This window comes from Quercus robur, chromosome 1 (genome assembly GCF_932294415.1).
Source record: "Quercus robur chromosome 1, dhQueRobu3.1, whole genome shotgun sequence".
NCBI classification, from domain to species: Eukaryota; Viridiplantae; Streptophyta; class Magnoliopsida; order Fagales; family Fagaceae; genus Quercus; species Quercus robur.
In genome coordinates, this window is record NC_065534.1 from 39,323,500 (window position 1) to 39,395,413 (window position 71,914).

The 71,914-nt window shown below is 37.7% G+C and overlaps 5 protein-coding genes across 6 annotated transcripts; 4 read left to right on the plus strand and 1 right to left on the minus strand.

Moving 5' to 3' along the window:
• Window positions 1-10,495: 10,495 nt before the first annotated feature.
• Window positions 10,496-15,992, plus strand: LOC126689545 (LEAF RUST 10 DISEASE-RESISTANCE LOCUS RECEPTOR-LIKE PROTEIN KINASE-like 1.1). 2 transcript variants are annotated; one of them, XM_050384798.1, is made up of 4 exons: window positions 10,496-12,162; window positions 13,035-13,067; window positions 14,613-14,783; window positions 14,925-15,992. In XM_050384798.1, exons 1-4 carry the CDS (start codon window positions 11,469-11,471, stop codon window positions 15,911-15,913), a joined length of 1,887 nt encoding a protein of 628 aa, XP_050240755.1. In that variant the 5' UTR covers window positions 10,496-11,468; the 3' UTR covers window positions 15,914-15,992. The 2 variants fall into 2 exon arrangements, with proteins under 2 accessions (XP_050240755.1, XP_050240749.1); XM_050384792.1 differs by having other exon boundaries at window positions 10,497-12,162; window positions 14,529-14,783.
• A 5,142-nt stretch (window positions 15,993-21,134) lies between these two features.
• On the plus strand, window positions 21,135-25,116 carry LOC126689561 (LEAF RUST 10 DISEASE-RESISTANCE LOCUS RECEPTOR-LIKE PROTEIN KINASE-like 1.1). Its single transcript, XM_050384803.1, has 4 exons — window positions 21,135-22,587; window positions 22,707-22,742; window positions 23,228-23,476; window positions 23,936-25,116. Exons 1-4 carry the CDS (start codon window positions 21,876-21,878, stop codon window positions 24,856-24,858), a joined length of 1,920 nt encoding a protein of 639 aa, XP_050240760.1. The 5' UTR covers window positions 21,135-21,875; the 3' UTR covers window positions 24,859-25,116.
• A 15,367-nt stretch (window positions 25,117-40,483) lies between these two features.
• On the minus strand, window positions 40,484-42,143 carry LOC126689569 (uncharacterized). The gene is made up of 2 exons (XM_050384808.1): window positions 40,983-42,143; window positions 40,484-40,879 (listed from the first exon to the last, which is right to left on the minus strand). Exons 1-2 carry the CDS (start codon window positions 41,130-41,132, stop codon window positions 40,547-40,549), a joined length of 483 nt encoding a protein of 160 aa, XP_050240765.1. The 5' UTR covers window positions 41,133-42,143; the 3' UTR covers window positions 40,484-40,546.
• Window positions 42,144-51,579: 9,436 nt separating this feature from the next.
• LOC126689576 (LEAF RUST 10 DISEASE-RESISTANCE LOCUS RECEPTOR-LIKE PROTEIN KINASE-like 1.1) lies at window positions 51,580-53,328 on the plus strand. Its single transcript, XM_050384816.1, has 2 exons — window positions 51,580-52,066; window positions 52,216-53,328. The coding sequence occupies exons 1-2, from the start codon at window positions 51,838-51,840 to the stop codon at window positions 53,202-53,204; spliced, it is 1,218 nt and encodes a 405-aa protein (XP_050240773.1). The 5' UTR covers window positions 51,580-51,837; the 3' UTR covers window positions 53,205-53,328.
• Window positions 53,329-59,676: 6,348 nt separating this feature from the next.
• On the plus strand, window positions 59,677-60,246 carry LOC126709296 (uncharacterized). Its single transcript, XM_050409522.1, has one exon. It carries the CDS (start codon window positions 59,677-59,679, stop codon window positions 60,244-60,246), a length of 570 nt encoding a protein of 189 aa, XP_050265479.1.
• Window positions 60,247-71,914: the final 11,668 nt, after the last annotated feature.

Sequence of the window (71,914 nt, forward strand, 5' to 3'; positions counted from 1 at the left end):
TTGCCTTCTATATAAGAAGTAGGATAGGAGGTTACTCCCTTCACGTACAAAATCCTTTAGCCCCTTCAAATTCTCAACCCTTCAGCTGTGCTCCTAGTCTTCATATCCAGTGCAATCAACCCTTAGAGTAATATCTTTTGGGCACGAGTGGGGATGAAGGAACCACACCCGCTCTATAAGCAATGGGTCTCTCCGAATCTCAGGATGGCACGGTCAGGGCAGAGAAGACAAAGACTAAAGACAGTTCTCCATTCTCACAAGGTGGGAACGGGTCCTCCGCCTCTTTCAGTCAAAATCCGAAGCAGGTACTGGTCGCGTCAGACTTTCGGTGCAACAGCAGTGGGATTTCCCGTCATCAAAACTAGCCGCTCTATCGCGAGCGCTGCTAACGTGAAGGCTCATCAACTTCCTGTGTGGCCACCCACGAATACTCCGCTCCCTGCACCTTTTCTTCAAAGGTTTTAATCCCACGTCAAGTTCTTTTGCTGCCTGAGCTATGGGCACGTAAAAGTATTGGGAAAGGGTTTCCTTAGACAACATTTTGGAACTGCTGCATCTTTCTTCTCTGTAGCTCTTCTTCTGCTTCTCCTTTGTATTTTTTCTCTTTGCTTATGCAGTTAGCTTTTAGTATTGGCTTATTTAAGCTCCTTTATTGTACGTTGTACGTTGTACTAATTACTTGTCTTAATAAAAGATGATTCTGTTTCATTCTAAATATTTTTCTTTTCTACAGTACTTACTTTATGAATGGATGTATTTCATGTGTATTTTTATTTAACGACACTCGGGGCAAGAAACCTCATATCAAAAAGCAATTAATTTGAACCTATTGAAACTATCAAATATAATAATACCAACCCATAGTAGATTAAACTTATGAGACTAACCGAGATAACAACTGAGTGTACCGTAACGCGCGTGAGGTAGTTACCCGAAAATGAGAAACCCAAAATAAAACATCTGAGAGGATTGTCGAGTAGTGTGGAACTTTGGCCGTGTTTTCGATAACACCTGGCCTCTGATCCGAGGACCGAGGTATGATTGTACTGGGTTGTGTCCAAAGCTTGTAGTTTTTCTTTGTAGTAGTTGGTTTTCCCATAGGCTTGAGTCCGAGGACCATACAAGGCCTTGGTTCTGTCCAAAACTTGTAGTCTTTCTTTTAAGTAGTTGGTTTCCCCATAGGCTTTAGTCCGAGGACCATACAAGGCCTTGGTTCTGTCCAAAACTTGTATTCTTTCTTTTAAGTAGTTGGTTTCCCCATAGGCTTGAGTCCGAGGACCATACAAGGCCTTGGTTCTGTCCAAAACTTGTAGTTTTTCTTTAAAGTATTGGTTTCCCCATAGGCTTGAGTCCAAGGACCATACAAGGCCTTGGTTCTGTCCAAAACTTGTAGTTTTTCTTTAAAGTAGTTGGTTTCCCCATAGGCTTGAGTCCGAGGACCATACAAGGCTTTGGTTCTGTCCAAAACTTGTATTCTTTCTTTTAAGTAGTTGGTTTCCCCATAGGCTTGAGTCCGAGGACCAGACAAGGCCTTGGTTCTGTCTAAAACTTGTACTTTTTCTTATTTTCAAAGATTAGCCCCTCGACCAAGGTGGGGGGAGTCAGCTTGATGTTGGAAGCCCCTAGAGCTGCCCGTGCTGTTGACACTGCAAGGTGTAGCCCCTAGCAGGAATTTATGTCGGAACAACAACAGCGTGTTGCTGGAAATGAAGGAGCTCTTGCAGACCCTTGCTTGACAGAGACTTGACTCCACCGCCACCGGTGCCAACGCGCAAGCCTTCCCACAGATGGCGTCAATTGTAGGGACACGATTATTCAACGACCCAAGAATGACATTTGGCTCGTATGTAAAGGGCCCGAACAATATAATTTGTAGAGTGTGGGCTTGAAAGGCTGGATCTTGGTCACTGGTCAGCGGTCTAGTCGTGGTTTTTATGGAGGCTTATATGAAGGTGGACTTGGCTTGACTAGCTAAGCCTTCCGTCGGTGCGGCTTGTAGGGTTTAAGTCCTCGGACTACATCCGAGGAGCATAGTATCCTTCCCATTCTCCCTTTTGTAGGATTTCTCCCCCTTCTGGGATCCCCTCCCCCCTTGGCTCTCTTTCCCTTTTATACTAGTGTTTACTTCCCGTTTAGTGTCCACATGTAAGTTTTACTTTTTGGGGTACAGACCCGTCCTATCAATCCATACATAAGAGTGGTTGGGGGTGGTTAGGAAAAGTTAAATAGCATGGTCTAGAGTATGGACCTGTCAGATGCAGGGTTCCATACTACGGTGTTGGCAGCTTTCTCCCTCGTACTGCCCCTGTACTGAGTTTGTCCTTTTCTTCAGGTGTTTTGTGAGGTGTTGAGCGTGAGATCGTCCTCGGCCACATCCTTGGGCCTTTTTGGGGCTTTCATCATGCGTCCTCGGCAATAGGGCTCCTCGACCTAGGTCTTGGGCCCTGAATGCAAAGTGGGCTGGGACCTCAAATTTCCCGGCCCCATAATTATGTTTTGATATAAACTCAAATTCTAATTAAAAAAAATTAATTATTAACTCAAATCAAAATTCAACCAAAGCTATAAAAGGAAAATTGAATACTTTTTGATGGGAGATTAAAAAAACAGAATACCAAAACACATTTAAAAAAAGAAAAGAAAAGAAGAAGAACCATAAACATTAATTAGAGTTATAAGAAAGAAGAAAAATCCACCAAAAGAAAGGGGAGAGAGAGAGAGAGAGAGAGTACTCATAGTTTTTGTGTGAGAAAAATATGGATTGAATGGGAAAAATGATATCAAATCTATGCAAAATAAAATGGGGAGAAAAAAAGTCAAAATATAAGAAAGAAAAAAAGAACGATGAAAGTGTAACGATAAAATAGAAAGTAGTAGGGAGATAAAAAATGCAAAAATGAATGGGAAAAGTTGGGAAAAGTGTAATAATATGTGTGAATTAATAGGGAAAAGAAGGGTTTTTTTTTTTTTTTTAAAGAATAGGGAGAAGAAAAGTTAAAAAAAAGAAAAGAAAATATAGAAAATAAGTGGATGATATGGTTGTTGATGTGACTTAACAAGAGCATAGTAATAATGAATGCTAACCTTTATCTTTTAGATATGTGTGGGTGTGTGGTGGGGACAAAAAAGGTGGCACCCAAGGCCTAAAGGCTAAGAGTTGGGGTTTGGATGTGAGCCCACTACAACTAATTTGTTTAGAGATAGGTATGGCAGACCAACACATGGATTCCTTGTCTTACGGCCTAACCCTGGGGAATATGGTATCAAACAGAAAGAAAAAGAAGGATTTGAGCATAAAAAGCCTAAGTCTTGTATTAATATTCCCTCAACTGGCCGAGGAAGGTGTTACATAGCTTATAACAACTCAAGTGTGAGTGGTTTTTCCCTAATATTTTGTTCCAATCCCCCTTAATAAGGTTTTCCCTTCATTTTATAGCCGTTTGCTCTTGATCTTGACCCTTTAGCTGTAGGGTGGCAGATTTCCCCCAGATACTTGTCCCATCCTTCCTTTGGGGGAAGTGTAGGGTGTGTTATAGGTTGTCCAAACACTATTCAGGTATCACCTCCTTCATAAATGCAACTATCCAAGTTGGTGCAATGCATTTAATGTGGAAGTGATGGGAAACTTCTTCATCACGCCTCTCATCCCCTTTTCTTCATCCCTTGCCAAGGCGACTTGCCTCGGTTTGAACCTCTTAGTGGTGGTAGCATTCCTCTCTCCCTCCCCGAGTTGTGAGAGATCTTGATTTGATTCCCCTCTCCTAGCATTTTCTATCAGCTTGTTGGGCCCATACATTCCTCGATCGTGGCCAAATGGGGGTACTGCCCTCAGATACCCCCATAATGGGCCTGAATCCTCCTCGGTTGCGGCCCAGTATTAGTGGACCCCCTTCCCCCCCCCCCCCCCCCACAATATATATATATATATATATATATTAAAAATAAAATTTTTTTCCATCACCTTCATTGTCATAACTTTTGGGTGGATTAATATGTTTAAGTAAAAATTGCCACCCTTAGCCACAATCACTAACTCCACCACCACCATCCTCCCAAGTCTGGTTTAGTGAAGGTGAGAGTGAAGGGTCGGCCCTTTCAGAACCCCAAATAATTCTTTCTTTCATTTCTCTCCCTTTTTTTTTGGCCAAAATAAGGGGGATGGAAAATGAGGGAGAGAAAATAAGAGAGAAAGTGGATTTTTGAGTTGTTTGGTTGAGGTAGAAAATTGGAGAAATTTTGGTGGGGCCCAGGAGTTTTCTCCTCAGGTCCTTCAAAACACAATCTCCCTAAAATGGGGAGACAGTTGGGCAAAAATGTTTGGCCAAAATGCCCACGTTACTAGCTCCATTGTGTTCTACTATATTGCCATTGTGTTGACTAAAGATCTAATTCAATAAATTATAATTCATAGTAGTATAGCATAGTATTACTAAAGAATTTTGTGTGTGCCAGAGTGTGTTTTTAATTTAAAATTTAAAAAAAAAAAAAATTTAATTTCGAAATTCTAATTTAAATTTAAAAAAATGAAGAACCTTTTTTTCTTTTCAGTTTTAAAGATTAAGAAAAAAAAAAAAACTTGTAGTAACTTTTTCAATTTTTCTTAAATTTTCTTGTCAACCAAACACAAGATCATCAATAAACACAAAACTCAAACACAATGCAAACTCATTTTTCATTTTCCTATCTCTCACTCCCTCTCGGGTCAAACATTCAAACTCCGCTCTCTCCTTATTTGCAACGATTGCCAGAGCTAAAGGCATTAAACACTAATTGTGAAGGTTGCTCCGTGGGGGTAGTAGAGGGAGCAATAGCCAAAACATTAAGCTTATTTTGGGCTTGAAGGGTTGTAAGACGATCTTCTTTTCCAACTAACTCATTTATAGCAGTATCAAGAGAGGGAGGAGGACTACGATTAAGAAGTTAACCTTGGATAGGCTCATAGTCATTGTGAAGTGACATTAAGAATTCATAGAGATGAAATTCATCTTGAACAATCGTATATTGCTGAGCATCCTTTGAGCATGCCCAAGTTGGATTAGAAATGTCAATTGGGTCTCAAATGAAGCGAATCTAATCATAGTAGTCATTGATAGCTTGCCCTGGTTCTTGCCTAAGCTGATGCAACTTAACCATTAATTGATATTTCATGGATTCGTGAGAAGTGGAGTATCTTTTGGCCATCATATCCCATGTAGATTTTGCATCATCAAAGTTGCCCAACAGATTGGAGATGAAGGAAATGGAAGTGTTCCGAATCCAAGTGAGAATCATGTGGTTGTGACTATCCCATTCAACCATACGACTGATGAAGTTAGTATCTTCTTCAGTTGCCCCCTTGATAAGAATAGTGATTGTACCAAAACAATATTGTTAGAGCATGCGACCCTTAAGAAAATTATGCATAACTTGAGACTAAGATAAGTAATTTTTATTCCCCTCCAATATAGCATTGATGGGGCAAGGAAGAAAAATATTATTTTTATCCATTTATAGACACAATATGCAAAAACAAACTGCAAAAATGAAATCTACGTGAAAAACAGAGTAAGGAGAACCTGGACTGCAAAAGTCAACTCTAGAGAAAAAGTCAATGTCAAAGTCAACTCTCAGTCAACAATCAAAGTTAGCGCGTGATCAACGGAGATGACGCCAGCAGGATGACATAAGCGGTTGATGTCAGCAAATGACCGGGTGTTGACGTAAGCTAAGACTGATGTGGCATTGATGATGTCATGGGTGATGTTAGCTTGGAGCAGTTAACGGCGTGTGAACTTAGATGCAGAGTGCTTGGGTGGCGTGTGTGGGCGTGTGAGGACTCCAATGGCTGTGAGGCTTCCACGAGTAAGTAGATCAGCGCAAGATGATCATAGTGGTACTTGCTAAAAAATTAATCGAAGCAATATTCGTGACGGTGATGAAAGGAGCAGTGGTCTTTGTGGTGTAGGTTTCCTCAATGGTGGCGGTTGTAGGTCCGAAACCTAAGGACGACGGTTGAGAGATGTTGGAGGTTCAACAGCGAGTGGCTGCGACAGCTGTTGTGATGGCAAAAGCGATGTTGAGAATGGAGTAACCCCAATAGAGACAAGACTGCTAAGAAAAGGTTAGAACAGTGGTTTTGATACCATGTTAGAAATACTGAATGAATAATATTGTATTTCTCAAGTAATAAAACAAAGTGGACCTAAGGCCCATGGTCTATTACACGCTAATAGTTTAAACTAACACCATTTTTGTTTCTATCTTCTGTTGCAGAAAATAAAGAAAACGAAGTGGTGATAGCATTAGGTAAGATGCCTTTCATTTTGTTGAAATTGAAATTCATACATGTGCTTGCTCGGCCAACCACAACCAATTATTCCATCTTAATGTGACATGTTAATATGTTATGTTTTCATCACGACTAAGTTGCCAGGTTGCAAGCCATTATTCTTTTCCCCTTTGATGGTTATGGTTGACTATCCAAGCTTTAAAGCACGAATTTCATATTTCATGCAATCATTAATTTTTCAAAGTAATGCTATCAGTTTGATAATGGCTCCATTTTCTCCGCTGCCACAATTATTAAGAAATAGAGTATGAAAAAAGATGAAATTTTTTATTATTATTGTATGTGAATATACATCTGTAGTTTCTTTTATATATACAGGAGAAAGCACAAGAAAATACAACTAAAACTAACTAAAGATTAACAAGACTCTCTATATGAAGCAACAAATTACAAAAGCACATGTGAGGAAATATGTTGAGGAAAAAAAAAAAAAAAACTTTAATACTCCCCATTCAAGATGGAGTGTAAACATGTGAACATCCGTCTTGCATATGAAACCATTGATGAAGAAAATAGAATCGTGTGCAGCAGAACCGGAAAGCTTGAGCTCATTAAGGCCAAGATCTTTTGCAACGTGAAAAGAGGCACTAATGAGATCGCACGAGAGGGCAGCACTGATTGCGGTAACAAAAGAAGGATGATTACTAGTAGGGGTGTTCGCATTGCAGTGCGGTGCGGTTTTGAGTCATTTTTACCACTACACTTTGCGATGCGGTTTAGTTAAAACCATAACTACACTGCATTTTATTTTTGCGGTCACATGTGCAGTGCGGTGCGGTTTAAAGTTTGGCCAAAACCATAACCACACCGCACCTCATTTTTGTGGTCACATATGCGGTGCGGTGTATAAGATGCAGTCTGAATGATTTGAAATTGGTATATATTTCAAATTTTGGGCTTTTTCTACACAGTCCAAAACTAATTTTTCTCTTTATTTTGGTCCAAGTTTTAAACTATTGAGCTAGTTTTTCTTTATTTTGGGCTGGCTTTCTTAATCAACACTTGCTAGGGTTATTAAACTTTTTTTTTTTTTGGAAAACTAGGGTTAGTAAACTATTAATAATATATTTAATATTAAAAATAATTAAAAATATTAATATATAGAGAGGGTGCGGTGTGGTGTGGTACGGTGTACTATTACTAGCGGTTATGCTTTTTTGGTGCAGTTTTTGCGGTTTGGTGAACACCCCTAATTACTAGTGCACAAACTCTAGTGTACACGTAAGTACACACAAGTCACAATTTACAAGGTCCAACCATCAATGAGTAGAGTGGTTGATATGTTTGAAGGCAGCCTACGCTCCTTGCAAGTCCCTCCCAAGCTTTTTTTGTCTTCCACACCAAGATCACCAGCAGATTCTTCAACAATGGTGTCGTTACATTATCATTCGGTGTCCTAAAATCCATCTCTTCTTTCAAGGAATTCTAGAGTCTAGGTGATATTGAATTTGAGCTTCTTGAACATCCATTCTTAGTTGCTTAATGTTGTGGAGGCCTTTTTTGTAATTCTAGGCTGGATTGCTTCCTGTCGCGTTATGGCCCAATAGTTTTGGGGTAGGATAGTTGGGACTGCCTTGACTAAAACTCACCCTAAGTCAGCTTGTGCACAAGATAGGACCCCTTTGCTGAGACCTTGGTCACGTCCTCACGATAGAAGATGCTGTCACAAAAATGTTATGGTAGGAGGGTATAATATGATTAAAAAAAAAAAAAAAATTCTTGCTGTCAGCCAAAGACAATGATTAAACCATTCTCTTAGTAAAAGGGGGGAAAGAACACAGTGATATGAGTACGACAGAAATAGATTAATAACAACAATAAAAGAAAAGGAAACGATATTAATGCTTGAAAAAGAAAGAATGGTTAGTCTGCCATCCTTGGTTTCTTAAGAGATTTAAGTCCAGGAAGGGAATCATCCTTCAATGTGGACAATCTCACAAGGGAAATCCTGCCATAGAAATTATTCACATTGAAAGAATAGGCTTAGATGGCTTATCTCCAAATTCTTTCTAGAGAGTAGGCTATTGAAAGGGAGAGAAGGGAGTAGCCTATTGGTGCATGCCTTTACCACACTTCTTATTTTCTCACTCTCTGTTTTTCCTTTCACTCTCCATTTTTTTTTTTTTTTGATTTCTATGTTACCTCTTATCTTTCTTATCTTTTTGCTTCTTTTCTTTCTTACTTATTTCTCTTTGTTATCTCTTGTGTTTGCCTCCCCCTCTACTGTGTACAGCCAAGGCCCTTTTATACTGCTTACCGTGATGGGTTTTACTGTTTTACCTCTCAACTACTTTTGTCTGGGTGTGAGTATCCTTCCCAGACCACCCATTAGTTTGTTAATTGTCCAGCCATAACCATTTCCCTGTGCTGGCCGTGCCACATTCCATTCCCAGTAAAAAAAGTGTTGTTTTGTTTTCTTGCTCTTCGTGGTATTCCCATTCAGATAAGAGTTGGGCATTCTCTCTTACTAACTCCTATGGCATGCACCTAGTGATTCTAGCTCATCTTTCTCTCTTTTGAGTGCCACCCCAGTAAGACATTTCCCCCAAAAGAGTTAGAGCGGGAACCCCAGAATAGACTTCCTCTTCTCCCCACCGCCAAACTATACCTTCTCTTACCTCTGACCCATGACCCACTGCTCTTGTATTGGCTGAGTACAAGTGGGTGGTGCCTGAACTTTGTGCATGCTTCACTTCCATGTGAGTCTAGGGCTTGTTTGCCATTCATGCGTTTGCCATGGCTTGGGGGCTTGTTTGGTCTTTGCTGCTCATTCTGCCACTCATTCTTAACCTCTTGTGGCGTGGATGACTTACTGGGTTTTCGTTCTTTGTATCTTGCTTTCACCTTGGGCTTGGTTTTGCTTGGGCATGGGCCTTTCCTTCTTCAATCTAGCCCTTGTCTTCTTTGTGTCGGTTGACACTTCTACCACTCCGCCTCATTGCCTTTGCCATGTTGCATTTTGGTTTGTGCTCGCTGGGCCTCCTTTGGGCCTGTCATGCACTTTCCCTTTTACTCAATTCATGTAGCCCAGTACTACTGCTGGGCTTGTTCTCATACTATTTTAGGCTTTCTTGGCCTGTTTTATTCCTTTGGGCATCCTCGGCCCATTCTAATCCTTTATTCCCATGGGCTTTTGCTAAATATTTTGGGCTTCCCCGGCCCAATCACCATATCTTTACTTTCCCATTTACTAATTCTTTTCTTTGGGCTCCTTTGTTCCATTTTTCATAATTCTCATGGGTTTACTACTTCTTTCTTTGGGCTTGCTTGCTTTCTTTGGGACCTTTTGACTATCTTATAGGCCTATAGACCATTATTCCTGCCATTCAAGTTTAATGGTTTTTTTCTCACTTTACTAATTCTTCTCCCTTATTGTCTCCTATATTATTGGATTTTTTCTTGTTATTAGGCCCTCTTGCCAAAGTGGGCATCAACAAATATATATATATATATATATATAAATAAAATATAACCTTATTTTTTCTTGAGAGTATAATGAAATATAATTTCATCTCTTCCAATTTGGATTAATATCATGGATAATATCTAATGCTGTTCACATTAGCTCGTTTAAAAAGTTGTCTATTTTAAAATTAAAAAATTTACTTTTTTTTAATATATATATTTTAAAAATTTTTTACTATCTCCCTACAATCATTAACCATATTCAAAATCACTGAAATCTAATAAACTCAAAAAATAGAGAGAGATTGAGCACAAGAACTTGGTGATGGCCACGCCTCAGAAATCCAAGCCCCCACCACTATCAGACACTAATTTCGTTGATATTTTCGCTGCAAAAGGAGGAGGAGTTGGTGGCAGCGCATGGTCACACTCTCAATATGACCTCTTCATGTCTTTGCTGCCTCTTGAAGAAATGTAAGAGAAGATTATAAATTGGTAAGTAACCTGTCAATACTCTTCCACCAATATGTTCTAGCCATTTTAGTGATCCGTTTTAGAAGATTATCTATACACACCTCCGAATATAAGATGCAAATTGTTTGGTCATATTATTAATTTTCAGTGTCTCAGATTGAAAATTCCTAATTTCGTGTTTCAATGCACAACAGAGAAATCCATATAATTTAGAAAATAACCAATGCCTAAGATTTTAGTTTTCTTTATTTTTTTGAAACAGGCCAAAGATTGATGTAAAAAGTTCAATTGAAACCTTCTATCAATTAAACACCACTGTTCTGTTTAAAAGTTAAAACCATATTCATACCTAGCTGTAGTTCGCTAGTAAACGTTAAATATAAAAATTTAAGATACATCAGAGAATCGAATAAGGCACAACCAGAAAAGAATGGCTAGAATTGTGGAAAAAATTCTGGCCATAAAATTTACGACCTCCCCATAATTGTGTTCCTTTGTCAATTCGAATTTCTATGAATTTGTATACCCGTCTCCTACTTCACTCCCAAATAGGTTCAATTCTATGCCCTAGTTCTCACCAGGTCAAGATTTTTGAAAGATTTCAAAGGCTTTTTCTTGTTTGAACATTGAACAGGTTTAAATTTTTTATTTTTTTTAATTTTCCAACAAGAATATTGTAAACTTTTTCAAAGTCTTTGGACCACGTAACAAACCTTTTGTTTGATACTGAGAAAGAAGGTAAATGCAAACATTACCACTATGTTACTAAATTCTTCACCCTTAGAACTTAAAAAAGTATACACGTGAATTAGAGGTCCAACGCATCTTTCATGAGTTCTTTTATCTTTTTTGGTTTTCGTCGTCACCCAGAGTTGACAATTCAAAACTGCTGCAAAGATTTCCATAACAAATTATGAGTGCTTAGAGATTTTTAATTGATCAAGGAGTTAGGTCTTTCTAGTGCTGGTCATTTGTCAATAAGGAAAGATGAGTATGAAACTCCCCTCAGTGGAGTCTCTGGCCGTGATGTACAAACCATGTTTCAGATGGGTACCCCACCCTGCACTCATTCTGCTTGTTTTCACAAGTCTTCCATATTCAATTTCCAAGTCAACTACCATGTCAAACAAAGTGACTACATATTATATATTGAAGAAAGGAGAAAAGAAATGATACAAACACTCCGTTTCAATTTAGAGTAATAGTCTAATATACTCTTGCTGGTGATAATTGGTTTTGCTTGTGAACCAGAAATTTTTCGATGGCTTCTGTCCCTCTGTTTGTATTCTTTCTTCTCTCACAACTTGTGTTGCTTCACTCAGCCGATGGGAATAGGAAGCACCGAAATTGTGCATCCTCTCATTGTGAAAAATTCGGCAGCCTCAGCTTCCCATTCACCAATAGCACAAACTCATATTGTGGTTTATGCCCAGTAGATTGTGACGAAACAACTCCGATGATCCAACTGGGGAGAGATGGAAGATCATATGATGTCATAAACATCTCTCAGTCTAACACCAGTTATGCCACCATACGTGTCAAGGATCAAGTGCTTCAGGAGCACTTAAAATTCCGTAGATGCAAATTGTTAAAAACTTTAACTTTTCCCAACTCTAGCTCTATCTCTTTTGAAGTCACCAGTCCCAATCAGACTCTGTTCAAATGCAAACACACTCTCAATCTTACTTGCCCTAGAAATTTTAAAAATACAAGCTGCAATGACTATAATATCTACTATAGTCATTCCAATCATACTTCTCCAAGTTTTCCTCCTGAATGTTCAATTATTCAGCTCCCAAAAAATGAGACTTCACCTGCTGATGCTGACCTATATGCACTCTTGACTGCTGATTTCAACCTTGAAGTGCATGTGTCTCGTGATTGTATTAGCTGTTATAATAGAGGAGGTCGATGTGAGCAACACGATGAGGGAAAATTTCATTGTCATTTGAAAGGTATAGACTATAGAGATAGGCATAATCCAAAAATAGTTTGGCCCCCACACACATATACATATTAAAATGCACATAAATTTCTTTGTATTTTTTGTGTTGTAGTTATTCGTAATACATGTGTTACTGTTTCTGTTCTATGCCATAACCCTCTCCTCTTCAGCAATATCTATAGCTGATTTGGATTAGTTTCAAATTTAGTTGATGGGAAATAGAAATAGCTTTGTGCCAATGAGTTATGGCTAACTAATGGTTCTTTCTTGCACCCATTGGTTCAAGACCTACTGAGTGCATGTTTAACTTACCAATAAAAAATAAAAGAAATAGAATTATAGAAATAACTTTGTTGTAATGAAACTTATTTTAGGTAAATCTGAGCTGGTTTTGGCTGTGCTTTGTGTAACCCTGTTAAGATCCTGAAGGATGCCAATTTAGCGTCACTTCAATCTTCGCTATTTGAAATTAACACCATTTTTATTTGAATCTTCTTACAGGAAACAACAAAAGGGAAGTAGTGATAGAAATAATGCAAAAATATTTGGATGACACACGCATGCACATTCATGAAAATGCTGGTGTATATAAATTTCTTTAAAATTTTACATTGTAGTCCTAATACATGCGCTGCTACTATTTCTGCTAAATGTCGTAATCCAATCCTCTACAGAAACAGCTTTAGTAGATTGAAGTTTGTTTTGAATTTAGGTTGTGAGACAGAAATAACCTTGTTGCAATGCAACTTATATAAGATACAATGAGCTGGTTTTCACAGAGTTTGTATAATGCTATAAAAAGTTTTAAGCATGCCAATTTAGCTGCATCACTTGAATCTTCATTGTTTAGCTGACACCATTTTTGTTTGTAACTTCTTGCAGGGAATAACAAAAGGAAAGGACTGATAGCATTAGGTAAATTGTTGCCTCAGTCATATTTCTTGTTGAAATTGATATTCATAAGTGTGCTTGAACAGCCAACCAATCAAATTATTCCACTGAAAGTGGTATGTTATGTTTATATCACATATAAGTTACCAGTTGCAAGCCATCATCCCCCCCCCCCCCCCCCCCCCCCTCTCCTCTCATAGGGTGTAGCTAATTATCAAAGCTTCAAAGTGCTAATTTTATGTTTCATACAAACGTAAGTTTTCAAATTTCTTCTCACACCTTGTGCTGCTTCACTTGGCCATAGATGCATCTCTGTAGATGCGACCTGTTAAGCAATTTGACTCTTCCCAACTCTTTTGAAATCTCCATTCCCAATCAGACTCTGTTATACACATGCACAATCTCAATTTTTCTTCCCCTTGAAATTTTAAAAAGTATGAACTGCAATGACTATAAGATTTACTACACTCATTCAAACAATAAATCTCCAAGTTTTACTTCTGAATGTTCTATTACATCTTGATGACCTGTTTACATTCTTAACTGCTGAGTTCGACCTTGAAGTGCTTGTGTCTGATGATTCTATCAGTTGTTATGATAGAGGTCTATGTTTGCAATACTAAAAGGGAAAATTTTGTTGTGCCATTGCAGAAAAAGGTATAGACACAGGTGTTAATGTAAAAATATTTGGACCCACAATCACATATACATTCCATGAAAATGCATACAAATTTCTTTGTACTTAAATTTCATGGTTATTCTTAATACATGTGCTGTTATTATTTCTGTTCTATGCCATAAGCCACTTACAGCAACAGCTTTAGCTGATTTGGATTAGTTTCAAATTTTCGGTGATGAGTGACAGAAATAACTTTGTTGCAATAGAACCTATGTCAGATAGATTTGAGCTGGATTTGACAGCACATTATGTAACCCCAATAAGATCACAAAGGAAGCCATTTAGCTATGTCACTTCAATCTTCATTTGCTTATCAAAAAAACTTCAATCTTCATTTTTTGAAACTAACACCATTTTTATTTGTATCTTCTAGGCGGGAATAACAAAGGGAAGTAGTGATGGAAATATTACAAAAATATTTGGATATACACACCCATACACATTCATGAAAATGCATATAAACTTCTATGTTGTATTTCATGTGCTGCTACCATTTCTGCTACATGCCATAATCCACTCCTCAACAGAAACCACTTTATATGATTCAAATTAGTTTCAATCATGAGACATAAATAACTTTCAAAGGATGGCCTGGTGCCTTAAAATATATCGATCAATAATAAGAATAACATCACAAGACTTACAAAAATGTTGTCATTAAAATTAAATATTGTCTCGCATAAGTTCCTTTGTGAACTTCAATAGAAAACTTTTAGCTTTCATTCCTTTGTGAACTTCAATAGAAAATTTTTAGCTTTCATGAATATCCTTCATAGCTGTCGGTCATTCAACTCCTTCCTTTTCAGCTTTAGGTATTGGATGCCAAGCAATCATAATTTGCTTGCTCTTTGTTATGTGGCATCATTACAAGAAAAAACATGCTTCTTCAGAATTGCTGCGAAGGAATACCTATTCTGGTACATTCTCAAAATCAGACCTGGAAGTGGGGAGTATCTACTTTGGAGTCCCTGTCTTCTCCTACAGTGAACTTGAAGAAGCCACCAATAATTTTGATCTTGAAAAAGAACTGGGAGATGGAGGGTTTGGGACTGTCTATCACGGTAAGATGATACACAAAATTGCTTCAGTTTCAAGATGCCTAAATTACAGCATAAACTTTCTAAGAAATAGTGTAAAATAAAAATTTTAAAAATAAAGACTTGGCCTGCATCTTGTTACATGGGCTATTTTTTCTCAACTAGGCAAACTACATGATGGGAGGGAAGTTGCAGTCAAGCGCCTATATGAGCACAACTACAGACGAGTAGAACAATTCATGAATGAAGTAAAGATCCTAACACGCTTGCACCACAAAAATCTTGTTTCCCTTTATGGGTGTACTTCATGTCACAGCCGTGAACTTCTTCTTGTGTATGAATACATTCCCAATGGCACTGTTGCTGATCATATTCATGGCCATCGAGCTACACCAGGTTCACTCACATGGCCAACTCGTATGAGCATTGCCATAGAAACAGCTAGTGCATTGGCTTACCTCCATGCTTCTGACATCATACATCGTGACATAAAGACTAACAACATTCTCCTTGATGACAATTTCTGTGTCAAAGTTGCAGATTTTGGGCTTTCTCGATTGTTCCCCAATGATGTCACCCATGTCTCAACAGCTCCTCAAGGGACTCCGGGTTACATGGACCCAGAATATCACCAATGCTATCAGCTTACTAGTAAAAGTGATGTTTACAGCTTTGGAGTTGTCCTCATTGAGCTCATATCATCTCTGCCGGCTGTAGATTTGGCTAGGCATAGGCTAGAAATTAATTTGGCTAACTTAGCCATTAACAAGATTGAAAAGTGTGCATTCCATGAGCTGGTCGATCCACATCTTGGATTTGAGTCAGATAATGAAGTTAAAAGGATGACAATTTTGATTTCAAAGTTGGCTTTTCAATGTATACAACAGGACAAGGAAATGCGACCTTCCATGTATGAGGTTTTTGAGGCTTTAAAGAAGATTCAAAGTGGTGAGGATGCACTGGATGTTCAAGAAAATGCATATATTGATGCTGAGATCTTAGATGTTCAGCAGCCAACTTCACTAGATTGTTATGAGGTTGGATTGTTGAAGAATAAGCAGCTGCCACCTTCACCATATGCTGTGACCGATAATTGGACTCTTAGGTCTACTACGCTTAATGTCAGTGGTTTAATTTCTTCTCCATGGTGTTAACTTTTCAAGAGATGATAAGATTATGTTGGCACTCAAAATCACTTGAACATGTGTGAGTTGAAATTTCATTTTCTTCCCATCTACTTGTTTTGTTGTTCATACTTCATACTACGCATATTAATGCCAGGCTTTGAGGTCATGACATATGAAATGGAGTTAATGGCACTGTTCTTATTTTGTAGAAATTTTGGATTATTGAAAAAGGATTTTTGATATTCTTTTGAACCTCTCTAAAGGCATAGCAAATGGGAAGTATTAACTTAAGGATTTACCTACCCAAAGAAACCACATTTACTTCCCCACTAGAACTAGGACGTATGTGTTAAGAACGCATGAAATGTGAAGAAACCTTAGTTTTAGGGGAAGTGCGGATCGGCATTTAAAGGAGGCCTATCGGCACTTTCCTCATTGCCTCTGCTGATCGGCACTTCCCTCATTGCCTCAAGTGTTGATCGGTACTCCTTGGTTTGTTGGTCTCAAATTCACATGTTAGTTCACTCTCACTGCCATAAACTTAGCTTAACCCTTGAGGTGGCGGCTTGGAGCTTAGTTGGATGAGATTTCATGGGTTGCTTATGTTAGGGCTAGTTAGGGCCCGTTTGGTTATAGAGTTCAAAAATTATTGTTTAAAAAGATGTGAAAATTGTAGTTTAAAAAGTGTTATTGAAATACATGTTTTTAGTGTTTATAAAACAAAAAAATGTGTTTGGTATCATGGTTTAAATAACATGTTTTAGTGTTCAAAAACATAAAATATGTGTTTGGTATGTGTGTGTTAGATGGTAAAAAAAAGCTGAACAAAGTACAAAATAAATATTTTTTAAATCAGCAAAGTACAAAATAAATATAAAATATTTTTTAAATGCTGCCGGGTTGTGTCTGTGTGGGTGAGACCATTCTTTCAAAAAGCTGACCGGTGGGCCTTAATACTGTTCAACTTAATTACAAAAGTGCCACTCAGCAATAGATTTTGTTGTTCAAAATCAGTCCAAAGGTGATTTCAAAAACTATTGTTTTAAACATATGTTTTGAGCAATATTTTTCAAACACCCTTTTTCGGAATGGTCTACCAAACGTATTTTTTTTGTTTTTGAACAATATTGTTCAGTGTTTAAACACTAAACAATATGTTTTGAAATCAATGACCAAACACCCTCTTAGTTACTAAGAGATACACTCGCTTGAGTTAGTTAGGATGAAGAACATGTATCACTTTAATCACAAATGTAAATATTTGTGACCACATGTTGAATTAGTGAAGGCAAACGTAGAACTATTAAGCCAATAACGTGGAACCAGGTGGGCCAATTAGATTAGAGCTACTGTTGTATAAAATATAAATAAAGGCATGTAATTTGACTAATTTCTATTATCTCAATGAATAAAGAATACTCTTTTCTGTGCTTAGACTTAGGTAGTCTTTCCTGGAGGTAAAGGCTTCCTAAAAGAAATCTTAATTGGAGAAGGTGACTCTCAAAGAAGTCACAATCACTTTCCCTCATTGATCAATTTGATGCATTACATCCATTAAATCCATCATCCATCCATCTCATACTTCCAATTCCAAACCCTAATTGCATTACCTTCGAACCCAAGTGCTCCCTTCAAGAAAAATTACCAAACACTTAACCAACCTTACTCCGGATCCCTAAGCCATACCGAAATCCCCATTGCCCTAAACACATAAAATTAAATGATATAATTAGTATTTTTTTTCTTCTTTTTTAAAAAAAGAAAATAGAATTTATTTTCTTTTTTGAAAGGAATTTAACTAATTTTTTAATTATCAAAATATTATTTTTAAATAGTGAATAGGAGTTATGGTTGAAAATTTGAAGTGACTAATGGCCAGTAAATGCAAATTTATAGGGTCAAAATGACACACACACACAAAGCAAAAAAAAAAAAAAAAAAAAAAGACAATTTACCAAATTTAAGGGGTATAGTTTAATTATACTTGCCAAAACAAAATGTCAAAGCCGATGAATGAGTTCCAAAAAGGAATGGAAAATGCTAAAGAAAAAGATGTAACCAACAGTACCGATTCGCAACCGATCCACATATACAAATTTAAAGAAAACAATGTAATTTATACAGGTTTCCAAGAATATTTTAGCACTTAAAGTTTTTTTTTTTTTTTTTTGAGAAATAATTATAACATGCTGCTAACACTGCATGTTTGAACTCTTTCCCCCCTAGACCCCCAAGCACTTTGTGCATGGAGAGGTGCCAATTCAGCTACAAGGCCTTTGACATTTTAGCACTTAGAAGTTAATCATTAATACTTTGCTTGAAAATCATTTTAGTCAAACATTAAACAACTAAAATGGTTTACAATGACTAACTTCAAACTTAAGGACTAAAATTATTATTATTTTAGAAACAAACACACACACACAAAAGGAATGGAGAGAATAGGGTTTTAACACAAAAGTACATCACAAATTACACTCAAAAGTCACGGAAATTTTTAAGAGAGGGTATGACAAATTATATTACACATAACACACTCTCGACTAATATATATATATATATATATATATATATATATATTAAAAGCCAAAATTTAAAGCAAATCCAATTAGATTTTAATTGAAATTTCAATTTTGTGTCACGTGTCCCATCTAATTTTTAATTTGTGTGTCCTGTAAATTATTGAGTGTAGAAATTGAAAAGTCCAAACCCAATTAAATTCTAAATAGGATTTCAATTGAAGTCCAATTTTGCGCCACGTGTTTATCTAATTTTTAAAATTTTGTGTCAAGCAAATTATTTGGTGCAAAAATTAAAGAGTCTAAATCCAAACTTAATTAAAAAGCTAGTATGATTTTTGGGAAATTAATGATGTAAATTGCAATTTTCATCAATTTTTAATGTACCTATAATTTTTTAGCTCCTTCCTTACACTACGTGCCAAACAGAAATCAAACCCTCACTCAAAGCCCTTTCTTACAACTATTAATTATGCTAGTCGCAGACCCATACAATGTATAAAAATATACAACTATTTTGTAACGTGATATAATATATGATTTATTCTCTAAAACGTACTAGAGATATTATTTTTAAAATTATTTTTCATCTCTCCATCTCTACAAATATATCATTCTATTATTTTGAATTTTATTTTATTTTTTGAAAAACTTAAGTGCATTTGATTGATATTATTCCATTATTATTTTTTTTTGAGATAAAATATAGAAATACTATTCTTTTTTCAAGTGATCTATATTATTCAAATTTTTGTATAGTGTGTATTATTTTTTTTCCACAACTAAAATTTTCAAGTTCCAAAATTAATTATTTGAATTTCTCATTCTCTTAAGAAGATTATCATGATAACCAAATCTTATCACAAATTTACAATTGATATTACTCAAATAATTTATAAAGACATTCAAATACATAATCATCTCACTTTTATAATATCTAAAAATTAACTCAAACCAAAACTATAAGAGGGATAGAGAGTATATGTGATAAATAACTCAAAAAACACACCACCAAAGTGTATCATCCAAAAATAGAGACAAAAAAAAAAAAAAAAAAAAAAAAAAAAAATCATCAATCTAAAATAGGGTTGCATGAAAGAATTGATAAGAGAGAGAGAGAGAGAGAACAATCACCTTTTTTGAAAGATAATGTGAGACAAATAATAAAATTATATAAAAGAAGATGAGTACAAGAATATTCAAAAGAAAATATATAGTTGTAAACACCAAATTATCTAAGTCATGCTATGTAATAAAATAACAGTAAATCATTTTGTAATTACATAGGATAACATGTAACAAAAAAAGAAAAGATAATTTAAAAGATAAAAATTTAAAATATAAACAAATCATATCAGCCTAAAGTAGAGTTAAACATAAAAATTCATCAATCTAAAGAATTAAACATCCACCAAAAGAAGGAATATATATATATATATATAGAGAGAGAGAGAGAGAGAGAGAATTCACCTTTTTGTCTAAGTAAAATATGAATTGAATGAAAAAGAAAATAACAAATTTTTATAGTAAAAATAATAGGGAGAAGAATAATCAAAATAAAAGGAAAATGGAGGGAAAAGAGAAATTGTAAGGTTAAGGTACAGAGTAGTGGAGAGATAAAAAGGTAAAAGTAAGTAAATGTTAGAGAAAGTGTAATTATAAAGTGACAAATTAATAAGGAGAAAAATAATTAAAAGGAAAGTGAAAATATTGAAAACAGGTTGATGATGTGGTACTGATGTGGAGCTTAGCAACATTAAACGTAGTAAAATGCAGTGAACTCAAAAAAGAGAGACAGATAGTGGAAGAACCTGAGATGGCAACCCTTCAGAAATTCAAGCTTAATGCAATGCGGCCATCCTGCGTATCCTCCTCAACTGAACCACCACTACCATCAGCTGCCGCTCACACTATACAGCTCAGCAGCTAGTCATGTAAGTACTGACCACAGAAGAAGGACAACAAAAAGAGAAGGATGGAATGGACACATACAATGGACCTGTTCATGTCTTCGCTACCTATAATACAAAGAAATCGTGGACAAAATGAAAGAGAGGATATCATTAAAAAATAATAATAATAATAATAATAAGAGGACTATTAGGGCCAAGAGCGAAGAGTTTGGTTCAGTTGGGAGTAACGGTGTTGCTGACGGTTTGATAATTGGTAAGTTATCTGCCAAATTAAATACTAGTAGTATTAGGATATTTTATGACACTTTCCTTCGATTGGATATGTTTCGCATACACATAGGAAATGAGGCTATTTGGTCATATATTATGTTCAGTGCCTATGACAGAATAGTTCTTATGTTTTTTTCCTTTCTTGTTCAGTGCCTATGACAGAAAGATTCCTACCTTTTTGTTTCTTCCTTTCCCCTAGTCTGAATCCATCAGCTGTCTTTGCAGAACAGTGTACAGAGAGAGTCCCGTGAATTAGAAAAAGCCAAAGGCCAAAGAATGATATAAAAGAGTATAATTGAAATTGATGACCTCCATCAAGTAAACCCATTTCTCTGTTTTGTTTAAAAAAAATTTTCATCTCAGGGAAAATAAAAATAAAAATCTTAGCTGCACTCCAATAGCAAAATGTCAGATACAAAAATGTAGTAAGACAGAGAAACGAATAAGGCACAACCCCCTTCCCTCTTCCTGAAAGAGAAAAGAATGACTAGAAATTATGAAAACAATCCTGAACTTAAAGTAATCATCTATAACTTCAGCCTAAATTGTGTTCCATTGTCAAAACGCTCCTTTTTCCCCATTTCCTACTTCACTCACAAAGACGACTAATGAGTGAGTGTCCATGGACCGGAGTACATGTGATGTCTATGCCCCAGTAGTACCCACCACGTCAAGATTTTTCAAAGATGGCCAATGTTTTTCCTTTTCAAACGAGGTCCACCCTTTTTTTCCACAAGACTCCCGTAAATTTTTCTGATGAAGTCTGTAGACCGCCATATAGCAAACCTTGCTTTTAATTATGAAAAAACGCTAATCTTCTTCACCCTCTGAAATTTACACACGAGAGTCAGAGAGCCAACACTGCAACGCATACTACATGAGGTCTTCTTTTTACTTAATTTAAATTTTCCTCGCTATCAAGAGTTGACGATTCAAACCATCCGCAAAGGTTTCCTTGGCAAATTTTTGAGTGTTTTTGAAGGAGTCAAATCTTTCTAGTGCTGGTCAATGGGGAAGATGAGAAGGAAACTACCATCAGTGGAAAGTCTCTGGTTGCGGTAGGTACAGACCATGTTTCACATTGCTACCCCACCCTGTTCTAATTTCAGACCGTTTTTAAAGTTTTCCATAAACAATTTTCAAGTCAACTACGTACCGTGTTAATCAGAGAAACTACATATTATATAGTGAAGAAATAAGAAAGGAAGTTATACAAAGACGTTGTTTTTATTTTGGAGTAATAGACTCTTGGTTGTGATTGTTGGTAAATCGGGAATTAATTTTGGAATGGCTACTGTCTTTCTATTTGTTTTCTTTGTTCTCTCACCCCTTGTGCTGCTTCCCTCAGCTGAAGAAGAAAAGAGAAATGCCCAAAGTTGTTCGTCCTTTCAATGTGGAAAATTTGGTATGATTGGCTTTCCATTCAGGTTGAACAAAAGAAACTACTATAAATGCGGTCTTTTGCCAGTAAACTGTGACCAAACACCTCCGACGATCCAACTGCCACTGGGGTGGAGCAAAGGAGCATATGAAGTTATAAACATCTCGTACACTAACACCACACTATTCACACGTGTCAAGGACCTTTCACTTTTGGAATACTTGAATACCAACAAATGCGAATACCTAACCAATTTTACTTTACCTAAATCTCCATCTATCTCTTTTAAACTTATCACACCCAACCAGAGCCTATTTAAATGCAATCGCACTCTTGATTCTAATTCCTATAAAAAATTTAAATATATGAGCTGCGGAGACCATAATTTCTACTATAGTCATTCAAATGAGAGTACTCCGAGTATTATTTCTTCTCAATGTTCGATTATTCAGCTCCCAGTAAAAGAGCGTTCAGATAACAATGAACTGAATTTAACTGCTGAGTTCGACCTTGAAGTGCACGTATCTCCAGCTTGTAGCAGTTGTCATGGTAGAGGAGGTAAATGCTTCCCTGACAGTAAGGGAAAATTTAGTTGTTCCCATGACAACAGAAAATCAGGTACGATTCTGCTGGTTTTCAAAGCCTAATATCTAAAAGGATGCCAATTAATTTAGCTGCGTCAATTCTATGTTCATTGTTGAAACTAATACCATTTATGCATGTATCTTCTTTTGCAGAAAATAAAAAGAAGGTCAATTTGCTTTTAGGATTCGGTAAGATGTCTCATCAATCGTATTTCTTGTTTGAAATTGATATTCACTAGTGCCCTTGACCTTGGAAATTGGTCCATCTTAAATTGGTATGTTATGTTTTTCATCACATCGATCGAAGTTGCCAGTTGCAACTTGCAAGCGAGTTCCTTTGGGCATGGCTAATTGTCAAAGCATTAGAGCACTAATTTTATTATTTTAAGAAATAATAAGTTTTTCTTATTTCTACTATCCGTTTGAGTAATTAATGGGTCCATTTTATCCACTGCTATCCTAGAGGATGGCCTGGCCCTTGTCCCTTCAAATTCAAAGGAGAATTATAAGGATTAATCACATGACTCCCAAAGTGTTGTTAATTACTTAAATCTGTGTCGCGTAAGTTCTTTGTGGCCTTCAATCGAAAAAAAAAAAAAAAAATTCACTATCGTGAATTTCATCTATTGTTGCCTGTCATTCAAAGCTTAACTGCTTCCTTCTCGCTGCTTTAGGTGTTGTATACCCAGTCATTTCCATTATTTTCTTGTTTATCATCCGGCGTCATTACAAGAGAAGAAGTGCGTCTTCAAACTTGCTGGCAAGGAATATTTTTTCAGATCCATCTTCAAGATCAGACGTGGAAGGTGGGAGTGTTTACTTTGGAGTCCCTGTTTTCTCCTACAGTGAACTTGAAGAAGCCACCAATAGTTTTGATATTGAAAAAGAACTTGGGGATGGTGGATTTGGAACCGTTTACCATGGTAAGAGCATTCCATTCAAAGGCTTTTTTTTCATACTTTATTTTACGATGCAACTTATATTAAAAATTTTATTTTTTTATCACTTTATTTAAAATAATATAAACAACTCAAAATAATAATAATAAATAACTGCCTCTACAAACATCAAAAACAACGCCACTTTATTTAAAGAATATAATAATATTTTTTATCTATGACAGTCTACTGTGCCAAAATTTATAGAAATAGCATCTTTGCTGTAGAGTGTCGTTTGTGGAATGAGGTGCTTAAATTTGACTTTTTAGCTGGTAAAAGTCTTATTGTGAATGCTCTAAGATTACAAACTCATTAATTCTGTTTCAAGATCACCTAAACTACAGCATAAACTTTCAAAGCAAAAGGGTATAAGAAAAAGGAATAGTAATAAAAAATAAAAGACTTGTCATGCAACTTGTTAAATGGACTGTTTTTCTCAACTAGGCAAACTCCAAGACGGGAGAGAAGTTGCAGTGAAGCGCTTATATGGGCACAACTATAGACGAGTACAACAGTTCATAAATGAAGTTGAAATCCTAACACGCTTGCGCCACAAAAATCTTGTCTCCCTTTATGGGTGTACTTCACGCCACTGTCGTGAACTTCTCCTTGTGTATGAATACATTCCCAATGGCACCGTTGCTGATCATATTCATGGCAATCGAGCAACACCAGGTTCACTCACATGGCCAACTCGTATGAGAATTGCTATTGAAACCGCCAGTGCATTGGCTTACCTCCATGCTTCTGACATCATACATCGCGACATAAAGACTAACAACATTCTCTTAGACGACAATTTCTTTATCAAAGTTGCAGATTTTGGGCTTTCTCGGCTGTTCCCCAATGATGTTAGTCATGTCTCAACATCTCCTCAAGGTACTCCGGGCTACGTTGACCCAGAATATCACCAATGCTACCAGCTTACTAGTAAGAGTGATGTCTACAGCTTTGGGGTTGTCCTCATTGAGCTCATTTCATCTCTGCCGGCTGTTGATATATTTAGGCATAAGCATGAAATTAATTTGGCCAACTTTGCCAAAAACAAGATTGAAAAGAGTGCATTCCACGAGTTGATCGACCCTCATCTTAGATTTGAGTCAGATGATGGAGTTAGAACGATGACCATTTTGGTGGCAAAGTTGGCTTTTCAATGTTTACAACAGGACAAGGAAATGAGGCCTTCCATGGATGAGGTATTGGTGGCTTTAAAGAAGATTCAATGTGGTGACGATGTGCCAGAGCAATCAGCTTCACCCTATCGTGATGAGGTTGGATTGTTGAAGAATAAGCGGCAGCCACTTCCACCGGAGGCTGTAACCGATAATTGGACTAGTAGGTCTGCTACACCTAATGTCAGTGGTTAAATTTCTTCTCATGCTGCTAATTTTTCAAGTAGATGATAAGATTTTTGTTTCGCACTCAGTGTCGAACAGATGCATTGAGTGGGATGAAATTTCATTTTCTTCTCATCCACTTGTTTGGATGTGCATAAAGGCATGTTATTGAATATGTTGCTGTGAGGGAATGGATCTGAACCACGTAATAAATTTTATTTTCCTGTGTGATTCAGTGTTTTACCTCTCGAATAAAAACCTATCATATTTAACTATATTCCCAACAAATTGATATCAAATTTTTTAATGTCTCAACATTAATAAATACAACTTCCTAATGAAATCCAAAATACATATTGTTCTTTTTTTTTTTTTTTTACCGTAACATATAGATCTTAAATATATAACTTCATTAGAATATATTTCATATTAAAAATTCATCAAACACAATCAAATGAAATTGAACTTTCCATAGTATTAGACAACATAAAACAACTTAAAAAGAAAGAGATAAATATATAAGAAAAATTATAATTAAAATGAAAAATTCAACATTACTATGGGAGGGGAGGGTCAGAACACAACATAGAGCTCACAAGCCCAGTCTGAGAATGGAAAAGGGTCCATTCGCACAATAGTCCAGGCCTGACACGTGGATAAAAGTCCAAGGAGGAAAACGTAGAGGCCCATCGTCCGAGGAGCCCAAAGAGTGAGTACTCCTCGGGAATTCTTCAGCTGGCCACTTGCACTAAAGGACAAGATACTGAGGAAGACAATAGAGATGTGCAAGTAAAGAAGAGAGGAAATATCTGAATAAAATAGTCATTACCTTCGCATTCAATGAATTGTATCAGCTCAGTTGGCCGCATTAATGAAGGAATGACCCTTAAACAGTAATCTCACAACTCACAGCACACTTTACCACCTCCAGCAAAGTCCAAATGGGACAAGCATCCAAATTAATAGTTTGAGGTGTATAGGTGGAGCGCTCAGATGCAATGGGAGAGACTATATAAGCAAAAGAATCCCCCCAAGAATGGGGACAAATCATTAAGAAATTATTAGAATTGAGAGAATATCATCTTGTATCAAACACTTAAGCACTTCTTTTAAAAACACTAATCGCTAACCCGTGCGATGCATGGGAAAATTACTAAAAATTAAATCTAATGAATGCAAAGCAATTATGAAAAATACCATTTAAATTAAAAGACAAATATTAGTAAATGTCGTTATCCTTAGTTGTTTGTGTTACATCTAGAGTTTCATATCTAAGTTACTACAATACTACTTGTAGTAACTGAAACTCACAATATAAGTATATTATATGAGGCCAAACTTATATTATCTTCAAGCTCCCTTTAGTCTTACAGAGTCCCTAACAAAATTTCTTTTGTATTGAATTTGATTTCAAAGGACTTATTCAAAATTATTTGAATTAAACCTCACAAATTATAAAGAAAAAATAAATAACATTACAACATTGTAGTTGATTAATATACAAATAAACTACCAATTTAACATGATAAATCACTATTAGTGATTTAGAAAGCAAAAATTAATAAAATTAAAGTTGTTACCCTTTTAACTTAAAATTTTCATATTCTAAAGTTGTCAAACACCTATTAACAAATAACTATTGATATAAAATATTCAATAATTACTTCAATACTGCAAGTTGTTCATGTTGTAAAAAAATTGAGAGAATAACACAGCAAGCATTTTAAACTCTTTCTTGCTTGGATCCTACAAAACTATATATATATATATATATATAGCGATGGAGACAAAACATGCCATTAAAGAGACAATCAATTACAATAGTGTTGGAGGCAAAGTAAAAGATTAAAAAAAAAAAAACTAAAGAAGCAAGTAGTTTGGCTAGCATATCAGCTAGTTAATTTATATCAAAAGATATAAAAGTCTTACAATCAAATAGGATTCATAAGTAAATAAATACATGTGGTAAAATTAGATAAATAAAAGGTTTGTCAAGATGATCAAGTTTGGCAATGAAGAAGACACAGCAGCTATTAATGAGGTTAATCTCTATCTTAAACTTGTGATAATGATGAAGATGCAACAACTACTAATTATGCAGATCTAGCATAATCTTATTTTGATTCAACTACAATAGAAATGACGATAATTACCATAAAAAGATTATATCAAAAAAATAGCCAAGAGTACAATCAAAGCTAATAGAAGGAATTTTAAATCGATTTCAACGATGAAGGAGGGATTCACTTAAATGAGAAGACCAAGAAAAAAGGAGAAGTATCATGTTCTGAGTATAGTATTGAATTTTAAACTCTATAATTCAATTTGCTAACTATTAAAATACCTTAGCAAATTGAATTTCTGTAGGCATGGATTACATCATTCAATTGAATTTTTGCAGGCACAGATACTACTAAAACTCTATCATTCAATTTTCTAACTACTAAAACTCTATGACACGGATTACACAATATAAACCAATAATGTTACCATCTCAAACATTTAAAAAAAAAAAAAAAAAAAAAAAAAAAACCAAATCAATTTTAAACATAGAAATAAACAATCATATATCAGTACAAATACCCAACCTAAATACATAAAAACTCATATATGACCCACAACACAAAAGAGGTAGTAACAAAATTTATTAAAAAATAAAAATAAAATAAAAAGCAACAAAAAAGAACAATATTATTAATCTAATCCTTACATTGAACTATTATGCAGGCAGCCATAAAAATAGAGGCCAAGAGTAGCTAGGATTTAGAGATACCTAAACTGAATCATCCAGCTTTTCAGTATTAATATAGTGTGAGGAAAGGAAGAGATGAAGGAGTTAGAAAGCCAAAGTCTGGTGTTAGGAAGTTGAAGGGTTGTCATTTGAGATTGTAACTGTGAAACACAAAAGGGTTGCCATCTAAAATTGTAACCGTGAAACACAAAAGGGTTGCCATCTAAAATTGTAACCATGGAACACATAGGGTTGGGAATTATTTTCTTTTTATTAGTATTTTTAACTTTAAGAAAACTAATTTTAAATTGTAGGACAAATTCAGGAAAGAGAATGGTAATGACATGGTAACTGATGCGGCTAAACTTGAGCATAGCAATATTAAATGCATTGCTTCAGCTTTTACTAATATGTAGATTACCTACTCGGCCATACCCGAGGAAGTGTTTTATCAATATTTCGTACTTCTTTTTGTTACTTTATAAGCCTTAATTCCACTGACTTCATATTTGGATCATAGCAAAGCATTAAAGTTGACCTTGCTAGCCCATCCTCTAACAAATTAGTTGCACTAGGCTTGAAATATCTAACTCCACTATTCTAAGTGGGCCTAGAAATTTTGTGCTCTTACAATTACAATAAAATAAAAAAGAAAATTAGAAATTTACTTTTAAATTAATTTATTTCCACTTTTAAGGAACTTGATTATGAATACCGAAATTTCACAAAACAAAAAATCACAATTGAAAATATAATAAAACCATTAAATTGAGCAAGAAGAGAGTAGGGTTCTAATTTGGATAGGCATCTCTCAAGATTTCTGTTCCATCTCATTTGGGAAGCACAAGATTGATTTATTTTTAAACCATTCAATGTTTATTGGTTATCAAATTGGATTTAATCTCTGTGTGACCTTTTCATAGAGAGAATAAAGGGGGTGAAATATTTGAATAATTTAAAAACAAGTAATCAACAAGATTTGGGATTAAAGTTTCTCTGTTTTTCAAAGAAAGCTCGCTCTAGCTCTCTCTTAGACAGTAGAATTGAGGGTCACTTCTCCATGGAGGTGTTTTAGTCTTTCTTTGAAATAACGTTAGTTCAAAGCTTGTTGGGTTCCTTTTTTCGTGGGATTTGTGGGAAACAGTTGTGTCTTTTTGCCCTATATTATTTTTTCCTTCGTCTATTTTTGCTTTCCAACTATCATGGATGATTTGACTACCAATTGGAATCGTCTTACCCTTACAAATATGGAAGGACTAGGTTGCTGTCTTGATGATGAATTGAGTTCCTAGGAGTTCTTCTTGGCCACTAAGTTTCTAAAAAAGAGGGCGATAAATCTGGCGCTCAAGGAATTGCTTCAAGGTTTGCAATTTGGGAAACCAAACAGTACTGTTTGTGTTTGATAATAAAGAAGGGGTTGACAAAGTGATACTAAGTGAGCCATGGATCTTCGACAAACACTTAATGGTCTTGGAAAGGTACAATAAGAACAATTCGGTTGAGGAGCTCCAGCTTACTAGGACTACATTTTGGGTGCAAGTTCATGGTCTTCCAATAAATTTTATGAATGTTAGGGCTGCAGAAAAAATCTATGATGTCTTAGGCAAAGTGACACCTTCTACTAACACACATGAAAACGAGGGAGGTAACTTCATTCGCATTAGAGTTTCAATGGATGTAACTATCCCATTATGTCGAGGCCGCTTGGTTTCAGTGGGGAGAGATAAGGAAGTGTGGGTTAGCTTCAAATATGAACGTTTGCCAAACATTTGTTATTGGTGTGGATGTTTTGACCACGATGACAAGGATTGCGATGTGTGGCTGAACAGTGAAGGCACCCTCACACAAGAGCAAAGACAGTTCGGTCCAAATCTTAGAGTTACATCGTTTTATCCTTCAAGGAGGCAGGTGGTATCAATCCCAAGGTTTTACAAGTTTAGGCAGACCTCATCTTCGATCGCAGCATCTACTTCTATGGCTGAAGCGGGGAAGCAAAAAATACAGAAAGACCTGATGATTGATCCCTCACCGAGAGTGGGCATGACCCCTCATCTCAACCGTGGTGTTACAGCTACTCTGGAGCAGGGATGTAACGGTCTAAATGAGAAGGTAATGCATGTTTCAATGCAATCTGAGGTGTTAAATGAGGGGCATCTTAGCGAAGTCCAAATCTTCTATCCCACTCTTCTTGCTCCACTATATACTCCACAAATAAAAACATGCCACATGTCCATCTAATTTATTAAATGCTAAATTTATGCCTTCTATTATTTCAATTACCTAAATATGATGAATTATTTATTTATTTATTTTAGGAAATTGAAATAATAAAATGCATAAATTTAGCATTTAATAAATTAGATGGACATGTGGCATATTTTTATTGGTGGAGCAAAAAGAGTGAGACAGAAGATTTGGACTCATACTCCCCAAGCTGAAATGGGTGAAAGCCAAACCTCTATTAACTACACCTCACCTTTACCTACGCGGAGCTTTGAATGGAAATTAAAGGAGATAGAAACAACTTTGAATGAGTTAATCACCAGAAATTTCCTGCCCAAAAAGGTAACGTCCCAAAACCATTAAATACAAACTTTACCCCACTTTCAACCACGCATTCAACCCCAACCGTTGACACCCATGCAGCTATCCCTATCCAAAAAGGAAACACCCCACCACCTTTAACCTCGGCTTCAATTCCATCATTCACTCCTATACATGACAGCCAATCAACACGTGCCAACCACTCAGCAAATCCTAACCAAAATGGAAACCAACACACACCATTACTTCCATATTCTATTCCAATTTTAATCCCATCACGTGCCAGCCTTTCAACATGTACCACACTTGAGCTCCATAGGGTTTCCCTTCAACCACCTAAACCGAAATAGACCAGGATTGGTAGACCATGCCTTCCCGCTTTAGCCAACTCGGATCAAACAAACAAGTCCGAGCCTAGGGAAAAGATCACCCATGCACACTGAATGTTACTCTGAGTTACCAAACAAACATTAGCAGGTATCAAAGAGTGAAGAGGAACAAATTTTGAAATTGGTGGAGGTTGATATTTAGCCCCGCTAGTCACAATGAATTTCCTAGTTTGGAACTGTCGTGGGCTTGGAAACCTGCATACAGGGAAGGAGCTTGGAGATATAATCCGGGCAAAAGATCCCTCTATCGTGTTTATAGCCGAAACATTGGAAAACAAAGCAAGGCTGGACACAGTGCAACAAAGTATTGACTTTGAACACAAATGGGTAGTACCTAAGGAGGGCTGTGAAGGTGGTCTCATAATTTTTTGGAAAGCAACAGTGAAACTGGAGGTGATTGATTCTTTACAATACTACATTGACACTTGGATTGACTAAGGTTCCAATAATGAGTGGAGATTCATTGGTTTTTATGGGGAACTAGATACATCAAAAAGTAGTGCATGGGATAGCTTGAGAAGTTTAAACCACCATCCACAAATACCATGGCTATGTGCAGGAGATTTCAATGAGCTTACTCAGTAGGATGAGAAATTAGGTGGAGTTATCTGACAACATAGGCAGATGCAACCTTTCAGGGACGTAATTGATGAATGTGGCTTCTTAGACCTCGGGTTTGTGGGTAACCGTTTCACTTGGAGCAAACGCTTTGAGGATGGTCATTCAATTTGGGAAAGACTTGACCGAGGTATGGCTAATGACTCTTGGTTTCTGAAATTCTCAGGTACGATTCTTCATCATCTACAAAGTACTTCCTTAGACCATTACCCACTATTGATCAGTCTGTCGAGCTTGGACCCACCCCCCAAAAAAAGAATTTTCATGTTCGAGGAGATGTGGTTTTCAAATGAACGTTGTGCTGAAACGGTTGAAGCATTTTGGTCTTCCTATTCCTTGGGGCATAGTCACAGTGATATACTAAAGACGGTGGAAAATTGTGGAAGAGACCTTGCTTGGTGGAACCATAATATTTTCAGCAATGTAAGGAAAGAATTAAAGAAAAAAAAAGCACTCCTAGTAGATGCGAAATTTGCTACTATTGTAAGTGGTTAGAATGGTCAAGTTAGAGCATTAAAGGATGAGATCAATATCCTGCTGGATAGGGAAGTAAGAATGTGGAATCTAAGATCACGTATTCTTTGATTAAACAATGGTGACAATAATACAAAGTTTTTCCATTGTCGAGCTACTCAAAGACATAGGAAAAATCGAATCTGGGGTATCATGGATGAGTCCAATACTTGGAGAGTGAAACCAGAGGAGAGAGCATCGATTTTGGTAAACTACTATAAGGAACTTTTCTCAACCTCAAGGCTAGATCATCAATGGGCACACCTAGAGCACATCCCTTAGGTGATTACTGATGAAATAAATTTAGTCCTAACTGACACTTTTTAGGCAACCGAAGTAGAAGAAGCCTTGAAACAAATGGCACCTCTCAAAGTACCGGGTCTTGATGGCATGCCACCTTTATTCTTTCAGCATTTTTGGGGAGTGGTAGACACCGATGTAACAAATTTAGTGTTATCTTAGCTCAATTCAGGTACTATCCCACATCCGCTAAACCACACTTTTATCACTCTCATCACAAAAAAAAAAAAAAAAAAAAAAAAAAAAAAAAAAAAAAACCTAAATTTGTTAAAGAGTACTGACCCATCAGTTTATGTAATATGTTGTATAAAATTTTCTCTAAAGTATTGGCCAGTAGACTTAAGAAAATTTCACCATGTATCATAACTGAATATCAATCAGCCTTTGCAAAAAATAGGATGATTACGGAAAATATCCTTGTTGCCTTTGAGTCACTTCACTATATGCAAAATATAAGTTCAGGAAAAACAAGCTACATGGCTGTGAAGCTTGACATGAGCAAAGCCTATGACCATGTGGAGTGGGTGTACCTAGAGAATATTATGAGAAAAATGGGTTTCAGTGAGAAGTGGATTGGCTTAACCACGGTGTGCATCAAAACAGTGACATATTCTATCCTAATCAATGAAGAACCCCAAGGTCTCATCCAACCTACTAAAGGGATCTGACAAGGGGACCCACTGTCTCCTTTTCTCTTCTTGTTGTGTACGGAAGGTTTACATGGTCTTATACAAGAAGCTACAAGAGTGGGGGATATTAAAGGACTATCCATTTGCCAGAGATGTCCTCAACTAACCCATTTACTGTTTACAGATGACAGCCTCCTTTTTTGTAGGGCAACTATTGAGGAGCGTAGGAAAATTATTAAGATTTTGGATAGCTATAAGGCGGGGTCAAGCCAAAAGGTTTAAAAAAACAAGATAACTATTTTCTTTAGCAAGTCCACTCTGAAGGGTACTAAGGAAGAGATAACAGAGGTTTTGGGGTTACAAGAAATTGTACAATATGACAAATATCTTGGGTGGCCCTCATTAGTTGGAAGAAAGAAGAAGGAGAGATTTAATTTTATCAAGGAAAAGGTTTGGAGGAAATTACAGGGATAGGAAGGAAAGGTTTTATGTCAAGCTGGGTGGGAAGTTCTTATCAAGGCAGTGATACAGAAAATTCCAACATATGCAATAGGGTGCTTTAAAATTCCGTTAGGACTTTGCCATGAGATTGAATCAATGGTTAGAAAATTTTGGTGGGGCCAAGGAGGAGTTAGAAGAAAAATTCACTGGTTGAAATGGGATGAAATGACAAAATCAAAGGTGGAAGGGGGTATGGGTTTTAGGGACCTAGCAATGTTCGATGATTCTTTGTTGGCAAAACATGCTTGGAGGCTCTTGCATAATTCGGACTCGCTATTTTATAAAGTTTTTAAAGCTTGTTTCTTCCCTAATTGCTTTATAATGTCCTATGCTTGGAGTAGTATTTTACATGGGAGAAATGTGTTGCTTAGAGGGTGTAGGGCGGGGGGGGGGGGGTCGGTAATGGGAGATTAGTGAACATATGGCAGAGTGCATGGCTGCCACAAAAACATCCAACTCAGGTAATATCTCCACTCATTGATTCTATGGCAAGTGCAAAAGTCGAAATCCTTATAGATGAGGCCACACATCACTGGAATCATGCAGTAATAGATGGAATCTTCATTCTTGAGGGGGCAGAGTTGATCAAATCCATTCCTCTGCCACAACAAGAGGTGGAGGACAGCTTGTTTTGGCCTTTCACTCAAACTGGGTCTTATACGAGCAGGTCGGGTTACAGGTTCTTGAAGTTTAAGGATGAAGTTGTTGAAGATGGTGAACAATTAACGCAAGAAAGGGAGTTATGGCGAGGGATTTGGTCCTTACAGGTGCCAAACAAAATAAAAAATTTCATATGAAGGGCTTGCCAAAATTCTTTACCTACGAAAGAAAACTTGGTGCGTCGAACCGTCATCGAGGACCCACTTTGTGATCGCTGCAAGTGTGCTACTAAATCTGCCCTCCATGCTCTGTGGTCATGTGGTGAGTTGGATGTGGTTTGGGAGGACCTTGCTTTATGGAACTGTCGGCGTAGAACCAGCTTCATCAACTTCAAACAGCTGCTTTCATGGCTAATCAAAAACCAGCAACATTTGGAGCTCTTTTCAATCATGACATGGTCTATCCAGACACAACGAAATCAGGTACAATTGAATAAACCCAGTTGTAGTCCTCACTTGATCACTTCATTGGCAAAAGAACAACTTCAAGAGTTCAAGGCAGTAAACCTATCTCCTCCATCTATTCAGACAAGGCTAAATCTACTTAACCAAAGACCTAAATCTGGAGACTAGGTTACAGAATGGGTAGGTGTTAGACACCCATTCCGCCCAGACAAAGTCTGGACTTCTAGACTCTTGTGAACAATGTACCTTTTTCATCCATGTCATGAATAATATGTTGAACATGTGACACCAAAATTAAATCATACAAATTTATTTATGAATGAAGTCTATTCTTTTGAAAAGAATCAGATTTGTTTTGATTGGTAAAAAAAAAAATGATTTTGATTTATCAAAATACCAGATCTATTTTGTAGTATTTAGAAAAAAGTGGTTTTTGATGATAAAAATGCAGATTTGTTTTGTGATGATAAAAAAAAAATTTTGGATTTCAATGACAGAAAAATCAGACCTGTTTGTATATGTTTTAAAAGAATGAAAAAGATTTTTTAAGAAGAGAGTTTTACTCATAATTTAAATTTATGCAACAAACACAAAAACAATCATGTTTTATCTTTTTCTTTATTTCAAAAATCTGCATGCATTAAAAAAATCATATCTGTATCTATGGAAAATACAAATCACTTTTTTTTTTTTTAATAAAAAATGTTCGGATTTGCATCTAATGAAAACACAAACCAGTTTGGATTAAGGAAAATCTAGATCTACATCTAAGGAAGATGTAGATCCATTTTATTTTAAACAAAATTTAGATCTACATCTAAGGAAGATGTAGATCTATTTTATTTTGAAGAAAAACAGATCTACATCTAGGGAAGATGCAGATCTATTTTATTGTGAAGAAAAATTTAGATCTATATCTAGGGAAGATGCAGATCTATTTTTATTTTAAGAAAAAGAGTTGTACACATGCAGATTATAGATATTCAAGAAAGAGATTATAACAATTGCATAAAAACAATCATGCTTTAAACAAAACAATGACTAATAATTCATGCTATGGATAAAAACATTCATCAACATAAAAAGAAGGGATAATTACAACTTACCCACCTGTGGTTTACCTCTAATTCTAAGTGCCTACCCGTGGTTTGAATTTTGACACTTTGCCCACCTGTGATTATCTCCGTCTATGTGCCGTGTGCCCACCTCTCCCTCACCGTTACTCTAACATAGGAAATAGATCAAAGCTTACTCCCATCCAGATCAAAACACCCTCTTTTCCAAAAACTACTCAGTCACTCTCATCCCGCTTACTCACCAAAAATCACTCAGTGTCACTCCCAAAAATCACTCAAAATCACTCACTCACTCCCCCTTCACCGTTAACGTAAGAAATAGTTGAAAAGTCACTCCCATTTCCCATTCGTTCACTCTTACTTACGAAAAATCACTGAGTGTCACTCCCAAGAATCACTCAAAATCACTCACTCACTCACTCACTCCCATCGTTCGTGCAAACCGAACCAACGAAGACGGCTTCTCCGTTCAGCTGTGGCAGGAAGACTCACTCCTGGGTATCGCGCTTCGCTTCACTTGACTGGGATTTGAAAGCTTGAGGTCTGCATGCAAACCGATTTGAGGAGGATCAAGATTATTGCCTCTGTTCTGTTCAGCCGTTGCAGGTAGATTAGGATTTTGCGTTTTAATCTTTGAAATCTAGGGTTCTGAATTGGGTCTTAAAATGCTGGTGGATTATTGTATGTTGTAGGCTTTGATGATTGTTCTGTTTAGTATTACCCGCCTCTCCCTCACCCGATCATGCTCATGATTGTTCTGTTGTAGGCTTTCTCTCTGCCGTGATTTGTATTGTTTAATTGTTTTTGTGGAATGTTACCAAATTGAAATCAGTTTGATCATTGGTTACTGCTTCTGTCAATTTGAAATCAGTTTGATTTACTGCTTCTGTTACCAAATTGATCATTGGTTTTGATTTTCAGATTAATTAGAATGTTACTGGTTGAGTCTGTTGTGGACAGCATGTTATAGTTACCCTCCATTCCCTTTAAAAGTTGAATAATGCTCATGATTTTATTGAAATAATTATTCAGTCAATTATGATATAAGCTGGATGGTTATATATGCATTTTTAAAATAAGTCCAACTGCATTCTGAGTTCTCTTGTTTGCTCAATTCTGTTTTGAAATAAGTTTGTGATAATAATCGACCAGTTAACTAATGGTGCTGCTCTTATTACTACTCTTATCCATATAGGTATTGAGTCTTTATTAACAATAGAACTAGATGCCTCATTTTTATATGTATGCTTTAAGGCTTTGAACAACCATTTGGTAATTTGGATGCTGACTTAGAACTAGATGCCTCATTTTTTATCATCTTCATTTATTCTGTTGTGTTTTACATGCAGATGGCTGACTTAGTATTCAATTTTGAGATTCATCATGGTGGGCAGTTTGTGTGGAACCCAGATTTGGAATATGTAGGAGGTAGTACTTCTTTTGTTGATAATGTTGACCCAGATAGACTTAGTTATTTTGAAATACAAGATATTTGTTGTGATGTGGGGGCACTTAGTACAAGTAGATATCATTATCTTATTCCTGGAGGTAATTTGGAGCAAGGGTTAAGGCTTATAAATGAAGATGATGATGTTGTTTATATGTATGAGATCCATGCTGCATGGCCTACAGATAAGATAACACTATATGTTGAGGGTGGTGAGGAGCCACTTGCTGTTGAACAACCATTTGGTAATAAGGAAGTAGCAGATGATGATGATGATGTGCATGAGGTGGGTGAGAGTGATGATGATGTGCATGAGGTGCATGAGGGAGGTAATGTGGATGCTGAAGGAGGTGATAGTGATTGGTTAGAGGAAGGGTTTGAGGGGCCAGATTTTGATGATGATGTTTTTGGAAATGTAGATGATGGGCCATCTACACATGCAGCCCCACATAGGCCCTCTGAAGGAGATGATGGGCCATCTACCCATGAGGATGTACATTTGTATGCAGCCCCACATAGGAATACTGCAGCTGACAATGACCCACCTCTTGAAGAGGGTGAATGGATTGACCCACCTCTTGAAGATGACATGGAAAGTCTAGTAGGGTCTGATGATGATCAGTCAGCACCAGCTGCAAAAGAACCTGAGTTTAATGTCCAAACTTACATGAGAAAGCCAGAGTTAAGGAAAGGAATGAAGTTTCCAAACTCTAAAGTATTTAGGGAGGCATTGAGGGAATATGCGATAAAGAAGCCAGTAAATATCAAGTTCAAGCTGAATGAGAAGAAGAAGATATCAGTTTATTGTATCAATGAATGTGGATGGAGGTGTTATGCATCTCAACTACCTGAAGAGTTGACATTCCAAATAAAGACATTCAATCCGAAGTGCACTTGCCCTAGATCCTTCAAACACAGCCAAGTGACTTCAACTTATGTTGCAAAGAAGTTTATGCAGGAGTTTGACAAAAACCCCAATTGGAAAGTGGCTGGTGTTCAACATCATGTGAAGCAAGCACTTGAAGTTGACATAAGTTACAGTCAAGTGTATAGGGCAAAAAGGAAAGCTACTGACTTGGTTACTGGGGATGAACAGCTGCAATATGGGAAACTTAGGGATTATGCAGAGATGATAAGATTGACTGATAAAGGAAGTAGGGTTATTTTGCAAACTGAAATGGAAGATGAAAATGCACAGCCGAAATTTAAGAGAATGTATATTAGGTATAATGCACAGAAACTTGGGTTTTTGGGAGGTTGTAGACCAATTATTGGTTTAGATGGGTGCCACTTGAAAGGCAAATTTGGGGGGCAAATACTTTCTGCCATAGCTAGAGATGCAAATGACAACATTTTCCCAGTTGCATTTGCTGTTGTTGAGCAAGAAAACAAAGATTCATGGGTATGGTTTCTGCAGCAATTTTCAGATGACATTGGGGATCCACAGCAACTTAATCTGGTCTTCATCAGTGACAGACAAAAGGTATGATAATTGAGATGCTGTTTTGTAGAAATTTTTAAAGTTCAATAATAATTGAGATGCTGTTTTGTAACAAAGATGCTGTTTTGTAACAATTGTACTAACATATTTACTTGTTCTGTTTTGTAACTTGTATAAGGGCCTTATACCTGCAATTGAGATGCTGTTCCCAACTTGTGAGCATAGATATTGTGTGAAGCATATCTATAATAATTTCAAAGTGGATCATAAGGGCTTGGAGTTGAAGGATGCACTGTGGAGATGTGCTGGAGCCACAACAGTGAGGGAGTTTGAAAGAAGAATGCAGGAAATGAAGGATTTGGATGTCAAGGCATGGGAGTATCTTGCTGACATCAACCCTGCACAATGGTCTAAGTCTCACTTTAGTAGTAGAGCTTTGTGTGATTGTTTAGCTAATAACTTGAGTGAGTCTTTTAATGCCATGATTTTAGAAGCTAGGGATAAGCCAATTTTAGCAATGTTGGAGTGGATTAGAGTTAGGCTCATGACCAAACAATACAAAAAGATGAGAGGTATAGCAAAATACACTGGAAAAGTTTGTCCTAATATTCAAGACAAATTAGAGAAGTTCAAACATGATTCTATACCTTTCAGTGCTACTCCAGCAGGCAGCTTCATGTATGAGGTTGATAATGGTCATGAGAGACATGTGGTTGACTTGGCTAAGAAAGCATGCAGCTGTAGGATTTGGGATTTGACAGGACTTCCCTGCAAACATGGGATCTCTGCTATTGTTAAGAACCTGGAGAAAGTGGAGGACTATGTGCATCCTTGTTACTTAAAAGAGACATTTGCTGAAACATACAAAGAGATAATACAACCAATGCCTGGCCAGTCTGAGTGGGTTAAGACTAACCAACCTGCTCCTGTTGCTCCTCATGTGTATAAACCACCTGGCCGACCACCAAAACAAAGAAAAAGAGATCCTGAAGAGCCAAGGAACCCTTATAGAGTTTCTAGGATGAACAAGACAATCAAGTGTGGGAAGTGCAAGAAAGAAGGACATAATGCAAGAGGGTGCAAGGCAGGCATCACTGGTGAAACTCCATGGCAGAGAAGAGATAGACTTGCTAAATCAGCAGCTGTAAGTATTTCCATGCTTTGAACTATATTCATTTCCTCAAGTATTTCGAGTGTGTAACTTGTACTACCCTCTTTGTAGGCACAAGGCAGTAAATCTACAAAAACAAAGCAGACTGCAACACCTCAAACTGCATCCCAGCCACCAAGTGCTAGATCTCAGAGTGCATACAGAGCTTTTGATCAAACTGCATCTCAACCTGCACCAAACAATAGATCTGAGGCTGCAACTCAACCTGCAACTAGATCTAAGGCTAACTGGTTCTCTTCACCCTCACAACCAAGCTTCCATACCCCTAGAGAGACATGGGATTCTTTACCATCTCAGACACCTCTGGCTTGTTCTATTTTGTTTATTTTTTTCCTCTTTACTTGCTATTGTTGGATCATCTTGCTAATTGTTGGATCATCTTGCTAACTGTTGGATTTTGGTTATGCAGCCAAGTGCATCTGCTAGGGGGTTTAAAGGCAGAAAGTTTCAACCAGTTGGTGGAAAGGGTAAGAATGCAGCTGGCAAGGGCAAGAATGCAGCTGGCAAGGGCACCTAAAGTAGTAAATGACAACTTGGAAGATGTTAAAGTTTCAACAACTTTTTTGTTATAGTTCACTTGTTTAATATATATGTCAAGTGTCAAAAACAATATTGGCAATTTCGGTTGGAAATATGTATGTCTGAGCACTAGTGGACTAGTTGGTGGGTTTTAATTGGAAGATGTGTAAAGTCACAGGATGTGCCAAAAACAATGTTGGCAATTTTGTATGCATGTGACATAAAACTTTATTAATGTCTCCACTTTTATTTTGTAAAGTAACTGAATAGGTTGCTCTTCTTTTATTTTGTGAAGTGGAATGATGTGCTCAATGACTCCACTTTTATTAATGTTAATGTGCATTGAAATAGGATAAAGTATTTTGTTGTGTTGTGCTTGTCTTGTGCTTTTGGTGGACTAATGCACATTTCCACAGGTGTATATATTGTGCTTGTCTGAGCACTTGTCTTGTTTAATTAATTATAGGCAGGTGTGCAACAAATGAGCACTTGTCTTGTTTAATGTTAATTATAGGCAGGTGTGCAACAAATCATGTATGTGTAAAACATGTTCCATTTATAGGCAGGTGTGCATTGACACAGGTGTATATATTGAACCAACATGTTCCATTCAAGTTATTATGTTATTAACATTTCCACATAACACTTTGTGCCAATATATATCAATCACAGGATGAAGTAAAAAGGAATAAAAAAATTATACTAAACAATATTTGCACAAAAACAACACTTTCCATTTCAATTACCCAATAACATTTCAACATCCCACCAAGCATCATGGCAGATTAAGGTTCCTCGCTCTTACATTATTGTTCACTGAGGCAAAACACAACAACAACATTACAAAAATGAAAAATAACCATGACAAAACTAATGCCATCTTGTACAATCTCTCACTCTCTCTAACTCTCTTAAGTTTCTCTCTAATTTCTACATAAAGCTCATGAGTTTCTCTTTCCCTCCTGTTACATCTTTCTTCCATTTCCTTAGTTGTCATTTCTCTCTGATTTGCAAGCTGCAATTCATTCTCAAGCATACTTATCCTTTCACGGTCACTCTTACAAGTTTCGTTATCCACCCACTGAAAGAAGCCACATTTGGGACCAACCTGAGCATTACAATTATAACAATTAATTTCACAGTTCACAATTAATCACAACTAATAATTCAATTCAACTCAATTCAAATACAACAATGTAATTGTTACTTACATTAAATTGACTACAACCAACAAATCTTCTTCCATAGTTACCAGCTTTTCGACTCGTTCTTAGTGCACAATTCTCAAGGGTACATAAATGACCATCTCCAGCACGGTAGAAACCACTAGTTGTAGAGCCATTGCCAGTTGATGAAGACATAGCAAAAATTTGTTACAAGCTTATAGACCAACAAATCTGTTACGAGTGGCAAGAATCAACTCATCTAAATTTAGTATCAACTCATCTAAATTTAGTAACAATTACTCATGCTACAACCACATTGTTAAAAAAGTTGATGGGCCACAGACCTTTATTTTAAAGTAATCAGAAAATGCAGATATATATTCATAACTGTTAAGCCAGTAATAAGAAAATGCAGATATAAACCAGTTCCATGGTTAAGCAAGAACCGAATTTGGAAGAAAGAATTTGGAAGAAAGACTACCCAATTTTAAAACCCACAGGAATTTTAACAAAGTGACCGTGCATATTAAGTGAGGAAGAAAGAAATACAATTATCACCGGGCATTTTAAAACCCACCACCGGCAGAAATGGGTTTTTAAAACCCACCACCGATGACAACATTTTAAAACCCACCACCGGCACCGGCATTTTAAAATCCACCAGCATTTTAAGACCCATTCAGAACCCTAGATTTCAAAGATTAAAACGCAAAATCCTAATCTACCTGCAACGGCTGAACAGAACAGCAATAAACTCCCAGTCAAGTGAAGCGAAGCGCGATACCCAGTCAAGCTTTAAACTCCCAGTCAAGTGAAGCGAAGCGCGATACCCATGAGTGAGTCTTCCTGCCACAGATGAACGGAGAAGCTGTCTATCTCGGTTCGGTTTGCATGAACGATGGGAGTGAGTGAGTGAGTGAGTGATTTTAAGTGATTTTGAGTGATTTTTGGGAGTGACACTGAGTGATTTTTGGTGAGTAAGCGGGATGAGAGTGACTGAGTAGTTTTTGGAAAAGAGGGTGTTTTGATCTGGATGGGAGTAAGCTTTGATCTATTTCCTATGTTAGAGTAACGGTGAGGGAGAGGTGGGCACACGGCACATAGACGGAGATAATCACAGGTGGGCAAAGTGTCAAAATTCAAACCACGGGTAGGCACTTAGAATTAGAGGTAAACCACAGGTGGGTAAGTTGTAATTATCCCTAAAAAGAAGCATAAAGAAAAGATAGGGTAAAGGAAACAACCTCTTGCAAGAGCACTCTTTGTTCTTGAGATGATGTTTTAGGGTTCAAAGAAACTTATTCAGTTATATTTGAAACCTAAAAACCCTAATTTAAGCAGCAAATCTTAGAGAGGATCAACAAGTAACAGGAATTTGAGAGCCTCAAAATGCGTGCCTCTCAAAGTGTAGAAAAAAAAGGTTGCTGAATTATGAGGTTCAGTCTCTATTTATAGAGGCTAGAAGACTCTAAAAAATAGGCACAAATGATTAGGATGTGAATCCGGATGCATCCTTTTGCGAAAAGATCGAAAAGGGTGTGCCTTATAGTCACCTGAACGCCATTGGGCCAAAGCCCAACAAAGGAAAATTTGGCCCTTTTGGAGTGTTGTTCAGCACTCCAAAAGTGCCGAAATTGGCTCTTGGACACCGAACGCTCTTTCATGTTTGGGTGCCGTTTAGACTCCTCTTCTAGGGTTTTTTGACTGGTCCTTGCACCTAGACGCGTTTTCATTCTCCGTTTAAGATTTTTTATCTCTTTTTTGGATAATTCAGGCTTTTTAAGAACAATTATCTTGTAGATAAATATCCTAAAATAAATCTTGATAAAGTTCAGATTATCCACAATTTTGTTGTTATCCAATCACCCTTTTTATTCCTATGAATGCATCCCTATTTTAAACACTAATTATCAACCAATCACAAAATTATTTAATTAATTTTAATTGCTTAACCAATCAGAATTAATTTAAATTGATCATGCGTGGTCGACTCTACCTAGATACATTGCATATTGACCGTGCAAACTTGATCATGCGATATCTTTCGATCCGATGGTTTGATTTGGAAACTAGAAACACCGTTATGACCGTTAGAATCTCAAGATCATTTTTATGATATGCAATGAATGAATTGATGAATGTAATGCAAGAAGAAATTGATGTAGGTAATGTAAGAACAAATTGATGCATGTAATGCAATCATGATTTTTAGGGTACATGGATGGTCATTCAAGTTATTCTCCTTGATTAAATCATGGGTGCAAAATTGAGTGTCTACAGATATATATATATATATATATATATATTGGAGGTGGAGCCAGCAAAACTCATTTCCGTCCCATCACTTTTACACTAATTGTCCATTCTTTTACAAGAATTTTTAAGAACTACCAACATGTGAAACAATCAAAGCCTAGTGACTACGTGCCTAACTTGGAAAATGCACCACCTAGTGAGTGAAGGCCTAATTATTTAGAATAAGCAACTTGCTCTTGCTTGTTTTTTCCATTCAACGTATGAATGTAAAGCCAACACATGATTTTAATAATTTTATTTGGAATATGCAACATGCTTTTGCTTCTTTTTTTTTTCAACAGTTGAAATTAAAGCCCAACTCATGATTTGAAATTGCAAAAGAAAAGAAATAAAACCAATCAATAAACTCACAAAAATTAAATGCAGCCAATTCCCAACAGGTTCTTTCACCCTCTTACCTTGAACTTTTAGGGGGACCAAGGAGGAGATAAGAGGAATTCAAGAGAAGAGAAGGATAACCGAAATATACCATTTTATCATTTTCTTCCGGTAGTTAGTAAAATCCGGTCAGCCTTCTCCCCTCTTTTCTTCTCCTCCTTCAACATCTTCCTCCAAACATAAATCAAACCCTCACTGAAAAAATCCAATTAATTTGGAAAATAGATAAAGGGAGAAAGAGGAAGAACCTGTAGATGGGGACGTTATATATATAAAATCATGCTTTTGGCCCCAGCCAGAGGATGAGCTCTGTCTTCGCAAGGCTCTCCTCAGCTGAACCTAAACCATCACTAACCGCCAGTCCCATCGAAATAGTGGGCCTCAAAAGGAGACAAATAAAGTCATCATGGAGAAATAAAAGTGAGAATTATGAAGGATAAGAGGGAAGAGTTTGGTAAGTAACATTTGATAAAGGAAGCACAGAAAGCTCGAGCTTGAGGACAGACACAGACAGCCAGAGATTCAAATTAGAGCAGAAAGAGAGCAACGGCTAGTTTGCTAACGGTCACATAAGCTCAAGACCAAAATGGTGTCATGTAATTTAATGCCAATGTGTTTTAAAGAGTGTACAAAAATGATGTTGTTTATGCTTTAATGAGATGACGCCATTTTGTAGCTCTTCCAGAATTGCTTTGCCTTTTCCAATGTGCACATAAGTTCATTCTCATAGATAGTTTTCTGGTTTCAGTGACAATAGTCATCCCTAGATTTCTATTAGAGTTTGTTATAGGGTTGCTACAATTCTGTTAGGATAGAATCTTTTAGAAGGTTCTTGATCCAATCTAAACTATGATCTATAAATAGAGCCCTATATAATGTATTATTGATATTGAGCTTGTATATACAATTTTCCTCAAAAATCTTTCCCTATCTTTCTCTCTCTCCTTTTCAATTATAGTTTTTCCACCATTGTTAACCAACTTGCAAGCTCAGAATCTTTCAACATTTGATTTGATATCATTTGCAATTGCACACATTTAATTAAGAAAGGAAATGGGTGACGTTTCATCATATTTTCTTCACTCTCACAAAACAGAGAGAGCCGCTAAAGATAGTGTTAGTTATCTGTTACTATTCCATTGTAACCATTGCTTGTAACCATAGCTGATAGCTAGCAGTACTTAGCTGATGGTTAGAGTTTGTTAGTATATTCAATTGGTTAGTACAGTGGGTTAGTTGGTTAGTATAGTGATTACTGGTTAGTACAGCGGGTACTTGTATAAATAGGGAATAACTGCTCGTAATTGGGCATTGATGAATAATATTATTGATACAGTTCTCTCTCTATCTCTATCTTCTTCTTCTATGGAGGTCCAGGTCCCCTTGAAGTGACCTACTCACAATTCCTTTTGCATTAATTCTACTAGAACCTTAACAGAAAGATAAAAAAGAGTAAAATTGAAATGGTTGCATTACTTCCTATCAATTAAATCCATTTCTCTGTTTTGTTTAAAATTGTTAACGTGCAATAGGTTATGGGCCTTAGGCCCACCTTGCTTACTTATATAGCACACATACTTGTACTGCACACTCTGCCTCCTATATAAAGGCACTTATGTATATCTTATTACTGGTGAAATACATACTATTCATTCAATATTTCTAACATGGTATCAAAGCCACTGCTCTAACCTTTTTGATGTCTTGCAGTCTTCTTCGGCATTCTCTGCTGCCTCAACCTTCTCTGGTTAGTAAACCCATCTGTGCCCTTTTTCCGACTACTCCGCCACCGTCAGAGGCACTGTGGGTTAAATCATCACCGCCAGAAGATCTCTCTCCACCACCAAGATCACCGCCTTCATTAGATCCATCAATTCTGAAGCTATGATTACGACACCAGAGACATAATATAGATCGTCAATCGATCTACTCAACGTCGCCAGAATCATCACCATCTGAGTATCCATGTGCTACTCAAAGATTTACGAGTTGTCCCACATGCTACACGCACCACCACGCGCTGATAACTTTTCGGTGAATTTCTTCCACATGCCTCACACGCCGATAAAGCACTTGCTAACGTCATCACTTCCAAGTCAGCGCCACGTCAGCCTTAGCTAACGTCATTTGCCCGTCAGCCGCTTATGTCATCTGCCACATCATTTGCTTACGTCAACACATCTATGTCATCCGTTGACCTATCATGTCAGCCGCCCATTAACTCTAACTGTGGACTTTGACTAGCGTTGATCGTTGACTTTTTGCCAAGTTTGACTTTTTGCAGTCTAGATGCTCTTTATTCAGTTTTTCACGTAAATTTTATTTTTGCAGTCTATTTTTGCATATCTTTCTTCTAAATGAAGAATAAGGATAGATATTCTTCTTATTGCAACAATTGTTGCCGACAATCCAACAAACGTTTTTGCAATTTTTGCAAATGTCTTTGCCATAATATTGAGACTTGATATCATCGTAACAAATTAGTTGTTCCCATTTCTGCTGCTATTGTTGCTAACACTGAGAGTATCCAACCAATGGCTCCCATCTCCACAAAGTCCAATTCTTCTGGATCCACTATCACCATTTCCACAGTCGACTTTCAAAACATCATCGCTAATACCATTCATATGGTTGGTAATGCATCTTATTCCTCTTCTCTCTCAGTTTTATTTGGTATGTCTCCTTCGTCTTGGCTTATGAATTCTGCTTGTTACAATCACATAACACCTCACTCGTCCTTATTTTCTCAACTTGAACTTGTACCACACCCTCTTAATATATGCATAGCAAATGGTTCCACAATGTTTGGTTATAAAATAGGATCTATCTCGGCCTCCAACCTCTCGGTTTCTAGGGTCTTTAATGTTCTTAAACTTTCTTACAATTTATTTTCTGTGAAACAATTAGTTTAGTTGGGTTATCGCATTACCTTTGATTATTCTGGGTGTACTGTGTAGGATTCAAGGACGGGACAGAAGCTTGGGACTGGTCCTAGAGTTGAGCGTATGTTTCCCGTGGATAACCTTCGTCTTCCGCTTGTTGCTCATGTTTCTGTTGCTGCTGCAATTTCTTCTATTCCTTCCCTTGCACTTTGGCATGCCTGAATTGGTCACGCACCTTCCTCTTGGGTACAACACTTAGCTTCTAGAGATTTGTTAAGTTCAGTGTCCAAAGAAAATTTTGCCTGTATTTCATGTCAATTAGGAAAACAACCAGCTTTGTCTTTCAATACTAGTGAATCAATGTCCACTAATATCTTTAACTTAATTCATTCTGATGTTTGAGGCCTTCCTCTATCTCTAGTATTGGTGGATCTCGATATTTTGTTGTCTTTGTTGATTATTATTTTCACTATAGTTGGATTTTTCATATGAAACATCATTCTGAATTATTGCAAGTATATTGTAATTTTGTAAAAATGGTTGAAATTCAATTTTCCAAACAGATCAAAAATTTTCGATCTAATAATGCTCTTGAATACACTCTATACTTTTCAAGTTATTTTGCATTCCTATAGCACTATTCATCAACTAACTTATACAGGTACCTCTCAGCAAAATGGTAAAGCCGAACGAAATTTTCGTCATATTCTTGACACTATACGTGCTCTTCTTCTCTCTACCAAAGTTCTTGCTCCTTTTTGGGGCGAAACTACTATTCATGCTACTCATGCTATTAATTGCATTCCCAGTCCTGTCATCCAAAATCAAACTCCATATGAGCACCTTTTTGAGTCACCTCCAAACTAACACCACCTTCGTTCCTTCGATTTTGCTTGTTTTGTTCTTCTTCAGCTGCATGAGCATAATAAACTTGAGCCTCGGTTTAGACTTTGTTGTTTTCTTGGCTATGGCAAAACTCAAAAGGGGTATCGGTGTTATGATCCTATCTTTCATCGTCTTCGTATCTCCCCAATGTTGTCTTTTAGGAACATCACTCCTTTGTTGAGCTCTCTCACTTCTATGCCTCCCTATCTACTTCTTCTGTCTTAGATCTTTTTCCAAATAAGCCACATATACCTTCTATAGTTGTTCTTGATCCTCCTATAAACTTCTCTATCCAACCACCAGATATTTTCTTATGCATTTCTTGGATCATCCTTTAATGAACAAATGGAAGATGAACAGGTCAAAGACGAGCTACCCAACCTTGAGCTTATGTCCCCTGCTCCTGCTCTGCCTAAAGATCTTGAACAAGACATTCCATCTCGTCACTCAACTCGGGTAAAATCCATTCCTGCACGTCTACTTAACTATCATTGTTACATTGCCCTTGCTACACTACACAAGCCTTATACCTATTCTAAGGCCTCCACTAACCCTTTATGGCAGATTGCAATGAAAGAGGAACTTAATGCATTATCTAAAAACCATACTTGGGATTTGGTGACTCTCCCCTCTGGGAAATTTGTGGTTGGTTGTAAGTGGATCTACAAGATCAAGACTCGCTTTAATGGGTCCATTAAGCGCTATAAAGTTCTTGTTGCAAAAGGTTTTACACAGGAGTATGATATTGATTATAAAGAGGCCTTTGCTCCAGTTGCTTGAATCTCATCTGTTCGTGCCTTTTTAGCTGTTGCCGATGCCAGTAAATGGGACATTTTTCAAATTGATGTAAAAAATGCCTTCCTTAATGGGAATTTAAGTGAAGAATTTTATATGCAACCACCTCCTAGTCTCTCTATTGAACCGAACAAGATTTGTCACCTTTGACGTGCACTTTATGGCCTTAAACAATCTTCACAAGCTTGGTTTGCGAAGTTCAACTCTACTATCTCTCGCTTAGGTTACATTGCCAATCATTATGATTTTGCCTTATTTCTTCATCTCATCGACAAATGCACTATTTTGCTTCTCTTGTATGTGGATGATATAATCATAACTAGTGATGACCTCAGTGGCATTCAAGAACTTAAGGATTTTCTCAGTCAACATTTTGAGATGAAAGATTTTGGACATCTTAGCTGCTTATTTGGTCTTGAAATCACTCATTCCACAGATGGACTTTATAATACTCAAGCCAAGTATGTTTATAAACTTTTGTCTTGAGCTAAACTCACCGACAGCAAGATTGTTGACACTCCAATTGAACTTAATGTGCATCTAACTCCCTTAAGGGGAAACCATTGTCTAATCCCTCTTTTTACAGACAATTGGTTGGTAGCCTAGTCTATCTCACTATCACTCATCTAGACATTTCTTACGTTGTTCATCAGGTGAGCCAATATCTGTTTGCTCCACGATCGACTCACTATGCTGTTGTCTTACACATTCTTCAATACCTGAAGGGTATTCTTTTTCATGGCCATTTCTACTCTGCTTAATCTCCTTTTGTTCTCCATGCATTCTCTGATGCTAATTGGGTAGGAGATCCCACTAATTGAAGGTCAACCACTGGTTATTGATTTCTTCTTGGTTCTTCTCTGATTTCTTCTTGGTTCTTCTCTGATTTCTTGGCGAAGCAAGAAACAAACCATTGTGGCCCACTCCAATACTGAAGCAGAATATCGTGCACTAGCTAATACCACATCTGAACTCCTTTGGTTTTGATAACTTCTTAAGGACTTAGGTGTGTCTACATCCTTTACTACTCCTCTTTATTATGACAACCAGAGTGCCATTAATATTGCTCACAATAATGTCTTCCATGAATGGACTAAACACATCGAGATCAATTGTCATTTTATCCGTTATCATCTTGTCCATAGTGCTCTCAAGTTGTTCTCAGTCTCCTCTAAAGATCAACTTGCAAATATCTTCACCAAGTCACATCTTAAGGGACGCTTTCATGCTTTGGTTGACAATCTCAAGTTGGTCTCACACCCACCTTGAGTATGATGGGGGGCTGTTAAGATGTAATAGGTTGTGGGCATTAGGCCCACCTTGTTTACTTGTATAACACACATACTTGTACTGTACACTCTACCTCCTATATAAAAGCACTCATGTATATCTTATTACTAGTGAAATACATAGTATTCATTCAGTATTTCTAACCACAAAAAAAAAATAAAAAATAAAAAATAAAAAAGAAAAAGACATGCCTATCTTTAGCAAATAAAAAAAAAAAAACAAAAAATCATAGCTGCAGTACTCCAATTGCAAATGTCAAATACAAAACTAGAATACGTGTAAGCAGAGAGTAGAGAGTAGAGTGAGAGGCCTTAAAAGAATACTATTGAAACTTGGAAACAATCCTCACCTTAGATTATTCATCTATAACTTCACTGTAAATTGTGTTCCATTGACAAAAGGTTCCGTTTACCCGACTCCTACTTCACTCACTAAGACGACTGCTGAAAAGTAAAAACCTCATTTTCTAGCCTAACACATTACTGTGTCCCAGTAGTGTACCCATCACGTTCAGATTTTTCAAAGACGTGTAACGTTAACATAGTCAATATGTTCTAATCTTCTTCACCCTTTGAAATTTATACACGAGATCGAATTGACACTGCAACACAAAGATTCCAGAACAAATTATTGAGTTTTAAGAGGTTTTGATTCTTTTGAAGGAGTCAAAGTCTTTCTAGCACGGTCAACGGGCATGATACTAGGAAAGCAAACTCCCTCAGTGGGAAAGTCTCGGTACGAAGGAATTTTCCAATGTTTCAGATGGGTACCCCACCCCACCTTCTTCTCATTTCATTTCAAGCCTGTTTTCACAAGTAATTTCTAAGTCAACTACCGTGTTTAACAGATAAACCAAATATTATATAGTGAAGAAGCATGAAAAGAAGCTATACTACAACCACGTCGTTTTACATTTAGAGTTATAGATTCTTGCTTGTGATTTTGCTTTTTCTGGTGGATTGGGAATTTTGGGATGGCTTCTGTCCCTCTGTTTGTTTTCTTTTTTCTCTCACACCTCGTACTGCTTCACTCAGCTAAAGGAGAAGAAAAGAGAAAACGGTCAGATTGTTTGCCTCTCTTTCAATGTGGAAAATTTGGTACCATTGGCTTTCCATTCACCAATTCCTCCCATCCCGCACGGTGCGGTTTATTGCCAGTAAATTGTGACGGAACACCTCCGACGATCCAACTGCCACGAAATTTGAGTGAAACACCATATGAAGTTATAAACATCTCTTACACCAACACCACACAATCCATTCATGTCAAGGACATTTCACTTTGGGAGTACTTGAATACCAACAAATGTGAATACTTAACCAATTTTACTTTACCCAACTCTCCATTTATCTCTTTTAAACTCACCACACCCAATCGAAGTCTATTTATATGCAATCGCACTCTTAATATTACTTCCCCTAGGAATTTTACACATATGAGCTGTGGAGACCATAATAACTACAATAGTCTTCCAACGAAGTTTATTTCTCAATGTTCAACTGTTCTGCTCCCAGTAAAAGATAAAGATGACCCGAATATAACTGCTGAGTTCAATCTTGAAATGCGTGTATCTGATGCTTGTTACAGTTGTCATGGTAGCCTAGGTCAATGTATCCTTGACAAGAATGAAAAATTTTCTTGTCTCCATCAAGAAAAACACAAATCAGGTACGATTGAGCTGGTTTTGAAGGTTCTTTCAATTGGCCTGTTAAGATCTCAAAGGTTGCCAATTTAGTTGTGGCACTTCAATCTTCACTTTTGAAACTAACTCCAATTTTGTTTGTATCTTCTGTTGCAGAAAATAAAAAGAAGATCAATTTGCTGATAGGATTAGGTACTTATGCCTCTTCAATCATATTACTTGTTTGAAATTAATATTCACAAGCGTGCTTGGACTGTTGGACAGCCTACTAGTACTGGAATCAAATTATTCCATCTTAAATTGATATATTATGCTTTTCATTGCTGTTAAGTTGCTGGTTGCAAGCCGTAGTTCTTTTCCCCAATAATGGGCAGGCCTAGTTATCGAACATTTAGAGCACTAATTTTATTATTTCATGAAAGAATAAGTTTTCTCATTTCTCCTATCAGTTTTTTTTTATCATGAATCAATTTCTCCACTGCTCTAATCCTAGAGGATGCCCTTGTATCATCAAATATAACGATGGATTTTAAGGATGCATCACATGACTTACAAAGATATTAGTCAATTATTTCTGCGTCGCAAAAGCTCCTCAGTGAATTTCAATTGAATAACTTTTAGCTCTCATGAATTCCATCCATTACTGCCTTTTCAGTCAAAACATAATTCCTTCCTTTTCTCTGCTACAGTTGTTGGATGCGCAGTCATCTTCATGATTTTGGTGTCCTTTATTTTCTGGCATCTTTACAAGAAAAAATACGCTTCTTCAAACTTTTTTGCAAGGAATACATATTCTGATCCATCCTCTAGACCAGAAGTGGAAGGGGGGAGCGTCTACTTTGGAGTCCCCGTTTACTCCTACAGTGAACTTGAAGAAGCCACCAATTATTTTGATATTGAAAAAGAACTTGGGAATGGAGGATTTGGAACCGTTTACCATGGTAAGATGATAAACACATTGCTTCCATTTCAAGATCACCTAAATTACAATATAAACTTTCTAAGCAAGAGGGTAATGAAAAAGGTACTATAAAATTAAAAGCGAAGACTTTGACATGCATCTGTTAAATGGGTTATTTTTCTCAACTAGGCAAACTCCGTGATGGGAGGGAAGTTGCAGTGAAGCGCCTATATGACCACAACTACAGACGAGTACAACAGTTCATGAATGAAATTGACATCCTAACACGATTGCGCCACAAAAATCTTGTCTCCCTTTATGGGTGTACTTCAAGCCACTGCCGTGAACTTCTTCTTGTGTATGAATACATTCCCAATGGCACCGTTGCTGATCATATTCATGGCAATCAAGCAACACCAGGTTCACTCACATGGCCAACTCGTATGAGCATTGCTATAGAAACTGCTAGTGCATTGGCATACCTCCATGCTTCTGACATAATACATCGCGACATAAAGCCTAACAACATCCTCCTGGATGATAATTTCTGCGTCAAAGTTGCAGATTTTGGGCTTTCTCGGCTGTTTCCCAATGATGTCAGCCATGTCTCAACAGCTCCTCAAGGAACTCCGGGCTATCTTGACCCAGAATATCACCAATGCTACCAGCTTACTAGTAAGAGTGATGTCTACAGCTTTGGTGTTGTGCTCATTGAGCTCATATCATCTCTGCCTGCTGTCGATATGTTTAGGCATAGGCGTGAAATCAATTTGGCTAACTTAGCCTTAAATAAGATAGAAAAGTGTGCATTCCACGAACTGATTGACCCATATCTTGGATTTGAGTCAGATAATGGAGTTAAAACGATGATCATTTTGGTGGCAAAGTTGGCCTTTCAATGTTTACAACCGGACAAGGAGCTGAGGCCTTCCATGGATGAGGTATTGGAGGCTCTAAAGAATATTCAAATTGGTGAGGATGCACCAGAGGATCAAGAGATGGCATATGATGATGCTAGGATCTTGAATGTGCAGAAACCTGCTTCACCAGATTCTGATGAGGTTGGATTGTTGAGGAATAAGCAGCTGCCACCTTCGCCAGAGGCTGTAACTGATAATTGGAATAGTAGGTCTACTACACCAAATTTCAGTGTTTACACTTCTTCTCCATGGTGCTAATTTTTTAGTAGATGATAAGATTATGTTTAGCACATGCTCTGAGATGCACGAGTGGATTGAAATTTCATTTTCTTCTCATCTAGTTGTTTGGTTGTTCAGAGGAGGCATATTTTTTATAGGTTAAAGTTTGAAGGAATGTACATATTAAATGGAGTCATCTTAGAAATTTCGGAATTAACAACCTTCCTCCCTCTTAAGTTTTTTCTTGCATTGCTTTCAGAATTGTTTTTGTGTTGGTGCTAATGTCCACTGGATGAGAATCAAATTTTCAAATTTTGTAAGTGTAGCTGAAGGCAATATCTACGTAACAAAAAATCATCAAATTTCCTTCAACTGCTGCAATTAGTTAACATTTAAGTGATGGAACAAGGAAAACATCCACAAGGTTTTTTTTTTTTTATTTTTTTTTATTTTTTTTTTATTGGAGGTAAAAGATAGAAATTGTATATAGGAAACCAAAATATACAAGAAGGAAAAACCCTGAGCACAAAACCAGGGGAAACGAGCATAAAACCAGCAACACGCTGCAACACTAAAGAGATAAGGAAAGAAACACCAATAGCCCAACAGCAAGCAGAGGGACTTAAGCAATAATTCCTTTGAGCTTCCACAAGTTTCTGGTACTCTTGCAAGAAACCAATAGCCCCATCTAAAATGGATTTGAGGTGGGATTGGACTCTCTCAAAGTAGAATTTATTTCTAGCATTCCAAATTGCCCAGGATGTCACCGCCCAACGCTCTAACTCAGGTGTAGAAAGCCTGTCCACTAGCATCCGAAACAAGAAGAAAAAATCTTTGGAATCATTTGGACATTTTTGGATTCTCCCCCGACATAAAACTCACACTTTTCTTGCAGAAGGACACTCCCACAGCACGTGTCCTGCAGATTCGGGTTGCTGGCTGCAGAGTTCACATCGAGCTTCAACCTGCAATTTTCTTCAGTGCAAACTCTCCCTAGTGGGCAGAATGTTGGAGCATGCTTGCCGAAGAAACGTTCGAACCTTAAGGGGCACATTCAAAGTCCAGAGTTTTTTCCATAGTGGCCGGTCTGTGCTAGCTGTGGAGTGCTCAACCCGTGGTTGCTCCTTCAGCCTTAAGGCTGCCTGATATGCAGAGTGTGCGTTTGGGAAGCGTGTTTGCGTTTCCCAAACGCAAGTTTTGCATTTTCTTTTTCTTTTTTTCTTTTTTTTTTTTTTTTTTTTTTTTTTTTTTTTTTTTTTTTTCACGCGTTTGAGAGACCAACACAGTTACTGTTCGTGTACTGCTTATAAACAGTAGCCGTAAAGTTTGACTTTTTCTACTTTTCAGTACAAATTTTACTATTTACAGACCCACAAATTTCACTTTTCAACAACTTTTTCATAGGTTTCTCTGTGCCTAGAAGTGGGATTCATATCTAACTTCCTTACACAGTAGAATTAGTGTGTCCCTTCAACGAAGGTGCTTTAGGTTCCTGGAATAACACGGTTATTTCTAGGCTTGTTGGGTTTTTTCGGGGGTTTTGGGAAACAATCTTAGTAGGTGTGAGGATGGATGATTTGGCTCAATCATGGAATCGGCTTACTCTTTCAGAGAAAGAGGGACCAGGTTGCTGTTTACTTGATGGAGACAGTTGTGAGACATTCTCCATTGCTGCAAAGTTTCTAACTAAGCGAGCAATTAGCATGGATGTTATTGCGAAGACTTTTACTCCGCTGTGAAAAGCCAGAGACAGTTTCAAGATGCAGAGTTTCGGAGACCACAAGATTCTTTTCACTTTTCAGAAAAACGAAGATGTTGACAGGATTTTAGATGGAGAACCATGGAGTTTTGACAAACACTTGGTGGTAATGAGTCGATATAAGAATGAGTCCCCGATGCATGATATAAAGTTTGAGAAGACAAAGCTATGGGTTCAGATTCATGGACTCCCGATTAAATATATGACAATTGAAGCGGCGAAGAAAATTGGTAGTGTGTTGGGAGAGGTTTTTGCGCCGACGGACCCAAAGGTTTTTTATGGTGGTCACTTCATTCGTATTCAAGCTTTAATTGATCTTTCTATGCCTTTGTGCCGTGGAAGGTTGATATCTGTTGGAGGAGGAGGGAAGCAGGTGTGGGTCGCCTTCAAGTACGAGAGGCTGCCAAACCTATGCTACTAGTGCGAGCGACTTACACACGATGACAGAGATTGTGAATTATGGATTGATAGTGAGGGCACACTTACACCAGAGCAACGTGAGTTTGGACCACATTTGAGAGCTCTGCCGTTTGTCGCTGCAAGGAAAAGCTCAATTGTAGTTCCTGGGTTCTATGCTGCAAAGAAGAAAGGGAGTTCAAGGGTATCGGAGGCTGGAGATTCAGGCCGGAATTCTGTTTCTGGCAGAGGAAGAACACCGGAGCTGTCAAAGGATGTAACGGCCAGCAATGAAGAGGATATTAATGTAGCCCATAATTCCTCATTAAATTGTAATGAAGGTAAGGAAATTAATAGGGAAGATACGGTTGACAAAGGGACTCCTAACGGGACAATCACTAAGGAAATAAAGTTTCCTAGTGAAACTGAAACACATATGGAAGCTAATAATGACGGGATTTGCTTGGCACAATTATTTAGGGTGGCTAAAATTGTGGGATTAGATTTGAAAGCATCCAAAAACCCTAAAGCACGTGACAAGTTAAGTGGTAAAACTCAACTAAACAAGTCACGTGCTACAACTGAAGATAGGGCACAAAAAAAACAAGGAACCTGTGCAAGCCATACATGGACACACAGAGAAAGAAACCAGCAACAGGAACAAACGGAAAAAATCCTTAAACTTCATGGAAAAAAGAGAGAAGCAGATTCAGAAGCGGATGACTTTGGTTTGTTAGCAAAAAGAGTTCAAATGGATTGTAGTGAAGACAATACACCTTATACAGTGGCGGGAGCTGAGGGTCAGCCCCGCCAGAAGCAATGAGTTGTTTAGCATGGAACTGTCGTGGGCTTGGGAACCTGCGTACAGGGAGAGAGCTCGTCGAAATCATACGGGCAAAAGATCCCGCTGTAGTGTTTTTAGCCGAGACACTTACAGATGATGCAAGGCTAGAGGTTATTCAGAGAAGTATTGGTTTTGATCATAGATGGGTTGTTCCTAGAGTGGGAAGGGGTGGTGGATTAGTTCTGTATTGGAAAGCTTCGATAAACTTAATGGTGAAAGGTTCAGATAAATACTATATTGATGCAGTGATCGATAAAAATAAGGAGAATGAATGGAGATTAACGGGTTTTTATGGGGAACCCGATACAGCTAGAAGACATGAAGCTTGGGATAAGCTTAGGGCTTTAAACACGCAGCCAGAGAAGCCGTGGCTTTGTTATGGGGATTTTAATGAAATTATCAGAAAAGATGAGAAATTAGGGGGTTCAAGGAGGCCTCATAATCAGATGCAACAATTTAGGGAGGCGATAGATGAATATGGTTTTATGGATATGGGATTTGAAGGTTCAAAATATACTTGGAGCAAGCACTTTGAAAATGGAATTTCAATTTGGGAGAGGCTTGATAGATGCTTGGTCACTAATAGCTGGTTCTTGAGGTTTGGGGGCTCAAAAGTGTACCATTTGAATTGTACATCTTCAGATCATGTTCCAATCCTTATTTCACTCTCTGGTTTGATTCCACCTATTCGGAAAAACTTTTTCGATTTGAACAAATGTGGTTATCAAACCCGAGCTGTGAGGAGGTGGTCTGTTCAACTTGGGATAGTAGGAGTGGCATTGGGACTGAGGGTGATATTTTGTGTAAGGTGGAGAGGTGCGGGAAAGAGCTAGGTAAATGGGATAAAAATATTTTTGGCAATGTAAGAATGGAGCTGAATCGGTTAAAAAAAGCTTTAGATAGAGAGGAGAGGGCAACCATGGTTAATGGAAACAATATTCGAGTAAGACAGATTAAGAAAGAGATAGAGGTGATGCAGGAAAGGGAAGCAACAATGTGGGCCCAACGGTCGAGAGTTCTATGGGCAAACGAGGGTGACAAAAATACTAGATATTTCCATAGTTGTGCCTTAAAGAGATTCAGAAAAAATTCAATGGAAGGAATTAGGGATAAGGAGGGGGTATGGAGAATTAGTCAAGAGGAGATGGGTGAAGTTATGGTCAACTATTACAAAAATCTCTTTGCCTCAACGGAGGGTGTTGTTTCCACAAGCATGCTAGAGTGTGTGCCCACAGTGATAGATGAGGAGATGAACGCAAGTCTATGCCGTGAGTTTGAAGCAGGTGAAGTTGCCACTGCCTTGCAACAAATGGCACCCCTCAAAGCACCTGGTCCAGATGGTATGCCGCTGCTCTTTTATCAACATTTTTGGAGTACGGTAAATCATGATGTCACTTCCTCCATATTGTCTTGGTTAAACTCAGGTACCATACCAACTCCCCTAAATCATACTTTTATTACACTTGTCCCAAAAATAAACTCTCTTGAATATGCTCACCAATTTCGCCCCATCAGCCTTTGTAATGTGCTTTACAAAATATATTCCAAGGTCCTTGCAAATCGCCTTAAAAAATTACTCACATCCATTATCACTGAACACCAGTCTGCCTTTACTAAGGATAGATTAATTTCAAACAACATTTTGGTGGCTTTTGAGACCTTACATAGTATGCAGAGATATAAGGGGGGTTCCTATGGATATACGGCTTTAAAATTGGATATGAGTAAGACGTATGATCGGGTGGAGTGGTATTACTTAGAAGGGATAATGAGGAAGATGGGTTTTAGGGAGAGGTGGATAAATCTTGTAATGGGTTGTGTGAAAACGGTTTCTTATTCTGTTTTAGTAAATGGTGAACCATATGGGACGAGTTTCCCCACAAGGGGAATTAGGCAGGAAGATCCACTTTCCCCTTTCCTATTTCTCCTTTGTACGGAAGGGTTGAATGGTTTAATTAAAAAAGCAGACTTACAAGGAGACATTCATGGTTACTCCCTTTGTAGGAGAGGCCCAAAGCTAACGCATCTACTTTTTGCAGATGATAGTCTTATTTTTTGCAGGGCAACTTTGGAGGAGTGTAATAAGGTGATGGACATACTAAGAGTGTATGAGGAAGCATTGGGACAAAAAATAAATAGAAGTAAAACCTCCTTGTTCTTTAGCAACTCTATTCCGGAGGATGTGAAGCATGGAATTAAGGTGGCCCTTGGTGTCCCAGAAATTATGCAATATGAGAAGTATCTTGGGCTGCCCTCTCTTGTGAGCAAAAGGAAAAAAGAAAGTTTCAACTACATAAAGGAGAAGGTATGGCGGAAACTTCAAGGATGGGAAGCCAAATTACTCTCTCAAGCCGGAAGGGAAGTGCTCTTAAAGGCGGTTATTCAAGCTATCCCAACTTACACTATGGGATGCTTCAAATTGCCGGTAGGTTTGTGCAATGAGATTGAGACCCTAATTAAGAAGTTTTGGTGGGGGCAAAGGGGTGACCGTCGGAAATCCATTGGGTTAAATGGGAGGAGATGAAAAAATCCAAGACTATTGGAGGTATGGGTTTTAGAGATCTTGCTATGTTCAACAATGCTCTCCTAGCAAAGCAAGCATGGCGACTATTGAATAACACATCCTCACTCTTGTATAAAGTTTTAAAGCCCGTTTTTTCCTAAATTCTTCACTTATGGAGGCTGCTGATTCAAGGATGGGATCTTATGCATGGAAGAGTATCCTTAGAGGGAGAGATATTATTCAAAGGGGAGCAATATGGAGGATTGGAAGTGGAGAAAAAATTAACATCTAGCAGCAATGCTGGCTGCCAAGAAAACACCCTCCATGGCTGCTGAATTGTCCACTAGAAAGTTTTGAGAATCACACTGTGGATTCACTTATTGATCCGGTCTCAAGAAGCTGGAATGAGGAGTTGGTAGATGGCCTATTTGGGGTAGAGGATGCAGAGATGATTAAGAAAATACCCCTGTGTAGAAGTGCAGCAGAAGACACTCTTTATTGGCCTTATTCCACCTCTGGTCACTACACGTGCAAGTCAGGTTATAGATTCCTTAAAGAGGAATCAGAGTCACTTGCTCATGCACAAGCCCCACCAATCTGTGATGAGAAGGTTTGGAAAGCAATATGGAAGATGCAAGTCCCATCGAAGATTAGAAATTTTATTTGGCGAGCTTGTTGCAATGTATTGCCGACCAAACAAGCACTGATGAAGAGGAAAATAGTTGCTGAACCGATTTGTGAAAGATGTAAATTGGCTGTGGAAGATGCAGAGCACGCTTTGTGGTCATGTCCGGAGTTGGATGTGGTGTGGGCTGATCAGGTACCGTGGAGTTTCAGGTATGAAGTTGGTTTCTCAGGTGTGAAGGAGTTGCTGTCATGGATGGTGGAGAAAGGAATGCCCTTGGAGCTGTTTGCATTTACGGCTTAGAGGATTTGGAATCAGTGGAATAAATTCCGTGTGAACCTTCAGTCCAGTCCGCTTCATCAAGTGGCAGAACAAGCTAGAGCCATGTTGGTGCAATACCAGATGACCACACGGACTGCAGAAGTGCAGCTTGGGAGCAGCGGCATCAAAGGAACAAGGTGGAGTCCCCCGCAAGCTGGTTTTGTCAAGATTAATTTTGATGGCACCGTGTTCAATAATGCAAACTCGTCGGGTGTTGGAGCTGTAATACGGAACCATGATGGAGCTGTTATGGCCTCTTGCGCAGAAAAATTATACCAAGCTTACAAGGCAGAGGAGATAGAAGCGTTGGCAGCACTTAAAGCGTTACAGTTGGCTTTCGATCTGGGTTTCCAAAATGCCATACTTGAAGGGGACTCGCTTGGTCTAATAAAAGCTTTGAAGGCAGACGACCATAATTTATCTCCACTAGGTCTATTGGTAGAGGATGTTAAGTTGGCTGCAAGTAATTTTGTTAGTTTGTCGTATTCTCACATTAAGAGAAACGGTAATAGTGTAGCTCATAATCTGGCGAAACATGCTATAAGCATACCAGATTTTCAAGTTTGGATGGAAGATGTCCCATCACATTTTGTGCCCAACCCGGAACCGACCCGATCACTTCGGTTCTCCTAAACATGGACCCGCCGCCGACCCGCGGACGGCAACGGTTCGGGTGGTCAGACGTCAAAATTTTCCGGTCGGTTTCCGGTCGGACTCGGATTGTGAGAATTGCGCCGGATTTTTGCCAAAATCTGTTTATTTTTGCTGGATCTGTCCGGATTTCGAAGAGAGCTCGGCTGATCTCAACGAGCTTAGGCCGATCTCGAAGAGATCTTGGCAGATCTCAACGAGATTAGGCCCGATCTCGAAGAAATCCGACGAGATCTCGAAGAGATCAGGCCAGATCTCGACGACATCAGGCCCGATCTCGAAGAGATCCGACAAGATCTCGAAGAGATCAGGCCAGATATCGACGAGATCTCGCCGGATCTCGACAGATCGGACAAAATCATACCGGCGAACGACCTTAATCGACGGAGAAAGCTTTTCCGGTGTGTTTTCTGGTCGGGTCGGTTGAAATTGGTTTTCCATGCTTTAATCCGTCAACCGACCCGCCGGACTCGGATTTTGGGATCGGGGATCCGTCGCCGACCGTCACCGGCGTCGGGTCGGCCGGTTCTCGGGCCGGATCGGGCGGGTTGGCGGGTGGGTCGGGTACCGGGTCTAGTTGGACACCCCTAATTATATGGGGTTGAATAATCATTATTAAACTTACCCATGTAAATATATATATATATATATATATATTTATGGAAAGTAGAATTGTTCGATTCTCAATTTGATCCACAAAACTTCTCACCAATCCTATGTAGTATTTCAGTCCTAACGACCATGGTTGGGGGGTCCGGGGTGCAGCGGTGCCTAATCTCTTTACATGATCGTACCCTAAGTCCGGACTTTGCTTGGTTGTGCAGACTTACATCATGGAGTCAATAATCGGTTCCTAGACTTATAACTATGTGGCAATTTATTTCTTATCTCTACTTTAGAGACGCATACTATCAGGCTCATGCTGACTATGATTCTAAATTGCATTTGCATTGTATTACGTACCCCACCCGCAATAGTAGTCAACATGACAACACAATGAGGAGGGGGTGAGGCCCACAGTATTCACAACTGCGACTCCATTGGGTATAGTGAGTTAAACTTCGACTGTTTCTGAACTGTGGATAAGTGGAAGTTTGCCTTTTGGGCCTGAATGCCTGTGCACATTTCTTGGTGGTTTCATCCCTTTACAGTATTAAAATGTGCAAATCCTGTAGTCATTATCTAGGATTTGAGAGCCACCTTTTCTTTTCTTTTTTTGACTGAAATGGTAGAGCCACCTTTTCTTTATGAAGCCCGTCAAGGTCCACAAAAGATTGTGGCACATTCTACGGGAATTCCTCAATTAGTGTGACCCTATGCTTTAAGAATCGAGAGCTTCACACTAGGATGACACTGGACCTTAACCTTGGGAGATTTCTGCACTTTGAGGATGGTATCAAATCTATACATTGATTTATGAGTCACCTCTTGAAGCCCATCTGTTGAGTACTTTTCGTGCTTCTGTTTCTATTTTCTAAAAAAAAATATTATAATGTTTTTTCCAAACAAACTTGAGGCCAACAAAGACATGACCCATTTTGCAAATTAGAAGGCGTCCAAATATTTCAAAACTTAGGACCTAAGGTATAAGTGGACCTACCAAAAAATAATAATAATAATAAAGGTATAAGTGGGTTATGGGCTTCGTAAAGTGATTGTGGTGAAATTTTTTTTTTTTTTTTTTGGAGAAAGAAGTAAATTTTATTGATCTAAATCCGATTGTAATACAACATCCAAATCATTAGGTAGAGATTCTACCTATACATCCGTATCTGTAGATAAAACTACTCTCTTAGCTAAGGCATGAGTTAACCTATTTCCTTCCTGACTGTTTGTCTGAACTTGCAAAACTGAAGAGTAGTACCTAAACTCTAACATTTATTAGTCACATGACCAAATAATGTGCAGCATCTCCTCAACTCAGTCAGGGCAGTGATGACCCTTTAACAATCCCCCTCTATCTCTACATTGAACAAGCTTAGCTCCTTGGCGAATAAAACTGCACGATGAGCTGCCATGGCCTCTGCCAACTCCACAGATTGAATAAGTGGAATTTTTTGACTTAGAGCAGCAATTATTTGACCCATATGATCACGGAACACCATTCCAATACCAGCATAACCCGAAGCATCAAAGAAAGTCGCATCAAAATTACCCTTGTAAATCTGCTCAGACGGCGGAAACCAATGAGCCTGAGCACGCCTAGGAATAGGCCGAGATGGCTATTGATTCGTGTCGAGGTGCTCCATTACATATTCCTTCGCTCAACTTCCCAACTCGTGTAGACTCCAAGAAGGCTACTTGTCTTTAAGCTGATTCCGACGTTGCCACAAGCTCCACGCTATGGTGAAGAACAAGGCAACCCAAAACTGAGAGCACCTATGCATCACCTCCTCAATCAAGTCGACAAAAGTCCTATACTGTTTCTAGAATAAATGTGCATAGCCCGGATCAGATATCCACACAAACTAAGCTTGATCACACAACCAGAGACTGTGCAGTAACGCCTCCTGATGCTCATCACACTGGTCGCAGGTTTCATCAATAGGGATGTGTCGAGCTCGCAGGTTTTGCTTCGTCGGAAACAAGTCTTTTGCTGCACGCCAAATGAAGTGTCTAATCTTATTAGGAGGAGCCCGTATTTTCCTTCCACAAGCTCTGTTGCTCTGTACCCGTGGAAGAACTTGGAGAATTGCTTGCCTTTGTCAATGCTAGAAGGCGATACGCACTCCTAACACTGTAGGTACCATCCACTGTCAAAGGCCAAACCAAAAGTTCCTCATCACGGCCCTTACCAACCTAAATCCGACTCACCAACTCAGCTTCCCAAGGATAGAACGATTCTTCTAGTTTGCCAGGATCCCATATCCTTGTGTTCGGGTAAAACAACTCACAAACCCGAGTTATGGTGGACTCACCCTGTGGAGATACAATCTCATGCCCACTTCCTACTTGCCAAATAGCACATTTCTCTATAACCTGCAAAATACTCTGCCATGCATAAGAGCATTTTTGAGGAATAGGGGCTTCCAAAATACTCCCATGAGGAAAATACTTCGCACTAAAAACCTTTTAAAGCAATGTATCATTTTGGTGAATTAATCTCCACACCTGTTTGGCCAATAAAGCATTGTTGAATTTTTGGATGTCTCTAAAGCCCATCCCACCAACCGATTTCGATGAGCACAAAGAGCTCCATTTCACCAAATGGATCTTTTTTGAATCACCTTAACCCCACCAAAACTTACGGATCATTGTTTTAATTTCCTTACACAAGCTAACTGGCATTTTAAAAACACTCATCGAGTAAGTAGGAATGGATTGGATGACTGCATTGATCATGTGCTCCTTCCCAGCTTATGACAAAAGCTTTTCCTTCCAACCTTGAATTCTTGCCCATGTCTGCTCCTTCACATTGGTAAAGCATGCTTTCTTCTCTTTGCCAATAAAAGAAGGAAGTCCCAAATATTTTTCGTAGTATTGTATAGCTGGTACATTAAGAGCCTCTTTGATAACATCCTCTGTCTGTGCATCAATATTCTTGCTAAAAAATAGAGTAGTTTTCTTCTTGTTTATAATTTGACCCGATGCCACCTCATAATAATTCAACAACGTTTGAATTTTATGGCATTCCTCCAAAGTAGATTTGCAAAAAATAAGACAATCATCTACAAAAAAATAGGTGAGTAAGTTCAGGCCCATTCCTACAAGGAAAAACCCCTTAATGTCTCCCTCCATGGCTACCCTCCTAGAGATGGCGTTCAACCCTTTTGCACAGAGCAAAAATAAATAAAGGGAGAGGGGGGTCACCTTGCCTTAACCCCCTAAAGGGGGAAATCAAACCCTTCAACTCCTCATTTACAAGAATGGAATAAGAAATTGGCATATGCACTTCATAATCAAAGCCACCCAAGAAGCTTGGAAACCCATCTTTAAGAGTACTTTTTCAAGAAAAATCGATTCCACTTAGTCATAGGCCTTACTCATATCCAACTTTAAAGCCATAAAACCTTTTTTTTCCTGTGCAATTAGTCTTCATATGATGCAAAGATTCAAAAGCTATCAAGATGTTGTCAATAATCAATCTGTTAGCAGTAAAAGCACTTTGAGTTTCTGAGATAATAGAATTAAGCATAGGCTTAAGGCGATTGGCTATCTTCTTACTTACAATCTTATAAATCACATTGCATAAACTAATAAGCCAAAAATCAGTAACTTTTTCTAGATTATGAACCTTTGGAATCAAAGTGATGAAAGTATGATTTATAGATTTCAAGATAACACCTGAGTTTAAGCTTGACAAAATCACTTGTGGGCACAACGATTTCCTCCTTAGGAAAGGGGAGTACGCCTCGGTTGAGTGGACCAAGGCGAAGAAGGAAATGGAGTCGCCACCTAGATTAGGTCTAAGAACCATAAATATAGTGTTCTTCATGGAAGGACTGATCTACTACTAGAGCATGTGTCCAAAGTTTAGGTATGGGGATGTGAAAGAGTTAGGCACCCAACCCCACTCGACCAGTGGGTCAGCCTCCACTCATTATGCTCCAAATCCTAATCCTATCAAAGGATCCTATAATATGTTATTCTAAACTCACACACATACTAACATACATCTAGCAATCAACATGGCATCTATCCCACGCTCATCCATAGCATAAAACCCTACCATTCATCTAGCAATATATATATCCAAGGGCAATAAGCACATCACAAGGCAGTAGCATCAACAAGACATTTAATCAAGCATATTCAATCATTCAAACCTAGCATCATGGTATTCATTAATCAAGGAAACCAATCATCATATTCAAATATGCATGTTCATATTCAAATGCATGACTTACCTTACTGCACCATAACACCTCAACCACCTATGCATCAATGCATGCTCAGGTTCATATGCATGTTTATGTGGTTCATCAAGGTTACAAACCCTAATCATCAATTCAACAATCAAAGTATATGAAACGTGTTATTCTACTAACCCCAATGCTAAACATGTGAAAACTAGATTCAACAAGACCTAAACATATGATTAAAACAAATAAAAAAATCAAGAACCCAAAATTTGCGTTTCTAGGCACGAGGATGCATGCGCATACATAAGTATGCGCACGCATACTACCCAGAAACATAGTTTTAAAACAAGCAACAAACAACAATCAAACAAAACCAAGCATGCTTCTAATATATAACCAAACAACCTAAACTAACAACAAAGATATCAAAGATCATAAAATGAAGATTAAAAAAAAAAATCTATTCATAAACATGCATTGGATTTAACAACAAACAAGAACAACACTTACACATCAAAACATGTTCATCAATATATCCAATCATTCAACTCTCCAATCAAAACATGATAAGACATAACAAAACAAAATTAAACAAAGCCAAACATATTTCTAAGCATTCATAACATATAAATCAAATTAAGATAAAAAGAACACAAGTTATAAAACCCTAAATTAAGGAAGAGTCATGAAGAGAGACTCACCTTGCTTATGGAACACAACTTGATTGATATTTTAACCGGCTCCTCGGTGCCTACACAACAAGATTGAATGATAATCAAGAGAATCAAAATATTCAATAGTTCATAGGTAATTATGACTCAAAATAAAAAGATGTTCTTGAAAAGATTGTTTGAAAAAAACTAGAAAATAGTTTCTGCGCTAATGAGTAATAGAGAGAGGTTTTGGAAAGCCAAAAACGTGCTTAATGATGTGTGTGCAAAAAGTTCAAAGTTAGAAAAGAGTTTTAGAAGATTTTAGGTGAAAAATGAACTCTCTCTTGCTAGGGTTTAAGCTTGGAGGCATAAGGTTGTATTTATATGTTTAAAGTAGGGTTTTCAAGCTCATTTAGAGGGTTTTGAACGTTCCAAAGGGTCTAGAGGCCGGGACTACGGACACAACCGGGGGAGTCACCACCTATTTTTTGCAATGGTTTAGGAACCATATATATAGTGTCCTCCCAATGAATGACCTATTTTGATCTTACTACTAGAGATATGGGTTCGGAGTTTAGGTATAGTCTTGGGAAGGTGTTAGGCTACCAAACATTGAGTCTTATGTCTTCATTAAAGGTGTACTCATTATTGTTATTCTAAACTCACACACAAACACTAGCATTCATCTAACAATCAAAATGGCATCAAACATTCCTAACCATACATCTATCATGCTTGTCATCACATCACAAACCCTATAATACATCTAATCATGCATATCATCGCATCATAAACCCTAACATTCATCTAGCATGGTAAACAAATCATCTCAAATGAGGCAGCAACAAATCATATCATCAATCAAAGCATGGCGTTCAATTTTGCATATATATGTTTATCAAAAGAAGATAAAACCCATCTAATAAACAAATGCATGTTCATGTGAATGCATGACTTACCTTACTTACCTTGTTGCATCTCAGCACTTATGGCATCAATGAATGGGCATTTGAATGCATGTTTATGGCATCAAAGCAAGAAATACAAAGAAAACCCTAATCTTAGCATGTTAAAGGCAAACAAGTTATTAAACAAAGGAACAGAGACATGAAAGCATAAAAAAGGGAAGGAAACAGAGACATATTATGTAAAATAAAAGGAATAAACAAAAGAAAAAAAACTCAGAATTAGGGTTTCTGGGCACGAGTATGCATGCACATACATAGGCCTATGTATGCTGATAAGTTGTATGCGTATGCATTCTTCGAGCTTGCGTATGCATGCAAGAAGCATGCACACACAGCCACACCCTAAACCCTAACCTAGAAACAGAAACACAGAAAAACAAAGCAAAGCTTTAAAATTGTAAATCTAACAACCTAACATGCTTCTAAGACAGAAGACAAACTAAGCCTAAACTAAACAAATATATATAAGCATAAATAAAGCAAAGAAACAGATTAAAACATAAAAGAAAAGACATAAATGAAAAGAAAAAGTTAGAACTTAAAACCTCAAACAATAAGCTTTTCAAACTTGATTTTGATTATTCTCCTCAATCAAATCTATTTACAATCAATAAAAAGTAATTAGTAAACTTCAAAACTCAAAAATCAAGGCCAGAAAAGGCCCCAATCAAATAAAATTAACTTGAGGATGTTTTATGAAAAACTCCCTCTTTGATTCACTATTTCTAGTGAACCTTAGGTTTTCCCTTAGGATTTTCTCTGTCCCATTTTGAAAATATACCATATAAGGCTATTTATATTGTGAAAATGGGGGTTTGGAATGGCTCCCAGAAGATGTGAAATTCGTTCCAAACTTCAGTCTTTAATGCTAAAAATTTACATTTCATAGGTTTCTGAAACCCTACTTGTGTGCACAAGCTCGTACCTACGTACGCAGGCTTTGAGGCTACATACGCAGGTTCATGTTTGCGTACACAAGCCAAGGGTTTTTTTTTTTGCCTTTATTTTCCAAAAATATGTTTATTTGCTTATTAAAAATTGTATTTTCCATTTTTACACGTCAATTTGTAATCTGATTGGGCCCTAAACCATTCTTGGGACTTAGAATTTCAGTATTATTGGGGAATGAGGCTCGAGTCATAAAGGGTACAAAATGCGGTGTCTACAAGGCCGCATCAAAGAGGGAGGCTTTGGGCCCTAAAAACTGAAGTTATAAGGTTCTATAACGGGCCATGCGTATGCAGGTTTGTGCATGCATACGCATGCATGCTTCTTGCATATGCATGCATCCCTAGAAACCCTAATTCTGACAGATTTGATAATCCAACTTCAAATGGTCATAACTCACTCAATTTAAGTCCATATTAGGTAAAATTTGTGTTCAAATTGAAGCCCAGGATGTCTACTTTCCAATGAAATAAACTTCACTCAAAAATTCTAAGTGCATAAAAGTTTATGATAAAAAATAAAAAAGTGCAAAGGTCATTTTTCAACATTGTTTTCAAAACAATTTGAGCACTTTTAAGTTGTGATTACTTCTAAACTATCAAAATAACTTCAATTACCTTTTGTAGACATGTCAAGCTCATCATTGGGACTGTGGACTAAAGTTTATTAACCAGGTATAAAATGAGGTGTCTACACCGCTTAATAGACATTCATTCCCACATCATACCAATATGTTTGATAAAACAAAGGTGGCAACCATATGGCCCCAAAGCCTTAAATGGGCCATTTCCTAGATAGCAACATCCACTTCCTCTAAAGTATATGGTCAAGCCAGATCTATCCTCATCTCCTCGGTCACTACCGCATCAACCCCATTCAAAATATGCTCAAAATCATGAGGATGTAAGGAGGAGAATAACTTAGAGTAGTATTCATTTAGCAATCCTAAGAAGGTATCCTCATCTTCATGCCAAACTCCATTATCATCCTTCAAACCCTTGATAAAGTTTTTCCTCTTCCTTTGAATGGCTGGCCAATGAAAAAATTTCGTGTTCCTATCCCTACTTTGCAACCATTGAATCTGAGAGTGCTGATGCCTATTGACACCTTATTTTGCAACCTGCACTTAACCTCACACGGAGGGTAAAAGGGTAATTTCACCTTGAAAATATGCATCTTAATTCTAGTCATTAGATCCTTAATCTCATTTCACCAAAATGATCTTGATGTTGTAACGATCAAATCGACTGGTCATAAGCCCAAATCGGACCACCAGATTGAGAGTTATCATTAAATCAAGTTTTAATGGCTGAGATGCACTATCACAAATTGAGTCCGACTATATGTGATTATGAACAATTGATTTCAATTGGTTATAAGTATAATCAATTTGAGATCAATGATGTATCATAATTTGATTGGTTATGACTACATTATATGGTAGGGTTGCACACACCTAATTAACTAGATAGTTAAACATTAATTATTCAATGAGTAATTTGTGTAATTATCTTTTAATTTGAGTAAATTTGAAACCAATTAAGTTTGAAATGGGAGTGATTGGAGCCATTTAATGTTAATTGGGAGCTAATTTGGGACATATTAATGTTAATTATGCTGAAACCATTTTCTAACAAATGACCTCTACTCACCATTTCATTGATATCTCTCAGAATATTTTGAATATGTGAATGAGGTTAATTTTCCCAGAAACTAGACATCCGAAGCTTCAATTTGAACACAAGAACAAGACAATTCCGATCAGAATTGAGTGAGATATGATTATTCGAAGTTGGCTCTACAAGCTGTTACAGCAACTACGGGAAAACCGAATTTTGGCTTGCTCCTCAGTCCCACCAATCTTTCCATTTAATGCACCAGATTTCCTCCAAGGCTAAAATGAGGTTGTGAGAGTGTCTTTTTCGGGATACTCAGGCCCAAGGATCCCGAGCCTGAATGAAAAGGAAAGGATTTGGTGGACCGGGTCTTGACTCACCGCAGCTAACAAGCTGTTTAAGAATCAAGTGAATGCAGAGAATACTCCTGACAACATAAAGAAAAAAATGACAAACAAGGATATCGAAGAGTGCCAAGAATTAACAACGTAAGTTCAGAAAGAAAGAAAAATAGGATTAGCAATACGATAAAAAGAGTGCTGTGGGGATCCTGGGAATTATGAAACAGTATTTCATTAAGACATTATCTGTTTGATTACAGAAAACTTACTAGGACGTGATACAAGGTCCAATCAAGCTCAAAAATTGCAGCCTTGAATGGCTATTTCAGCCTTCAAAACTTGCGAAGTTTGATTCTCGTTGAATCCGAGTATGTGCCATAGCGGCCTTTACAGGATATCGGGAAGCAGTATTTGTTTTTCCTTAGTATTTTCTTTCTGCACAGATTTTTCTGATAGTTTTTCCTAGAGAATTTCTTCTTTCTTGTGTTTATTTCTTTTTTTCTCGCTGCCTTCTTCACAACCCATCCCCTCCTTTTATAGTGGAGTTTTCTGGGCGTCCCGGGGAACCGTTGGTTCCCTTGTTTTGTTCTTTTGCAAACAGAGCATGCTCTGTCTCCATCGCCTCGGTAAGTCCTTTTTCCGTTTTCTCTCATTCTTTCCTTCTCTTGGTTCTGATTCCTTCGAAAGCTTTTGGTTGGCCATCCTCTTTGGGACGTGCTGAGGTATGCCCTTCTCGGCATCCCCATTTCCGGCGTCTTCCCCTTTTCCCTTTCTTTCCTTTTTGGGCGGAATCCTGTTCTGCCATTTTTGAAAGTCATTTGTTACCATTCTTCTTCCCTGTCCTAGTTCCCCGAGGTCCTTTTCTGTCTGTGCCATTGAGAGGTCGCTCGCGTCTTTTATTTCTTGTTTTTCTTCTTCTGTCTTCTTTCTATCGATTTGTCCCAGTCTTCCTTTTTATTTGTGCTTGAAGGGATCTGCGCTTATTGAGGATCCTTGCCTCTTTACACTCTGTCGTGGTTTCTTTTTGGACGCTACTTTCTTTTCTGGGCTCCAGGATCCTCTGGGCCTTCCTTTTATTTCCCCATGAGTCATCCGTATCTATTGCTTTGGGCTTAGCCTGAATTTTTTCTTTTGGGCTTGACTTGTTCTTCTGTTTTGGGCTTATTTTATTATGGCCCTTTCTTTTTCAGACCTCAACATTTAGCCCCCCGAGCTCGTGGGTTGCCTGAAACCCACGCGTGAGTGATTTAGGTTTCCTAAGATTTTCGTGGTATCCCCCTTTTTTTTCAACTTCTACTGGGTTCCCTTCCTCTTTACTTGGGATCCCGGCTCTTTTCTGCTGCTTTTAGTCACCTCCTTTTTGCGTGTTGTATTCCCTTACTTTTTTGCAGCTTCCTCTTTATACGGGACGTGGCAGTTGGGTATTTGAGGTAAAACTCCTCTACCCACTTTTCTCGTTTCCCGTTATTTCTCATCAATAACTGCTGATTAATCCCTACTTCAAATTAAATTTCTTGGCAACTGGCGCGTCTTTCCATAAACTGTTTTCCCCAACTGCTATTTGCGCCTTTATTGTAGCCGTTTCATCTTATCACTTTGCTTCTCTGAGTTTTTCACTCTTTGTGTTTCTCTTTCTCTTTCTCTTCTTCTCTGTTACTCTGGTCTTCCTCCCTTTCGCACTTTCAATCTCTTTTCTTCTCATAGTGTGTGTTGTTTCCATGGCTTCTTCTTCTTCTCGAAAGAGGAGAGAGCGTACTCCCAGTCCTTCTGAGGGTGAAGGTTCTTCTGGTTCTACTCCGAGCGATTCTCACGAGGTTGCTGAACGTCCGGCCTTCCCTTTACGGGATCCTTGGTATTCTCCCAGTTTATTTTTTCCTCATATATCTCATGGTGAGGCTCCTCCATCCCCTCACGTTTGGATGTTTTCTGGCCAAGCGGGTTTCGCTGGTTCCGCCCAGGTTCCTGACCCTAGAGAGATTTTCGATCTCCAGATCAGACAAGGAATCCGAGAGGCGATTCCTATTTTCTTTGATTTTGTTCCGGGAAAGATTCAGGGTTGGCCTATATGGGTAGACAAGGAACTGTCTGATGCTGAGTTTGTGGGTCGTTTGGAGCGCGCCGGCATCCTAAAGGCAGTGGCTATTTCCAGAAACCTTGAGGGCTTTAGAGACGCCAAAGGGCTCAGGCATCTGGTACGTCGTTGGTGCCCTTCCCTTCATACTTTTTTCTTTTCTACTGGTGAATTGACGATCACCTTGGAGGATGTGGTTAATAACTTCCTCCTCCCGGTGTTTGGTGAAGAGAATCCCTTTGATATTAACC

Bases quoted from the DNA above. Each gene is read 5' to 3' on its own strand.
- LOC126689545 (XM_050384792.1), top strand. From the start codon at position 11,469: ATGGCTTCTGTCCCTCTGTTTGTATTCTTTCTTCTCTCACAACTTGTG. The intron at 12,163-13,034 runs GTATAGACTATA...AACTTCTTGCAG, and splicing joins ATTTCATTGTCATTTGAAAG to GGAATAACAAAAGGAAAGGA. The intron at 14,784-14,924 runs GTAAGATGATAC...TTTCTCAACTAG, and splicing joins GTTTGGGACTGTCTATCACG to GCAAACTACATGATGGGAGG.
- LOC126689561 (XM_050384803.1), top strand. From the start codon at position 21,876: ATGGCTACTGTCTTTCTATTTGTTTTCTTTGTTCTCTCACCCCTTGTG. The intron at 22,743-23,227 runs GTAAGATGTCTC...TCGCTGCTTTAG, and splicing joins CAATTTGCTTTTAGGATTCG to GTGTTGTATACCCAGTCATT. The intron at 23,477-23,935 runs GTAAGAGCATTC...TTTCTCAACTAG, and splicing joins ATTTGGAACCGTTTACCATG to GCAAACTCCAAGACGGGAGA.
- LOC126689569 (XM_050384808.1), bottom strand. From the start codon at position 41,132: ATGTCTTCATCAACTGGCAATGGCTCTACAACTAGTGGTTTCTACCGT. The intron at 40,880-40,982 runs GTAAGTAACAAT...TGTAATGCTCAG, and splicing joins TTGGTTGTAGTCAATTTAAT to GTTGGTCCCAAATGTGGCTT.
- LOC126689576 (XM_050384816.1), top strand. From the start codon at position 51,838: ATGATTTTGGTGTCCTTTATTTTCTGGCATCTTTACAAGAAAAAATAC. The intron at 52,067-52,215 runs GTAAGATGATAA...TTTCTCAACTAG, and splicing joins ATTTGGAACCGTTTACCATG to GCAAACTCCGTGATGGGAGG.
- LOC126709296 (XM_050409522.1), top strand. From the start codon at position 59,677: ATGTTGGTGCAATACCAGATGACCACACGGACTGCAGAAGTGCAGCTT.